The sequence below is a fragment of the Emys orbicularis genome, chromosome 22, assembly GCF_028017835.1.
Source record: "Emys orbicularis isolate rEmyOrb1 chromosome 22, rEmyOrb1.hap1, whole genome shotgun sequence".
Classification (NCBI taxonomy): domain Eukaryota; kingdom Metazoa; phylum Chordata; order Testudines; family Emydidae; genus Emys; species Emys orbicularis.
In genome coordinates, this window is record NC_088704.1 from 17,334,926 (window position 1) to 17,407,014 (window position 72,089).

The following is a 72,089-nucleotide window of genomic DNA, read 5'->3' on the forward strand; positions in this document are numbered from 1 at the left end:
TTGTCGATGGTCAGGTAAAGGCCATCAGTAATATTATGGAGGTGCTAAAAACTCCTCTGTCTTTAAGATGAATTGAGAGTTACACTTAAAGCGGGACTATGTTCCCCTTGTCTCACCTGCCACTCCATTTTAACATGTTTTTATCTAGGGCTACAGAGGTGGTTCTGATGTACCATTTCTGACTACTCAGGCCAGAAGCTCACATTTGCTTTCTCCGCTGCCATACTTCATTGCTAGCTACTATCCTGGCTGTTGTCTACCACCATCCTGGGCAGTTTGGACATTGCTGTTTTCCTAGAAGTTTCCCAGTGGCCATACATTTCCAAGACTCATTTCCTGCCCATATTTTAAAATAGGTCTAATGCCCATCATATTTATTGTCCTGCCCTCATTGATGTTTGGAGTTGCCAAATATAAAATATTCACATTTAACTAATGGGGAGTTTTATTCCTTTCTTGTAGGTAACAAAGATGGTAAATAAACCCACACCTAACACTAATCCCTGGCTCTGATGTATTTTCTTGCCATAAACTCTAAAGAACAAGGGGACCAATTTAAGAATGAAGGGAGTGAGCGGCCTATACAAGGAGGGAGCTGAAGAATACCTGTCCTGGCAGTTGTATCTCAGACCATGCTTGTGTGCATTTCAGGAAAGACGACACAATTAATTCAAAGGCTGGATGATAATCTAGTGAAGTCCAGCAGTTGTGTGTTGAAAGAGATGTTTGTGCTAAACAAACAGGTACAATTATACCAATATAAACTGCCCTGTGGACAACTTATTTTGGAGTTGAGTTTAAACCCTTTGCAAAGTGACATGTACTAAACTGTGAAAAGCTGATCTTATTCCAGAAAGTGTCCAGAGGGGTTTATACTGGCATAATAATCTCACTTTAAATCCATAGTTTAGCTATAGTGTTATAACTCTACTGTATATACAAGCTCTAGGAAATAGAACAAAGGTATTCCTAATTCCACATCTCATTGTGCCCAAGTATACTACAGGAACAGTATTTTCCCCTAGCTGCTGAGTGGCTCAGACATTTGAGTGGAATAGGGGATGTTAAAGAACTTAAAACAGTCTAAGCATGAGGATAGACACACGCTGGCCCCTACTGAGGTGACTGGTGGAGCACAGGGAAATTATCATGCTTTATGATTAAGGTTTTTTTTATTTACTCCCACTAACTGCTGCTGTAACTAGGGTTCTTTCCCAAATTTCAGGACTAATTTAACAACCACATGTGATGTTATGTCAATAAAATAGGCAGCTTAAAGCTGCAGCAAACTCAAATTACAGAACTAGCTTTATTCCATCAAAATGTTCTTAGGTTACTTACAGTGCGGTGGGGTTAAAGTGAACTTCCATCTACCCAGACAGAGACAAGAAAAGATCTGAGGAGGGAAAAGGGAAAAAAAAAGTGTTTCTTTTTAGGCTTGGGGGGTCAGCATCAGCTTACAGCTAAATCTCACTTTTTGAGACCCTACTGCATCAAATGTTTTGCTAAAAGTCCCTGCCTTGTCTCATGGTTGAGATAGAGAAGCTAGGAGTTACAATTTTTCACTCAGTGTGGATTTCAATCTATCATCTCCACCAGGACACCTCGGCCATATCAATCTCTCGCTGCCCCAGCTCCCCATCTGTAAGAGGTGGATAATGTTTCCCCTGCCCAAGAGGATTGTGAATTCATTAGTGTGTCTAAGCTGCTCTCATAGTGTGTCACAGAAACACACATCCCTCCATGACACTACTCTTGGGAATAGCACCACAGGCCTTTATTGGGGACTGAGACCCCTGCTCCCATGACATGTCACAGGGGTGCTGAGAGAGTGGATCCCAAAGGAGTAACAGCTGTGTGGTTTTGTTGTGGAGAAATGAGTATTTTGTTTAAAGTCTTCTGCTCAGCTGTTTTCCCACAGAGCCAGGCTGGCTGTTGCTCACATGGATGGTGGAGGAGGGAATGCAGGAAGTGGCTTGCTTAGCACAGGAGAGGATCTACACACCAGCAAACCATCCAGCCCTGCCATACTACCTAGATGCCATTCATACAGGGGGCTAGGCACAGCGCACCAATATCTAAACCACCAGCATTGACTAACCATGACAACAAACCTACTAAATTTCTAGTCATAGATAGAATCTTCCTGGAAAAGTAAGACAAGCAAGCACTTTTTAGCAATATTTCAGGCCTTCACAGAGTAAGCAAGTGCCAATCCTCCCAACTTTGCACAGTATAGGAAAATCAGATATTTAAAAGCCTTGTATTCCCATTCCTATCACCCAGCTTTGATACTGAAAACACTTCACCATAGTGAAATTATATTCTCATGGTAAGAAATGTAGTTAAATGTGCTCTTATGACATTTGATCCTCAAAGTGAACTTAGTTAACAACACTGCAAAATGTGCAGGCATTACAAAAGTCCTGCTATTTCCTCTCATGCTCACAGAGTAGAATCTGCACAGCAGCCAGTGTTGAAAGCTTATGGAAACACAACACCAGACTGAATTCAAATGCTTGAAAAGAGTGGTTTCAACCCAATTCAACATTACAATGTCAAACTGTCTTCAAAGTATTTTCTCACCATATTTCAGTTTTACAGAGCTTAAGAAAGATTAAAAAACAAACTTACCCATCTTAAAGGCCCAGCTTTAAGAGGGAAAACACCTGGCCAGTCACACCCGAAATGTATATGTAGGGCCTATAAAAAAAAAAAAAAAAATGAAAATATCAGTCACTGCTGGGGAAACATGATTAGCATTTCACTATTTTAATCCATTTTTTTCTTTTTACAAATGTATTTAGTACAAATAAATAAACTTAGGACTCAATTTTATCATAAATTGATTTAGCTACTTTCTAAGGGTACAGGAATATAAAATAAAAAAATTCATCTTTTTTGTATGGACAAGTCAAACTAGGATCATACCCAGTAAGCACTCCATATGGAAAAACAGACATTTGAATTAAAAGAGTACGTGTTTTCTTTGCTTGTTATATGAAGCCGAGGCAGACCCTTTGGAAAGCCGTTCCACAGAGGCAAGTAGCAATATTCCCCTCCCCTGGAACATCTGGAATCACACACTTTTCAAAACCAGACCAAATTCCCATCTTAATCCAGTTTTAAGTTTGTTTTACTAAAAAAATATCTTTGACGTCTATAAATAATCCTGCGTTACTGAGAATCAGACTTTTCCATGTGCAATATCCATGAGTGGCTATAGCTGCTGTTGCCAAGGGAACAATACAAAAGTTATGATGCACAAAGTTTACAGGGGAGCTTGACACACAATATAAAGTCACATTTTTAATCCTTTATCAGCTATTGTGCAGGTCACTGCCAAATGTTCTCCCGCTCTGCAGTCTGAGAGATGTAGTACAGAGCCTGCTTTTCCATACATTAACAACTGCCACATACCCCCAATACAGGGCGATCTTGCCAAAATCCAGCACATTTCAGAAGCAGACAGGTAACAAGACTAAAAATCTCCCCACCCCCATTCACTGCAAATTAGGCCTAAGAGAAAATATTTTATACAATTTACACACTTCTATTTTCCTCCAAGAATATTTTACTTTTAATCTTATATATATAAAAAAATCCTGTTTCTAAGGCTCTGATCCAGCAAAGCACTTAATATGCTTAACTTTAAGCACATGAATAGTTGCACTGAAATCAATGGGATTACTCATATAATTCAAATTAAGCACTTTACTGGATTGGAGCCTAATTCTAATTGCATGAATGTCCAACTTTTTATAGTATTCCTTTCTGACTGCTCCATTGAAAAGGACGGTTCAGTTATAAATTAGAAACGGCTAAGAGTACAACATTCCAGGACAATTCCTATGGAAGGTAGCACTGTAAATTCAGTACACCTACCTTTTCTTTTGGGGAAAAAAGGGGAGACATTAACAAGACAACCTATAGAAAATAATAAAGATTTAAATCTTTTTGATTTATAAAACAATATTGCAGTTCTTGTTCTGCACCACAGCCATTGTGAATATATACATACAGTAGGTCAAACAGTGAAGTGGTCAATCCATCAGAAACCACTTGGGGCCATCAGTGCTCTCAAAAAAGGTCAGTAAGTATTAAGCGCAGCACAACATGGCTCTCTCCAAGGCACAGAATAGGAGAGACACCTCAGAAATGCCTTTAGGGTTTCTTGCTCAAATAAGCAACTGAATTCAAACAGATAATCTTTACAAAAGAGCTTTTCTACCTGTGCTGACAATATGCTTCAATTTGTGTAAGCACAAATGGGGATGGAGAGAGAAAAATCTCTCTACGTTTCCTCTCTAGAAGATTTAGTGCCACCACCATCCAAGTCTGGTGCAGGTGAAGAAAATGAAATCCTTCACACTGTTAAACAATTAAAAATGGATTTTAATTCTACAAATTTACAAGCAAAAAAATTAAAAAGTAAAAAACAAAAACAAAACCAGTTCCAAGATTGTACTTCAAGTTTTCCTTTTTGAATTTTTGTAATGATCCTTGGCTTTTCGGATTAATTCATTCCAGTCCCCTGAATGAAATGCAGCAGTTATATTCCACACCCAGCAAGATGACATCTGGCTATTTCTGTGTAAAACACAGTCTTCCTGATGCGAAGAACAAAACTGGAGCGCTTTGAAATCCATTCATCAACAGCATGGTTGAAGTCAAAGCTCTGTCTTTTTTCCCTCCTCATATTAAGTTTAAAACTTGAGGCTGAAGCCAGGTCCTGCTGCTGATGCTCCTTGATTTGTGGTAGTCAGGTGAAAACCTGTATCTTTCAGATCATCATCACCCTGTGAAAATGAATATATAATTCATGTGTTTATAAGAAAGAAACGTATGTCTCACTGTTCTAACACTACAATAAAAACAAAGTGAACACAATATTCGTAAGATACAGGAAATACCATGTTAAATTTAATGGCCTCACCATTGAGCTCTAAGTGGAGTTTTATTCATGTTATTTAATCAACACTCCAGGGCTATATTTCCAAAAGGACTTCATTATAATTTCCTATTTTGAATGCTTGTTTTTGAGTGCCTTTATCTCTGAGCATACAAAAACTATTGTGACTGCACTATCTGCATTGGTAAATCAGCACATTAGCCAACTGATCAAACACAGTTTGGGCACATCTGCCATTTGAGATTTTACACCCTCAAAATTATGGATATAGAAACTTATGTCAGTCTGTTCACAGGTGATCAAAAATAGCTTGAGCACAACCAATAAAATGTATCATCTAATATATACTGGACTTGGGAAGGGAGAGAAGGTAGCTCCGAATGAGGAGTCTGAAGAGTACAATGAACGACATTTTGCAGCGGATCCAATTGGCTACGGCTTCTCAAGTCAAGCTTAGCAAACAGGAACATAGGAAGCCCAGAAAGCGGAAAGGGTACGAGCTTCACTTTTCTCTAGCTTTTATGGACTATTCCCCCGCCCCAATATTGGAGGAAGCAGAGCAGCTTCCCCCTCTGCACCTTGGTGCCTGCGATCTACTAGGCATGGGACTTCAGTCTTCATCCATGATCAAAATGCCACCACACTTGCCACTTTCATTTTTTAAGAACAATGAACTTGCTAGTAAGTCTAGTGACTTCAAACCCAATAAGGTGATACAGTCCAGTCTATCAGTTTTCCCAACAATAGCACCAGGGGACACAAGAAGGGACAGTAGGAGATTCTATGCTGGATTACCTCAAAATTTGGTTCTTTACCAATTTAGGAAACTTACCAATTGACTATACCCAAGTCCTCCCTCTGGAGGTCGTGGGCTTGTGCCGCGCTTAACTCTTTGTTGTTCACTTTTTGCTGGCCAGGTTGGAAACATGGATGGGTCAATAGGAAGGGGAGTCTCTCGGAAATACTCATGCTTCAAACCATCTTCAGCAGTGATTCTTCTGCCTGGATAGTATGTCAAGAACCTGAAAATTATTCAAAGGGATGGAGTGGGATGGGGTTAAAAAAAAAAGAGAGAGAGAAAAGGGGAAAAATTAGTTCAAAGGGGAAAAAAATATGCAGACATCCAGTTTAAGATATTCCCATTTTCTGAAAAAGGATTATTTTAAAAAGTAAATAAAAACTGGAACTTAAAATCAGCTAGTTAAATTACATTATTTTTCAGGGGTACCAATACCATCCACACACAGCACCACTAAAGCCAAAAATTATCCTTTTTGAAGATACATTTGTTGAGTTGTAGACCATCAGACACCTCAGGAAAAGCATCTGGATGAATGAGAAGTCAGATATAGCTTAGAAAGGACCTAAAGTGGTTCAATTAACACAATTTTGTATGCTGCTTCACTCTTTAGTAAGGATGACTCTTACGCAATTCTGTAATGTAACCTGACCAGTCGATTTGTGGTCAAGTATTTCAAGTACTTAACAGTACAAAAGGTGTGTCTCTATTGTGCCATATTCCAAGCTCAGCAGAATATGACCGTGATACTGCAAACATTTGGAGCGAGAGACAGACTCTGTGTGTGTGTGTGTGTGTGTGTGTGTGTGTGTGTGTGTGTGTGTGTGTGTGTGTGTGTGTGAGAGAGAGATTAGTCCCTCTGACTTCAATAATATGTGTAAAGTTAAGCTTGTGCAGGACCAGGGCCTACATACATGCAGCCTGCACTAACGATCTCTTCTAAGAGATAAACCCATATTAACCAAACTAATTGCGAGTTATACAACACTGTACTGACAACCATCTTTACTAGGACAGACTTTGCCTGGTCCCTTGGCAGGTTACTTAAGGGATTCAAAGTAATATTGTTATACTCATTCCAAAGAAACATAAGCTACAGCTGATTGGCTTGTTTAGTGGCTAAATTGAGAGGACTGAAAATCCTCTTTTACAAAGGATGGACACACACTTTCCATAGGACCTGGTACCTGAGTCTGTCCTTTCCAGGTACGTACACATGGCATGAAATCTAGGAGAACTTTCTGGAGAAAAAAAACCCTCAAGCCATTGCCAGCATCCTTTAAAAAAAAAAAAGAGTGGGGAGAGACAGGAAAGAGAGGATCTGGAGTCTACAGGTAGAACTAATTATGAGGATGACCAGAACAGCTGATTTAACAGAATTGACGAAATACAGATGACTATTTTCCCCCCTAGCTTTCCACTTTCCTCAAATAAATTCTAAGATCTGTTTCCTTGTCCTTCCCACCCCCTCCAGTTTAACTGTAACATTATGACTTCACTGTTGATATCAATGGCCATCAGTAAGCTGCAAGAGGGAAGACTCACAGGACAGGATAATTAAATGCAATATGAATGATCTAAACCACTACTGGGAAAACAAACATTATATTTTAGGACTCCACTATGCTGGCAGAGCCGAGGACTGGAGTAATAAGAGGTGTTACACGTCAGGATTCAGGTTCACTAGGTGTAGCTATGTGAAGGCCAAGAATAGAATTTAGGGAGTTGATAATTCAAGACTTGAGATGCATCAGTCTCACCTTCCTGAGAAATTAAATTAACCAAAAAGAAAGCCATGCCTTGATGCAGGACTATAGAAATTCTCCATAATTCTAGGGCTGTAATAAACGGGTTCTTCCACTATTCCAATAGAAATTTACACTTACTTGTTCATGAGATCAAAACCTGGATCAGAAAGGAGTGCCCCAAACCTCTTGCGCAAGTTGTTATAGGGATACTCTGTGAATGTCATCTTCTTTACAGCAGGCAGCTCATTGTACCCAGGCCAGATTTTCTCACTGGGGGTACCCAGGTCCTGCAAATCAAAATATTATCTCAGAAGAACATACACACCACAGTGCATCTTTCTTGTTCCTTTCCCATATATGATTTGATAAATATCAGAACACATAAAATAAAAGCACAAGCTTTAAGAACATATTGACCACATGTATATGCTGAACAACAAGAAGGCTCTATTATATCTATATCAGAGCTGGGAGGGGGTGTTTAGTTGCTTACTATATCCTTCTAGAGCAGTGCTGGGCTACAACAATTATCAGTGACTCCAAGAGTATCAGTTACCTTAAAAACTTTGTTAATCTGGTCAATTTCTGATTTTCCTGGAAACAGCGGTTTCTGAGTTAACAGTTCTCCAAATATACAACCTACTGACCACATGTCTATTGCAGTGGAGTATTCCTGAAAATAGATAAAATGTACAAATTACAGGAGGATTTATTTTACGGGACACATAGTTTGCCAGCCAACTCAATGATGATTTGACTACTTAGGTCACTGTACATTATAATTATTTCACCGCATGTGAACCATGCATATTCTCAAGTAAAAGATACTATGGATGATAAAATAGTTACTTATTATACACACAAACACCACATACTGAAAAGTGACACTCACGAAAATGTCACCCCTTTTTCCTCATCCCATGTTGAGAATCATTCCCATCACAACTAGCAGAGGGAGTACTAGCCACTGCCCTGTCATACATTAGCACAGTGTTCTGCATTTGACCTCTCTGCCCCAAGAATAGTCTCAGTTTAAGGGGCAAAAATCTGACCAGAACAGTAGAGCTCTCTTCCTAAACAAAAGTAGTCTTTTCACCCATAACAGCCTGACATGTTGCACAGCCTGATTAATAAGATAGGATGAAAGTCTTGGACACAAAGCATAGATTCTCTCTGACTCTTGCAGTGTTTTTTCTCCCAACCCACATTCTACTAACCAGACCACCAGCTAGAGTTTCATAAAGGCCTCTTCCAAAACTGCAGTATGGATCAGCTAAGCAGCAGGTAGATATCGTGATCAAAGTGGTGCCAAATGCTTTGCTTTGCTCTTTAAAGCAGTGCATCAAGCTTCCACACGTTGTAGAGAAAGGGAGTAAGATGCCCCCCCTGCTATCCCCTCCCCATCTCCAAAAATCAAGCAATCCAGTTCCCTATATGGCACGGACGACCACCACCAATCTCTAGCAGTAAAACCCTGGTAGTTCTCTCCTATTAATATTCCAAAGAAGAATAGTTACACCCATCAACCTCCCTTCGGAAGCATGTAACCTTTTCAGCTTATGGGAAACCAAGTAAAATTTTCTCCACTGAATTAGCAATTACAGTATGGTTTCAGCTCCACATTTTTCCATCTCTAAATCTAATATGAAAAATCATCCATGCATACTTTGGTATGTCAACTGCAAAATAAATAAGGGGGAAAAAATCAAGACGCTATAAAGAATAATTGCCATCTTAGTTCACAAATGGACAGGAAGAAACATACCTTGGCGCCAAGTAACAGCTCTGGTGCCCTGTACCATAGTGTCACAACTACAGGTGTATAAGGCTTCAGAGGTGACCCATACTCTCGGGCCAGTCCAAAATCTCCAACCTGAATGAGAATGGATTATCATTAGCACTATCCACTAAAAAACACACAGTAGAAGCTGGTGTCATCTACAATGCGAGCGTGCGTTGTGCAGTCATTTTCCTCAACCCTCACTCCCTTAAAAATAGTTACATTTGCAAGGAATTAGCAGAATAAACCACTGATTTAAATTAGCCTTGTAAAATTCTGCTTGCTCACTCATCCAAGAACAGTAATTTACTTTGACTGGTAAGGCAAATATAATTTGTTTTTTTTCCCATTACTGACCATCATGGCAAAGGTCTAGTAGATTTTTCTCCCTAGGCTGGTAAGTTTTCATGGCAGAAAAAAAAAAATCAGTATTAGATGGTGCTAATTGCAGTCACATAACAAACAGCAAAATTTCATACAGTGTGAAAAAGAGGTGTCTTCTTCAGGAAAGGAAACAGCATAGGCTGCACACTACATTAATACCCGAAGGTGTCTGAATAATAGTAACTTTGTAATTTTGCCTCTGGATATTAGAACTGTGAAACTGAGGAAGACTGTTATATCCTGATCCTACTTGTTACATACCCTTCCAGTATTTTTTTTAAATAAATTAAAAATGTATAATCTGTCCCCAAGCACGAACACTCACCTTTTAATGTTATTTCCTTCAACAGGAAGAAAAATACTACAATTTAGCACTTATACAAGTACTTTTCAATTAACGTATTAAGTTTTACAGTATCCTTGGGAGTTAAAAAAGTGTTATCCCTGTTTTACAGATGGAGAAATTGAGGCACAGAGACTAAACAACTTCTTTAAGGTCACACATGTAGTAAGAAGAGGGCCTGAAACATAAGGCCTTGTATTAGAGGCCTGAGGCTTGGGCTAAAGTAGTTAAAACCTTGCTGATATGAAGCAAAGTCAAGTTGTGAGCAAGAAGCAGGCCCTGCTCACAGAATTTGGCAAGCATAGGGCTGATATGTCAAAAACACATACTCCTAATAGGTGCTAGGCACAAAACACTCAGGTAAACACATTCCAGAAGGGTGGTACCAGAACACCCCAATAACCACATTCCCCAAAGATAACATGAACATGTGGACCAATCTTAAGGATAGGGTCAGGATGACAGCATGATGAATAGAGATGTTTTGATCGAACCAAAAGGTACAAGGCAATGGGTAGCGCCCTAATACATCAGAGGGTGACGCGTAACTTATTTGTATTGGTGTCTAAAGATGTATCTCAGAGGGAATGTCTGGCCTAGGGGATAGTGGAAAGTCCCAACACTAACTGAGCCGATCCATTGTCACGAGCAAACGTGTTAGTATACCTGTAACCATTGAGCTGGGGCATTAGCACCGTGCTTCGTTGGCAATAAACCTGACCAAGTGCCTTCGCTACGAACCAAGTCTGTGGATTTATTGGTTAGTTCGCGTGAGGTCTGCTGTGCCAGCTGTCTGCGCAGAGCTGGGACAGCACACGGGAGAACACACACACAGCCAAACATGTGACAACAACACATATGGGAAAAGAACCCTGATCTGGCTCCTAGTTATGTTACTATAAAAACTAGACAGTACTTCCCTTGACCACTAAACCATGTTTATTTATTAGTCATATCCTAGCATAAATCCTACAACCATGACAGGGTAGTCTCTGTACCTAATGGAAAATTTTATTCTATTTTGCAACAGTATGTTTTCTTGCATGCTACAGCTGCAAGAATGGAAATGCAACACACTATCCAGATATTAACTGCTATCATGCAATGAAGTTCAAGGCCTTTAAAAAAACAGCAACACTGGATCCTTACTTTTAAAATGCCTTTATGACTCAGCAGCAGGTTGGATGTCTTCAAGTCCCGATGAAGTATCCAGTTGTCATGAAGGTGCTTGACTCCACGTAATAACTGAATCATCAAAGTTTTCACTTCTCCTGGAAGGATGAAAGAAAGAACCTTGTGTGTTCAGTTGAAAGATGAAGTCTACTAGTACTGTTTTTTGAAATAGTTAAATCAAGAGCATAGAACAAAACATACATGACCAAAATAAGTACTAGTTATGCATTTAATTATTAAAAAAGAACCAGCATGGTTTACAGGATTAACGGGGAAAAAGCAGGGGCCGTTATCAATATGGACCAAATCCTGATCCCACTGAAGTCAATTCAAAACTCTCAATGACATAAATGGTATCAAGATTTGGCCACAGAATTTTAGCACAAGACAGTGAATGAAATGTGTTCAATTTAGTGTTTATAGCACAACCCATGCAGAACAGGCATTTCTCACAATGCCCAGGTGACTGTCAAACAAATCAGATAACGCTAACATGTGCCTAAGTTAACAGAGACAATGGAATTGCTTTTCAAGGGTACAGAGTAATTCTTCCAGGGGCATCTGAGGAAGCTCACACTGCAGCACATTCAGATGGGAGGAATACGGTGCAGTTCTGGGTACAATTAGTTAAATCCCCAAATATTTCATTTTTCAGGGACTAATCTTGTTGCATAAAGTTAAGAGAATGAAGTCTTGAATACCTGTGTTTCCAGTTTTCCCATGACACCTAATATTTGAAGTGAAATAACTAAATCAAGTAAACCTGCAACCCCAATGAATCAAACAAAGAAACTTCCCCATCAGTTTATATATTTGCTTCATCATCCATTATCATATATGTTGCAGTAGCACCCAAAGGCCCTGACCATCATCAGGGCTGCATATATAAACAAACATAGGCTGGAATTTTCAAAAGAGCCTAAGGTAGTTGGCTACCCAAATCCCATTGAAACTGAATGGGAATTGGGTACCACACTCCCCATAGGCTCTTTGCAAATCCAAACCATAGATTCTTGGGAGACGCTCGTATATTATAGTGATGGTCACCGATCTAAGATTCTAAATAGAGAGGCTAGACAGACAGGTAGAAAAATGAAACATTCCTGTTCCAAAGAGCTTTCAGAACAAGTTCCATCTTAATGACATATTCTGTCCCATGCAAAGCCAAAAATGTGCAAGTATAACTCAGGGACATATTATATTGATGTTCTTGTAATTCACATGATTTTAGCTTGGAAAGGTAAAGGAGGTTGGGAAATACAGTACCTGGTAAAAATGGCTGTTTCATGGTTTCCATCAGACTCTTGAGGTCATGTTCTACATAATTCATTACGATATAGATTTTATCCATATTACTGCCCACAACAATTTCCTAAGAACAAATACAGCATATTATCAAGGAAACCAAGCAATATTTATAAGCGGTTAAGGATGGCTGTCAGGAATGTATTAGCAGGTGGAAAAAAAAAGGGACATCAAATTTATAAAATTCACAGGAAATGTATGACACGGAAGTGTTCTAGATAAGTTCATTTTTTATAAGTTTTAAACAGATTTTATAGACAAAAATGAGCTATTTGATTATAAAAGGCACACAACTGCATACTGAGAGAAACAAGCTCTAATGAGCAAATACAGTACTTAAATTAGACCATTAGAGGGCATTTTAACAGTCAAAGAGTAACATTTCAAGAACAAAATTGATGTTAATATAAAAGTATTGGTGGTCTTACTCTAACAGTGACTATATTTGGGTGCTGTGCTTTCAGAATGGTGTTTATTTCTCTTAGAGAGGTAATGGGAAAGCCTTCTTTTTCTTTTTCCATTTTCAGTCGCTTCAGAGCCACAATTTCATCTACAAAGAAAATAATATCTTAAATACAGAACCAAAATTAAATATCTAATAAAAGACATGTTAAGAGGGCACTTCTTACAGCACAGTAAATATTTTACTATCTTTTTCAATGGAAGTCCTTATCCAGGCATTATATTAGCTTTTGTGTTAAAGACTGGACTAGACTGAGGTCATGGATAAGAATAAAACCCAAAGCAATTTTTTCCCTCATATTTTCTAAGATTGCTGATTATAGTCCAATAAAACACAAATGGAAAGCGAACAAACAAACTGTACTATATGATTTGCCTCTCATACAAACATTGACTTAACTTCCCAACAGTTGCTGGAAGGGAAAAAAAAAATGCATCTTGGGTTAAATTCACCCCTATGAAGAAGGCCAGCACCACTTAAAGCCTAAAAATATTAGTGTGAATTATCTGCATTGTGCTAGCACTTACGGGTTCAAATCAGGGGTCAGGACCCCATTGTGCTAAGCACTGTGAAGCACATACCAAAAAAGGCAGTCTCTGTCCCAAAGAGCTCACAGTGTAAAAGTAATACAGGATTTAAATGAGGAACAGGCTTTCTGCTAGCCCCTGCAGAGGTGAATTTTTCCCCTTATGAATTAATTTTATATTCTCGCCACAAAGAATTAACAGTTAAAATGTGAATCATTAGATATTAAAGTACTCCTATTTATTATATATGTCAATTACAGCGATCAAAGAGATCTTTGGCATGTTGTCATGTTGACTTGCATAGACTCAGAAGTGAGTGAGCACTTACAGTCAAGCAGTCAATGGCACCTCTCCTTTTGTAAACCATTTCAGAGAGTAATGTTAAAGTCAGCCTCAGAGGAAGGCCACATGCCATATAGGCTAGAGGAGGAAGTGGCCACCGCAGCTAGATAACACAAGGAATGAATTTAAAGAAAATAATAGTTTCCATTTGTATAATTCCTTTTCAGAGAGGATTTTAAAACACTTAAAAAAACCAATGAATTCTCACTCTATCCCTGTAAGGATGGTATTACCCCAAACTTGTAGATGGAGGAATTGAAAGTTTAAGTTACAGCAAGTGAGTGGTAGAACTGGGAATAACCATAAGTCCTGTCTCCAAGTCTTTTGATCTAAATATCAGAACAAACTTCCTCCTAACAAACCGCTCTTGTTTTGCTCAACACAACAAAAGTTTACAAATGATAGGGTTTGTTTGTTTGTTTTTTTACCATCTATCCCATATATTTTAACATGTATATAAATTTTAAATTTATATATCTACATATGAGCCTTCTGGTGAAAAGAGCCAGCTTGCAGGAAAGTAATATATTATCTGTGACAGCAGCAGTATGGGGAATCATATCAGAGATGATAAAACAGTTTGCATCTTGCTGTGTCGGCTGCTGTACACAATGAAAAGAAGAAGTGATGCAATACTAACACTACATATGTTATATTAGATCCTTCTTCCAGTTGATAAATCACTAAAAAAAGGCGGAGGGGAGAGGAAGCGGAGGGGGGGGGGGGGGAAATTAGCTTACATTTGGCTTTTGCACTACTGGTATCAAATGGGATAACTTTTCAGCAAGACAGCTACCACCAGAAGCAAGTTCAAAAACCTGGATTTATTTATTTATTTAAGTTTTCAAATACACACCACAGTTTATACCTGGTGAGAAGTGTTTCTCAGCATGTGAGCTTTTTAACTACTGATTAAAACAACTTTAGTTTCCTTCAAACAAGAATTAAAGATGGACTTCAAAGCAAACAATAAAAGTAAGCTAACCACAAATTTCTGTAAAGAATGCCCACCACACACAAACCACTTCTTTTATAAAACCATTTAAATCATTTTCCATACCTATGACAACACCTATTGGTGTGTCTACATCTAATCAATTGACAGATCACCCTGTTATGCTCAACTAAATCTAGTAGCTCAGAAGCAGGAAATCTCTACCTATAAGGCTAAAAATCAAACTCTTGTCAACAATTTCTACATGACTACGTCCAATAAAAAGACACTGAATATCTTTAAAAGAATCTTATTTCAAATGCACACCACACTGAATGGCAGGAGTCACTCATGAAAAAGAGCAATAATAACTAAAAATAATAATTTTTAACATTCTTTTCTTATTAGTGGGGGATTTAGAAAATGATTTTGCCTTAGACCATAACTCTACAATGATTAACATAATCAAATCCGAGAATAGAGTAGGTTAAAGCACACACTCATCCAACTATTCTCCCACTTCATTATATCAGAACACTTGATACAAGAAGGGATAGATTGGTCTTGTGGTTAAAGATCAGGACTGAGAGCCAAGAAATCTGGGTTATATTTCCAGCTCTACTGCAGGCTTCCTGTTATGTTCCTTACAGAGTTATTGTACGGCTTAATTCTTTCACATTTTTAGAACACTTTTAGGTCCTGGGATAAAAGACTCTACAGAAATGCAAAGTATTATTACATTAAGTGTGCACAATGTTTATACTTAACTTCAAATTTACCTTCCACAAAAGACTCAATAACTATTTTCCTATATTGAATGACACCCTCCTCAAAGTTCAGAGCTTAGTGCAGATCCCATGCCAAGCACTCAGAATATCTAACAAGCCAACACAAGTTCTTAACATGACATCATGTCATCCAACTTTGGACTCCCTCTGTTTAACGCTGTATACTGCATCACCCACTGTACAAGTACTGTTGTTACATTTCATTCATATTGTTACCATCGTCTTAATGCTTAAATTGTCCACGCACTAACACTGGAATGTAATATCATGTTGGTCATAGTGCGGAAGGTTAATATTGTTCTGAAGAAAAAAGATCTCCAGAAGAATTTCAGCACCCACAGTACAAAACAGGGAGAGCACAAAGTGATTATGTTGCATGCAAGAGAATATTCAAAATAATTAGTAACTTCAAGCACAGGTGTTTCTTTTCCAAACTGAGGATCCCTAAAACATACAACTTCCCTGTGGATCACCAAGAGGTGTAACCCTAAGAGGGGTCACTTAAGTTTTTTAATATTACATAACACTTTGCCCTTAATGCTTAATAAGTGTTGTGAAAACATTATGAGACCACTTAATGAAACCAACATTTTTAGCACTGTTTTAAACAGGCACACTTGTACCAACCAGTTTTTTTGTCTTTTGCCCTGTACACCACACCATATGTTCCTTCTTCAATCCTGTTCAAACACTGAAATTCCTCCACGCTACGACATCCCTGAGAAAATAAACAGAAATTTAGTCTCTAGGATTTACTTTTTTAAAGACATATAAGACATAGTAAGGCAGACTTTATATGAACAGTTTGTTATCCCAGAAGAATACAAAATAGATCTATGCCCAGGAAAACTATATTTTGTTCCAAAGCATTTTTACCTAGTACTCTAAGAAAGTGTCCTTTCAGGAACAAAAATTACGTTTAAAAAAAGATTAAAATACTTCACCTCAATAGCTCCTAAGCCTCATTCATTTCTACAGATGCTGAAGAAATGAGGATTTCAGTCTCAGCAGCAGAGAAACTAGCTCAGCACCTTAGATTGATGTCTCTCAGGCAGGCCAATAAGCTGCATTTGCATTCCCTAAGCATATGCTGATCCTAGCCATTGACAGCAAAAAGAGATAGGATCACATAAGTCTTCACTGTCCAGATCAGTGTTTCTCAACAACCAGTCCGGCGCTGATCCCGGAGATCTGCCTGACACAGTTTAGGAAGGCAGCAAGCCAGTCCCCGGTATCAAAAAGGCTGAGAAACACTGGTCTAGATACTTCCTCTTGTTAAAATAAAGGTGGCATGGTATACATATTAAATATACAAATCACTTCCCATTTTACTTTCGTGTAAATGTAAAACATGCATAGCTCTATCTAGATCAAATGCTCAGTTACACACATGTATTATGTGTATATCAGTATTCTGTATCTATATGAGTTCATATGTTGCTGCACTAGCGCACAACATTGCAATACTGATCTGATGAGGTCTATCTAAGTCCACTATTCTGTGTCTGGCAGTGGCCAGTAAAAGTTGCTTCAGAGAAAGGTGCGCACACAAAAAAACCCATGTAAAGAACTGTCCACAGGGGAAGTTTTTTCCTGAATCTCAATCAGTTGGAGTTTTTGTTTATGCCCTGAAGCATGAGTTTATATTTCTTACACTTTTTTATTCTATCTAATGTACCTGTGGATGGTCTCATTATCCATATAAATGTTCAGTCCTTTTTTTGAATCCTATTAAACTGTTGCCTTGATGGATATCTCGTGGGAATGAGTTCCACGGGCTAATTAGGTGTTGTGTACAAATATTTCCTTTCATCTTTTTTAAATGTATTGTCTTTCAGTTTAATTGAACATTCTTTTTCTACTATGTGAAAAAAAGCAGGAGTGACAAACTATTTGTTTTATAAGCTTTTGGGGGCAAGGATTGTCTTTTTTTTTCTGTACTTGTACAGCACTGAGCACCTGGGGGTTCAGGTCCATGACTAGGGTTCCTACGTGCTATGATAACAAACAATAACTTATTTTGCTCACCTTCTCAATTCCCTGCTTATTCATCTCCTCTATAAACTAAAAACTTTTCAATCTCTCCTCATAGGAACATCTTTCCATTCCAATAAACATTTATATTACTTGTGAACCCTGCCTATACCTGCAGTAGCTATTTTCAGATGGGGTCACCAGAATATCACAATATCCCAATGAATTATATCCTTATTAAAAACTAAAAGTTTCAACTTGTTTTCACACACAACTTTTAAAAATATTATATGTGAATATTTGATTGATGGAATACATGCCTGGACTCACTTGACACAAGATGCTTTTGGTTGACCCCACCACCGTTTATGCACAAAATGATCTGACATTGGGCAAATGCACTGGACAATATGACATAATATTGTTTTATATTCAAGATGCTCTTAAGAGTACATATATCATTTTATGTCACTATCCATGGAAATCCCATCTAAGACATTCTGGAGCACTTGTGAAATGATCCTCACCTGCAGTGCAGGAAGGTACTTGGGTAGCTCTTGTTTCAACTCAATGGGTGATGAAGCTGGAGAATCAGGAACATAATCTCCTTCTGTCATTGCATTGGAATGTGGGGTCCCCTCCCCCACTTCCTCCTCTTCTCCTTCACTTCCTGCTGAATCTCGATCAAACCTTGACTCTGTAACTTTAAAATTTAGAATCAGTCGTGGAAACAGGCAACCATTTGGGATGACTGAATTAGTTTTAGACGAACTAGTGAGGGAATAAAATTGTGATCATAAAACTGAGATACTAAAAAGCATGGCACGCAATTTGAGTGTCATGTTAAGAGATGACAAGGAAGGTATTTAAAGAAGCATGATTCTTTTTTCTATGTTTGGGGAGCATTTCATGAGGTTCAGTTATAGTTCCTCGAATACATTTGCAGGGTTAAATATTGCACGTTATAAAACTAAACCAGTATATGAAAAGAATGCAAAAGAAGACTGATTCAACTTTAATCTGATACATATCATACAGGAATTCTGAATACCAAGAGGATGGGCCCAATTCAAAATCACAGCTAGAACATTAGGTTAGGTAAATTCAGATCCAGATCCAAACTCCTCTGTTGACTCTTACAATAGGCCAACAAACAGCCCTTGGATCAGAACTCTCACCCAGACTTTGGGGAAGTTCTGATCCAGGGTGTGTCTACTCTTCAGTCCAGATGACCCACAGTACCAAATGGTGTGGTGGATTATAATACTGATGAAAATCCACTAGCAAGTTGATTTAAAAAAGCCAAGGTCACTTCATTCATAAAATACCATTTTCTGCAAGATTTCAACTTAGACCTGCAGTAGTAATATTCCCCCCTACCCACCAACAGTATTTCTTATACAAGCCTACTACTTTTCATAATCAAGTCCTGGTAGGCTGGAACATCTTGAAACCCTTTCACATTCTAGACAGTGCATTAAAATCCATAGTTCATGAAACAGAAAAGGAAAAAACTGCTACAACTAAAGCCAATGTTTGCATCTTACCAATTGGAATGTGATTTCCATTCTCTCGCTCTTCTTCTTCACTCATTTCTTCTTCACTCACCTCTTCTAAAAAACAGAATGAAGTCCAACAGAAAAAGCTTAATATCATTCTGATTTCATGTACACAGATGCTTAATACAGTGACCTAGCAATACGAGTGTTATAGAGTAATGCAGAGGTCCCCAAACTGTGGGGAGCACCCCCTGAGGGGGGCATAGAGTAACGTTCAAGGGGGGTGCAGCAGTCCCAGGCCAGCCCCCATTGGGGTGGGGAGGGAGCGCCACCCAGTCCCACCCCTAGCTGTGCTCTGGCCCCACCCCCAGCTCCAGGCCTCACGCCTGGCCATGTTCCCAGCCTCAGCACGGCAGGGCCGCCCAGAGGATTCAGGGGGCCTGGGGCAAAGCAATTTCAGGGCTCCTTCCATAAAAAAAAGTTGCAATACTATAGAATACTATATTCTTGTGGGGGTCCCTGCAGGGCCCAGGGCAAATTGCCCCATTTGCCCCCCCCTCTGGGCAGCCCTGCAGCGCAGCTCTGTACCCAGCTGCAGGCCCAGTTGCAGCTCTGCTCCTGGCCCCGCCCCCAGCCTTGGCCCCAGCTCCATTCTTGGCTCGGGGCCAAGGCTGGGGGGTCAGGGCTGGGAGCAGAACCACACCCAGCTGTAGGCGCAGCTGCCAGCCCCGACCGCAGCCCAGCTGTGGCTCTGCTCCCGGACTCACCTGCAGCTGTGGCTCCAACCTTGGCCCCCTTACTCCTGTCCGCATTCCCACCCTCCCAAGCCACGGCCCTGCTCCCAGTTCAGGGGGGAGAATGCGAACAGGGGTAAGGGGGGACACAACCCTCAAAAGTTTGGCAACCACTGGAGTAATGCCATTTCAGCAGTTTTCTGGGTCCTGCTCACAATGATCTACTGTTAGTAACCCAGTACCTCTGTTTCACTTTGCGGGCAGAGTTTCGCTGACTGAGGCCAGGTCTACACTAACCCCCCAATTCGAACTAAGATACGCAACTTCAGCTATGTGAATAACGTAGCTGAAGTCGACGTACCTTAGTTCGAACTTACTGCGGTCCAGACGCGGCAGGCAGGCTCCCCCGTTGACTCCGCGTACTCCTCTCGCCGAGCAGGAGTACCAGAGTCGACGGCGAGCACTTCTGGGTTCGATGTATCGCGTCCAGACAAGACGCGATAAATCGAACCCAGAAGTTCGATTGCTTGCCGCCGAACCAGCGGCGAAGTATAGACGTACCCTGACACTCAGCTGAACTACATTAAGTGAGCCGCAAAACAGGGAAACACTAACATTGGTGGCTGCTGTTTCTGCTTATTTTCTTCAATTTTACATTATAAGCTTATAATGTAGCTTTAAAAATAGGTTTTAAAACCCCTTGACTGTTGGTGAAAATGTGGTGCATGAAGAAATTTCATATATATCTGCTATTTGTGCCCTAAAATGGAAGTTTTGGAAACAAATATGCAAGCAAGTTAAAGTGTTACTGACTGTGATTTAGGGCTCTATTGTGATGACTCCCACAAGAAAACCAATGACACCTGAAACAAATAATGTACAGCCCCATGATTAGTGGCAGTCAGAAGTTATGTTGCAGTCACAGGAAGGAAGAAAGTTCGTCCAGTGACATCAGCTTAGCTTAAAAAATTAGAAATTATTGGTGACAAAAAAATTCAAATAACGCTTAGAAAACCTTTTAAAATTTGGTGGTTACTTTTCACTGATTTAATAGAAAAACATCCAGCAGTCAGGCCCACATTGTTGTGCTCATTTTTTGTTTACTAATTAATGACACACAGATAGCAATTACTAGACTTGCTTAGTTAATTTCTTTTGTATTATTTCCATTTGTTTTTTCAAAAATGAAAAAAATCGAATAAAATTTAAAGCCAAAAATAATTAAGAGATGGTAGAGACTTCTCTAATCCATCTCCCAGGCTAGTGTAAGACTGTTCCCTATAGAACATTTGCTAGTGTCCAACATGGTTTTAAAATTACTCAAATGATAAGGCTTTCAACACCTCTCTTAGAAAGACAAAAATATCTCCAGAACTGTCCATCTTGGCTTCTTAGATTGATAACTTGTCTATGCCCTCATACAGAAAGGCTAATATATTACTTGTCCTCAGAAGTTTTAGGTTTCTAGCCAACTGTGACCAAGAAAAAGAGAAAGTGGACAACGTAAAGCTGTAAGCGCAAAAGTGCTTTGGGTGAGCATTTTTGTGGTCATGTTTTACCACTTACCAGCTGACTGTTCAGACACTTCCTCAGAATTGCTTCCTGTCTCCTCCTCCTCTTCCTCCTCCTCCTCTTCTTCCTCTTCTTCCTCTTCCTCCTCCTCCTCCTCCTCTTCTGATTCTCCACTGCTAGATTCCTCCTCCTCTTCCTCTGAACCAGATCCAGATTCTGTCAGGGGATAAGCAGAGTATACACAAGTAACTAGGCGCACTCACATGTGAAGGATCTTCTCACAAATATGATTATTTCCTAGGGTAAATTCTGTGTATTTGATTGTGTGTAATTACCTCCTGACGAAGACTCTGCTGAGCTAGTTTTTCTCTCACTGTCACTGATGTCTTGCAAATCTGAAAGCAGGTCTCTTTCTTCTGTTTTCTCCTCTTTTACTGAGAAGCAAAAAAACAGACCAGTTTCTTTATCAAGTGCTGAACACATAAGAACCCTAGATTATCATCTTCTTTAATCCCTTGCCAAATATTTCAGTCATAACCAGAAGAATGTACCCGCCGGGCTATTGAATGTACTTGGTATAGTGTCACATACTGTTGATTTCAATGGTACATAACTTTAAGAACTGCAGTGCAGCAGGATCAACAGTGGAAGAGTTGAACTGTATTTCAGACTTTTTTTTTTTTTTTTTTTAAAGTACACCGAGTTATTAATAAACCCCACTACATGAATTGTGAGGAATGCACAATTTGGTAATTAATTCTGTAAATAAAGTACCATTAGAGCACAATTTCACAAATACAAACACAAAAATCAACTCCACTTCTGACTATTCACAGTAGCATGTACAGTGACTACCCTCATTTTTCAGGTTTACAACAAAATAAAAACACAACTGAACTTTAACCAGAGGATATGGTTATTTCAATTCCTGAATATTTTCTGTTAATAATCAGCGCCTCTAAGAATGTGGAAACCCAAAGGGTTAATTTTATGGCTTGGGAGCCAAACTGAACTTTCCAAGCCAGAATATTACCTGAAGTGTTTTCTTTCTTGTACAGGATGAGAATCATAGTAATATTTAAACTATACTGCAGTTTCTGTAAAGTTGAATTAAGCTTAATAAGCTTAATTATTCAATGGTTAGCTCCTTTCTCCTCTAAAAGTATTCAAGGGGATAATACAAATGGCGGCTTTTTAGTTTGGGAGGGAATTAAGATACAAATGTAAGAAAAGAGTCAGAGGTCATTCACCAACGTCAAGAGACTAAGGCATTCAAGCATAGGCAACATTGTTATATAGCATAAGTAAAGTTGAAGTACATTTCATAGCACAGGCAACATTTTTAACCCTCAAGGTTAAGAACTATCACTGCAGAACTGTATTTATTTTGCAGCAGACGTGGTACACGATTGCTGGGGAGATAAAATAGGCAAAAAAGTACTCTAATTTGGCACAAACATTGCAGTATTTTGGTATTGGTTATAGTTTCTACCAGCACAGGTTACAATGCCCTTCAATTCCTGCAGCAACTCTGGGGAGGGGACCATTCTGGTGAATACCATGAATGCATATCTGTCTGGTCTGCCCTTATACTTTTCAAAAAAAGGGCCTTCTCTGCTTCTTGGTCACCTCTATAAGCATAACGTCCTCCAATGTAAGGAATGCCTAAAGAGGTGCAGATGCAGTTACTAACCTGCATCCCCCGCCTCTGTCCCCAAAACTCTCTACACCATTTAAGTAATGGCACATACCACCAAACCATGCTGTCCAAACAAGAATAGTCTTCCACTCCTCAAAACATCCTTGAAGTAAAACACAGTTCATTGCAACAAGGTCCATAGGCACAGGGGAAATAAGGTGGAAAACGAGTTACCATCACAAGCCTCTCCCGCGACTAGGAAGAAACTATGAGGATGGTCTTTCAAAGTAGATGGGGAAATATTTTATCATTGCTGCCAGAGAAACCGAACTAGGAACCACAACTGCATGTTAATTTTATCAGCCCCTTCTCCCCACTCCAGTTCCTTCAAGTGCCAGGCTTCTCAAGGATAGGACTATTATCAGCATCTGACTGCCTGGGTAACCTGAGGGGGAAGAAATGCAGGGCAAAAGAGGCAATGTTCAGAAACCTCTTGAGAGCCTCCTGGAAGAGATACCAGAAGAGGAGACCAAGCAGCTGCTTGGAGATGAACTTTTCTTGGAGCAGCTTCACACAGTGCAGCACCATTTCTGGCCTCAGGTAAGAAGCATCGTCCGGTGGGAAACATTCTACAAACCTGGGATGCCCAGCAGTGGCTACATAATTTTAGGATGACAAAGGCCACTTTCCTAGAGATTTGCACAGAGCTCACCCCAGAGCTGCAGCGCACCAACATGAGAGCTCCCTTAAGTGTTCAGTATTATGTGACCACTGCCACTTGGATGCCTGCCATCCTTGCTTGCTACCAGCCAATAGCTGAGGTGCAACAGCTGACTTCCAAAGCAAAAGCCACCTGGCAGCAAGATCTCAAATACATCTCCATCTCCTTCTACATATTTGTTGTTGTTGCATTGCGATGTGGAGCATAGTTCTGTTCATGCTGGCTGACAGCAATCTGAAAATAGGGCTGGCTCACAAAAAAAATAAAAATAAAAAGATGAATCATGGGATGGCAGGACTGGCCATGGAAATTTGTGAGTTTGACTTCACGTCCCAGAATTCCAGTTGCTTCCAGATGGCTTCTGCTATGTAACCCACAATGTGCTGCGAGAGAAGTCCCAGAATGCAACCCAGCAAGGCAAAGCACCATGGGATACCCTCCCAGAATGTGCACACTTACTATGAAGAAAAGTCCCTGCCATGTGGACGTAATGATTTAGATTGAAGTAGTAAACAGCTGGATGTATGGACACAATTACGGTGAAATACCTATTATGCAACAGTCAATGCACCAAAGCTCAGTGGAAAATATACCCTGCAGTTAGACAAGGCATAATAAATGTTTAGTGAAATTAGTGAGCATTTCTCAAGACTTGTTATTACTAAAAAGGAAAGAATGATTGAGTTTAACAGCATATTATATGGGGTCCCTGCAAACATCAGCAAATCATCCAGATAATAGTTTATTTGCCATTCCTCATTCATACTTTGGTACCATGCCACCATTTGTCTTTCAAACTGAGTGATACTTTCAAGAAAATATCATGGAATTCCTTTTAGCAGCCAAAATAAAGCCCTCCCCCCCCCCCACACCTTTTTCCCCAGCAGGTCCTTTTGACTGTCATGCAATGGCATATTACCAAGCGCAAACACTACCTGGCTTCCTGCCATCTCCTTGCTCAAGCTTCTCTCTTTGCTGTCGTAATGGGCTGCGACTCCAGGTTCTTATTTTTACTTTGTCTCCATAATCTTCCCTCACTGTTCTATGATGTGCAGAAACTAGTGAAAAAACAAAAACAAAACAAAAAGGCATTACATTTTCCTGCTACTAATTACAAAGGTTCTCCTCTTTCATGGCAAGCTGTCTGAGGCACCATTTTTATTTCTTTTTTAAAAGAAACAGAACCCTAACTGCACCTCCAAAAAAAAGAACGAAAAAAAAAAAAAGAGAGACTTTGGTGATAGCTAATGATCTGGATAAGGACTTACTGTGCCATTTTAAAATGGAATGTAGCAGTAAAAAAAATTAATACATATTTGGGCTATATATACTGAGGCATCATAACTTAGGGTCAGAAGGTGCGAATCCCTCTCTTTACCACTCTCCGAGACCACATCTGCAATATTACATTCATTTTAGAGCGCTCATTACCAAAACAAAGTAGACAAACTGGGGGAGGTGCAGAAAAGAATTAAAAAGTTAAGAGGCAGGAGGGATTGATTCATGAGGAAACATCAAACACTAAATAAGGTGAAAATGGCTAAGCAATGACTAAGTTGGAAGACAGGATATTTGTCAATGAATACTCGAATGGTGTAAATATCAAGAAGAGAAAGGAATTGTTTAGCATGATGAAAGAATACAAGTAAGGAGTAACAGGGATGAAATTAAGAAATATTTTAGGCCAAATATTTGGAAAAAAATTCAGAAAGTGAGACCTACAGGACTATAGAATAACCTTCCAAAGACAGTAATGAAAGATGTATAGTATTTTCCCTTCCATTGCCTTTCTATGACAGTCATACACCAATATTTGCAAAACTGTACTAATTTTTTCACTTTTCGGTAAAAAGGTTTATATGTTGATTCCCACATTCTTATAACCTGTTTTTCCATTATTTGGCCAAACTCCTTTCTGTAACTACATTCTTCCTGTACATATTCCCCCTGAAGTTTCAAGTGACTATGAATATATCCTCTTCACTTCTTGTCCTGAATTGCTCTGAGCTGTTCAAAAGCTGCCACATTTCACCCCAGGGGTGGCTATGTTTCAGAGGAGGATGAAGTGATCCCTGTGCATTGTTTAAGTTTATAAAGAGTGTGTGGGAACTTGGGGACAGAAGGTGCCACATGAATTTAATATATTATTTCATGCAGAAGCTTCATAAGAAACGTAAAAAGTACAGTCCATCAACTGCAACCTCTAGAGAGATGGCTTTAGGTAGATCAATCTTTGACCACCATAGTGGAATCTATGTAGGTATTTTAATGCCGTAGTTGCCATACTGTCTAGGCAATTCCTAATTTCTAGTTACTAGATCACTTTATATTATTGAAATTGAAATATTTTGCAAAATTGAATTAACTATTTATTTAGTGTTTGCTTTCTGTATTTTATTCAATGTAAACATTTAAGCTAGACTAATTTGTGTATAGTAAATTTCATTTACTTTTTCTCATGAAGTTTAAGAGAATGCTTAAAAACATGTTTCTGATTTTTTTCAGAATCTCAAAAACATTTCTAGTAATGGGCACAGTATAAAAACCTAAAGAGAGAAACTACCTGACAATACCCTTTTAAGTATATCTGAAGCATGCAGATGTCAAAGCAGGTAAATGTCATTATCCTCATTTTCCAGGTTGGGAAACTGAGGTATAGAGATGAAGTGACTTTCCCAAGATCAGCTAGCAGGCTAGTAGCAGACCCAGGAACAGAATCCAGGTTCCCCCAAACTCAGGTCTAGTACTCTATCCACTATACCACAATGCCTCTCATCATACAGCTACCACACAATTTGGCATACATGGCAGTCTGCCTAAGAATGGACCAGGACTGAAACAGCAAGGGTGTTGCAGCTGAGGACTGAGATGCAGTGGCAAAGATGCATGTAAGGGACACTTGCATAACGTCTCCCTGCAATTTTCCTGGTTCTAGTCTCACTTTCAGAAACACCAAATAGAGGGACATTGGAAAAGTTATTAAAATGCAAACCTCTATTAAAATGCTTACTCTATACCGTTAACAATGCTGCAATAGCCCAAGTTTGTGTGCACGCTAAGCTAACCACTCTCTCTCACATTGGCAGCAGAAAGTTCCATACCATGTTGTTTAATTTCCTTAAGTTCTTAAACATTTTGTCTTTTGGCAGATCAAGATTCTTAAAAGGCTACAGTCCCCCTTAGTTTAGTACAAAGTGCAAATGAGAGACTAACAGCATGAGAACTGATTACAAAACAAGAGTCACAGTAAGGTAATACTGGCATCCAAGATAAAAAATAAATGGGGAGTGTCCTTATTTTCTCCGGTGCCTCGATCTAGGCACAAATCAAAAACACTTAATCCCTCATTTTAATCATTTGTCACCTAAATGTATGATGTAAGGGATGTAAAACATTCTGCAAACTGGAAACATTTCAGGTCCAGTTTGACCACTGTAAGTGGAAATCAATGACCCGTAAAAAGTTTATCTTGTACGTAAATAAAGAACAGGTAAGGATACAGTGTCTATTGAAAACTGACTAATGGCCTGCTTCAATACCATAGGTCTGAGTTCCACAGTACAGAACAAGCTATACAAGCTCAAAGACCTTGCTTTCTTTATCCCCATGTGCGATTTTGTCCTCTTGTTCATGACTAATAAAGAAGCCAGACACTCACTCGCTCTCTTTTTTTTTTAAATAAAACCCTGGCATTGGCCTATATAAAAGAGGTGTTTGTTTTATCTAAATTCCACTGTTGTTCCATTTAACACCCCCTTTTACTGTTTACACTGAGCTAGTTACCTTCTCGTCTGGCCTCCCGTTCCTTGCGCCTTTCTTCAGCTCGCCTTTCCCGTTCTTTTAGTTCCCTTTGCTCTTTTTGTTGCTCTCGCATTTTTCTCTCCCGTTCTCGTTTTCGCTCAAGCTGCTCTAGACGATCCCTGGAAACATTCATTTGCCTATTTTATATAATTGAAGTCTGGGCTTTTGTTTTTGTAATCTAAACCTGTTACTATTGCAATAATAGACTACTAAGTTATTCAATTTCAGTGCCAACTAACAACAAAATTGTGATATCATTGTGTACTTGCCAATAGCACAAGCAGTCCTTTACAGAGGCAGACATTAATCTTTTAAAACAGATTTGCTCTAGTCTGCCTTTCTTTATCAGTTGGCACAGAGTGTTGGGACCACCTTAAAATAAGATTCTGCAGTCTGTCGGAATTTAAATAAAAAATAAGTAGGCTTAAAAAGCTGTTTTTTTAAATAAGCCTTGGAAGCCCACTGTATTCTTCAGAACTGACTTGTTCACCAATTACTTATTACGGCACAACAGCAGCAAACAGAGTCTTTAGTGTTAGAAAGATATCCGGTAATGAAACCACTTCAAAAGGTGCTTATATGCAGGTGAGATCCCAGCCTCTTATTACACCACATGTTCACTGGGGTAATGGCACTGATCTAACTGAATTTCTTTGGGTGTTGCAGAGTAAGGGTTGGATTTTTACCTCTCCCTCCTGGAATGCTCCCTAGCCATTTCCCTCCTCTTCTGCCTTTCCCATTCACGTCGAGCCTTATCCTGCTCTTCTCGATGTCTTTTCCTACGTTCATGCTCACGTTCCTTCTCTTTTACCCTGGCATGCTTCCCTAATAATAAAGATAAAAATAAATGCTAGATTGTTATAGTCAAGATGTTCCTATTTTTTAAAAGCAAAAGAACAAACCAGGGTAGAGTAAAGCACTAATTTTAAGGGCTTTGTGGTTCTGGTCTTAGTATGTACTAGCAAAATCCTGACCTAGAACTGTGTTGTAAATAAAATTAAATGATAATAAAAACTTGCATGTATCATACTCAATGTTAAAAATATAAAGTTTACCAATAACAGAAAAGCAAGGTTTATTATTATGTATTACTTTATAGCAACAGCATGTTAGGAGCTTTATGGATAGGTATAAAAACAAAGGGCTCAATCCTGCACCGCTGGAGTCCTTGGAAGTTTTAACATGGACTTCAAAGGCAGCAGGATCAGACTAATAGGTCCCTGTCGCAAAGTGGTTTCCCTCCTCCAGGGTGAGTGGGGAACCAAACATACAAACACAAACCCCTTAACCAGATTAAATGTAACAGAAGAAATGAAGGAGTCAGACATAAAACTACTGAGCAAGAATTCCTATGAATTTCACATTTCTTTTTCAGAATGTTTTTCTCCATTTCCTCCACCCCAGCTCCCTAATCTCATCCACTTGTTATGTCTTCTCTAACTCTTTGGGGCAAGCAACTGACATTTACTATGGTTGTACAGTGCCTTGCACAATGTGCCCCAATCAGCTTGACCTCAAAGAGCTAGTGCAATATAAATGTTAAACAACAACAGCTACAATACCTCCTTCTGCTGAATGACTACGATGTCTACGTTTCTCTTTCCTCTTCTCATCTTTCCTGTGATGTGCCTTTTCCTTCCGTGACATTTGCTGTGGTGGTTTGATAGCCAAGGAATCATCCTCCTCTCCTCTAAAATGCAATTTATATGAATAAGCACAGGAAAGTAATAGGTAATTTATCATAAAAGTATGAATTGTTGCTCCTTTTCCACCCTTTAAGAGAAGGAATAAGTATTTAATCTAATAACATTTAGCACTTCCATAGCACCTTTCATCTGAGGAGTTTGGCGCATGTTACCAAAATTAATAATCCCTTTCAACCTCTTGTGAGGTAGGGAGATATTATAAAATTGCTTTTAATAGATGGGTAAACTAAGATATACGAATCTCAGTGACTCAAGGTAAGTATCAAAAAGAACCCAGCAGACCTGCTTTAACCACAACACACAGAGAACATTTAGATTTTATTGCTTCTAAGGCAACGTCCACATCCAGAAGCATTATCTTCCTCTATTCTTACCTATCTTCCATAGAATCTTCTCTCCTGTAAGGTGAATTCCTGATTGTTATCTCCATACGGTGATCTCTCAGCTCCCCCTCTTCAAGGGAATCCCGCTTTGAATCCCGATCATCAGACTATGGTGGAAGGGGGAAGGAAGGGTAAAAACAAATTGCAGTTAATTTCTCTTGCAGTGAGGTGTATTTTTTTAAACTGATGTTTAACTCCACTGCTGGCAGTAAAGCCAAATGATCTATAGGACACTCAACAAAAATCAGTGGTTTATTAAATGTACAGATTTTAATTATAGCTATCATGCAGTCAAATGTAGTTAATATGTTGTAATATCTGAAGCAATATAAATTCAGTCTACTTGAGTAAAACTAACCTGCAAAAACTCAAAGACTATGCTAATTTATGGTAGTTTTTTAAAGACAAAACCTTTCAACAAATAATACAAACAAGTGATAATGACACCTATAACACCTTTTTAATTAGAATAAGCAAAAATTATTTAGGGCAAAAAAAATTTAATCATTTGATAAAATGGGCCCAACATTTTTTCTGTTGCAATCAGGAACAGTTTTAAAAACAGGAGCACTATAAAATTTCAAAAAGGCCAAAATAGTCTAATTATACTGCAACTAAAGCTTCCAATTAACCAGGCTGATTTCTCAGACAGACTTTTCAACAACTGTGAAGCAAAGTAAAAGATCTAGTGTGTTACCAATCAGGTTTTAACAAAGCACAACATTTTGGTAAGCTTTGACACTTAGAGATAGTGCTCACCTGTTAAATATGGAAGTACAAAAGAACTTCATTGATAGTGATAGAGGAAGCCTTGTTCTAATGGAAAAATGAGGGGAAAAAAAATTAAACCTCCTCACTTTAATTAGAACTGTTTATTTACAAAGAGACAGCTTACATTTTTAATGCGTTTTATCTCTGCCTTCTCTTCTTGCTCCTTCCTTCGTTTTTTTTCCTGAAGAATTTCATCTAAAGTTTTCACTTTCCAAGAGTCCTTTTCATCACCCATTTGAGTCAGAACAAACTGAAACAGAACACCACATTAATGGAGGTAGATGTATTTGAAATATAATATATTCAATGCTATTGGTTACATCAATGTTTTAGGTAAGTTTTAAATGAACTTTCGATATACAAATAAACATTTAAAAATTATGATGTGATGTGCCAAGTTTCACAGAACCTTATGTAAAGGGAAGTTAGTTAGCACTTGACTTAAGCTACACCAAAATAAGTTTGGTTTAAAATCAGAGTATTTACACCATTTGTGCAACAGTTTAATTAAATTGGTTTAAAAACCAATTTAAGTTAAATCAGTGCAACTTCTGCAATAGTGCCTCATATCTTGCCAGTCATGATGATCCAAAGACACCTAAATGTGCTAGTCTTATGGCTTATTATTTTAGCGCTGTGAAAAGAGGTAATTTTCTGGGGTTGCACGATTATTTATGAAGGCTTTGAACCCCATCTGTCCTCGAGCTGCTGCTGCTCTGTCACCAGCACAGTCCTTCCACTGCAGTTCATATGCCACATTTTCGATAGAGCAGAGTTTTTTGCCATTCTGCCTTTTTCAAAATGAATTTGATGGTAGTGAATAAGGCTGCCGCTAGACTGATAACTCTAGTTTTCTATTCATCCAACACTACAGACATAGCAAGGACATCCCCTAATTACATGCCTTGGGTTTGACCAGAAAACATATATTTTAATTAAAAGGATAATTCTGTCTCTTCAGTCCCATTAAATGCTTGGCCTCTTTGCTGAGACTGTCAACAAATATGTCAGTACCAGCAGTGGGCACATCTCTACAAAGAGCTGAACTAAGACCCACTAATCAATTTCATTTAGGTAACATAATGGCCATCAAATAGTAGCAACAAATCTTGGTCCTTTTCAACCTGTTTTTATTCCTACTTCATACTAGTCTCATTTGCTGCATATATTAAGCATCAGTTACTAAGTGAACAAGATCCTGTCTGAACCACAACTTTTAAAATGTATTAAAGTAATTAGTAAGGACAGCAACCACAGTACAAATTAAAAAAAAAATATTTTATAACCATGGTCAAACCCTCCTAGACAGGCGGTCTTCAGCTAAACATGGCTTACTTTAAAAATGATTCAATCACAGTATAGGCACACCTTTACATAGTTTCAAGTGTGTATTTCAATTTTCAGAGGCACACATGGGTAAAAGTTAGTTTCATATTTAAAGTCCCACTAGTAGAAGTGGCTGAAATAGTCACAAACATTCAGAAGTGAGCCTTTTGAGAATTTGTTGCAAAGCTGTGCACGTTTTTGCATCCATGTCTGTCACCACAGAATATGCACAAAATATTTTTTCCCCCAAGAGGGGTGTGTGAAAATAGGCCAGATGAAGCTAGAAAATGTCAAAATATTTTCTGCCTCTTCAAACAGCCCTCGTTAGGAATCCTGGTATATTATACCCCCTTGGGCTCTAATATCCAACCCACAATTAATCTGAATGGGTCACAGACGAAAATGAGACTCTGAATGAAGACATCCTGGTTTAGCATGTTGTTTATTAAACTGTACTATATTCAAATACTTTTCAAATGTGGGTCATTTTGAAGTAAGGCAGCAAGGGCTTCCAAGAAAAAGAAAGAAGAGAGGTCTCTGCAGGTTGCCTGGGAAGAAACGACTTATACTGTATATAATGACTTTGCAGGGGTGGTAAGGAACAAGGACAATCTTTTCCTCCTTTGTAAAAGGGTAGTGGAAACAACATTACAAGCACTTCATGCTATGATTCTCTTGTGGGATGAGCTGCTTCAGGCCTTGTCTACATAGGAAAATGTTACTGGTTGTAACACACCTGTTCCTCCACATGGACCCTCTTATTTCAATATAAGTGTGTCTGTTTTGGTTTAGTTTGTCACTGAGGAAGGAGTTTAAGCTATACCAAAGAAACTGGAATAAGCGTGTCCACATAGGAGGTCGTAGCCATACGACTATATCTATTTAAATTCACACCTTAGGTTATACCAAAAGACTTTCCCATATAAATAAAGCCTCAGTGCTTGGCCTTCCATGCATGCTGCCCTCCTGCCATTTGTTGCCTCTTTCTTGAAAAGAATGATTTTATACTATGCATTAAGAGTGCCTCACTATGTACTATGTGTAGCATACTAAATTCACACACAAGAAGCAACAGTGTGTAGGCACTGCAAACCCTATTGCCATCTGAATCCTCCTGGCCTCACTTCTTCAGTGGCAGTATACTCCCAGGTGTGTCTTATTAAGTTCTGCTGGACCCTAGACTCCCAGCCAGTCAGGACTAAGAACCACAAATCAACCGCAACTATGTTTCAGATACCCTTTCTTGGAGGCGTCTGGGGACTTCCCAAGCAATTTCCTAATACACAGGGACATGGTTTGATCAATTCTGAGTGCAACACCAGGGTCCCCCGTCTCTCCCCACACTCCTGTGCAGATTTACCCCACAACGCAGCACTCTCAGCCTATCACCTCATGCTCCCAACTGTCTCACTCGTCGGCTCACCCCTGCCCCCATCAGCCTCGTCCCCCTCACCAGTTCCCCAAGCTCCTCTACCTCACCGCTCCCATCCAGCCTCACCCCCTTCACCGGTCCCCAATCTCCACCTCCCCTCTCCCCTCAGGCACCCCCAACATTAAGCCCCCCGGCGAAAGCCTCCAAGACCCACTTGCCCCCACAGGCTCCCCCTCCTCACGCCAGTCCTTGGGCCCCCGACACCCTCCTCCCACCCGGCGCCCCACTCCAGAGCGAGCCCCGCTACTAACATAGGGCCCACACGGGGGAAGCGACTAGCACAAAACTTACCGCCCGCCGCCGGAGACTAAGGAGAGAGGCTGCAGCGCCAGCCAGCGCGGGACAAACGCGTCACTTCCGCTCCCCGGCGCATCCTGATGACGTACTGGCGTGACCGTGGTGCAGTTGGCCTGGCCATCAGCCTAGGCTGCGCGCATGCGGCCAACCTGAGGGGCTGGTGCGTGGCGGCGAGGCAGCCTCTAGGCCCGGAGGCGCTGAGCGATGCCCACACGTCAGGCGCGCGGCCCCGCCTCCCGCCTAGGTGGGCTCGGGTGACCCCCCGCGGCTGCAGCGGAGCCTACCGGGACCGGAGACCGGCGGGAGGTGACTCCAGGAGCCGCGGGTCTGTTTGTTACGCGCACTTGTCAGCTGCGCACAGTGCGGCTGTTCAGTCTCACCCCGCTGAGGAAAGGCTCGCTCTCCCGCTTTTACAGATGGGGAAACTGAGGCACGGAGCCTTGGCTTGGGCCACGCAGAGCGCGGAAAAGACGACAGTCCGGCATCCCCGTCCTCTATTGTATAAGCACTGGACACACTGCCTCTCTTCTTGCAGTGCCGTTAGTGAGTTCTTTGCACATCCTGATTAAACTGACCACAGGGCGTGCCCAGACTCAGTGGCACGTCTCAGCCTCCGCGCTGGGCATAAAAATCCTGTTCTGCATTCCATCTTTTTACCTTTTCGTTCATTACATTCTGATTACATTTACAAAATAAGAATAAAAAACGGACACTATAGATTACACTTCACAGCTATTTGTTTTGAATGTTAGAAGTAGAAAGTAGGGCTGTCAAGTGATTAAAAAAATTAATTGCAATTAATCACACTGTTAGTAATAAAATACCATTTATTTAAATATGTTTATGGACTTTTTCAAATATATTGATTTCAATTACATGTTGTATTCTGTGTTGTAGAGTGCTCACTTTATATTTATTTTTGATTACAAGTAGTTGCACTGTATAAAAACAAAAATAGTATTTTTCAATTCACCTAATATAAGTACTGTAGTGCAATCTCTTTATCATGAAAGTTGAACTTAAATGTAGACTTCTGTACAAAAAAAATACATTCAAAAATAAAAAATTTTAGAGCCTGCAAGTCCACTCAGTCCTACTTCTTGTTCAGCCAATCACTCAAACAAGTTTGTTTACGTTTGCAGAAGATGCTGCTGCCCACTTCTTGTTCATGTCACATGAAAGTGAGAATAGGTGTTCTCATAGCACTGTTGGAGCCGGCGCTGCAATATATTTACATGCCAGATGTGCTATAGATTCATATGTCCCTTCATGCTTCAACCACCATTCCAGGGGACATGCGTCCATGCTGATGAGGGTTTCTGCTTGATAAATCCAAAGCACTGCAGATGAACACATGTTCATTTTCATTATCTGAGTCAGATATCACCAGAAGAAGGTTGATTTTCTTTGGTGGTTCAGGTTCTGTAGTTTCTGTATTGTTTCTCTTTTAAGACTTCTGAAAGCATGCTCCACACCTCATCCCTCTCAGATTTTGGAAGGCACTTCAGATTCTTAAACCTTGGGTTAAGTGCTGTAGCTATCTTTAGAAATCTCACATTGGTACCTTCTTTGCCCTTAGTCAAATCCGCAGTGAAAGTGGTCTTAAAATGAACAACGTGTGCTGGGTCATCATCCCAGACTGCTATAACATGAAATATATGGCAGAATGTGGGTAAAACAGACCAGGGGACATACAATTCTCCCTCAAGGAGTTCAGTCACAAATTTAATTAACAAATTTTTTTAATGAGCATCATCAGCATGGAGGCATGTCCTCTGGAATGGTGGCCGAAGCATGAAGGGGCCTACGAATGTTTAGCGTATCTGGTACATAAATACCTGGCAATGCTGGCTACAAAAGTGCCATACCTGTTCTCACTTCAGGTGACACTGTAATTAAGAAGTGGGCAGCATTATCTCCCATAAATGTAAACAAACTTGTTTGTCTTAGCAATTGGCTGAACAAGAAGTAGGACTGAGTGGACTTGTAGGCTCTGAAGTTTTACATTGTTTTGTTTTTGAGTGCAGTTATGCAACACACAAAAAATGTACATTGTAAGTTGAACTGTCACAACAAAGCGATTGCACTACAGTACTTGTATGAGGTGAATTTAAAAATACAATTTCTTTTGTTTATCATTTTTACAGTGCAAATATTTGTAACAAAAAATAACACACTTTGATTTCAATTACAACACAGAATACTATATGAAAATGTAGAACATCCAAAATATATAATACATTTCAATTGGTATTCTATTGTTTAACAGTGCAATTAAAACTGCAATTTTTTTTGAGTTAATCGCAAGAGTTAACTGCGATTAATCGACAGACCAAGTAGAAATTAAGGGTAAAGTCCCCATAAAACAAAATTTTGCTTATTTTCAATAACCTCTATTAAAACAAATTTCTTAAATAAAAATTAAATATTTTATATAACAACTTAAGCCAAATTTTTTCCTTGTGGCTCTGTAATGAGGTAGGAGGTACTAATTACCTCCAGTTTACCAGCTAAATGCACACCAGATGCCTTACCTGTTTATTCTGGATTGGAAATTTACAGGAAACGTGTTTGTGTCTATAGTGAAAAAAACACCATAACTGGGAGTCTCACTGTAAGTGTCAAGAGAAGCCAGGACAGGTGTACTGATACATTCCTTATAATATGGGTCATCATTCTGACAGAGTGCCTCTATCTGGTTCAGCTTTTATTGCACATATTCTGTCCATAAATAGGATGATTTCAGGTTCCAGAGTTATCATGCCACCATCTTTCATTAACATTAAAGATTTTTAGATTTTAAGACCAGAAGGGACCATTATGATAATCTAGTCTGACTTCTGGCATGAAACAAAGGCACAGAAATTTAACCAAGAATTTCTTGCATCAAATCCTAATTTCTGTTGAGCAAAAGCAACTTTTGATGAGCTAGAGCATCACTGTTAGAAAGACATTAAATTAACAAAATCAAGACATCCAAGTAATGCAAAAGCTCTGAAATAAAGCATATAAATGTCATAGATCAAGGAATGAATGCACACTAGGAGGCAGCACACTGAAAGAACAAGCATTACAAATTCTGACACAATGGTGCCTATAACTTGAAAACAGGCAATCTCAAGAACAAACAGCAGATGAAGAAAGTCTGTTATAACCATATATGGCTAAGAAATTAGATGACAAAAACCAATCAAAGTGGAATTCAGCTTAATTATACAATTATAACAAAAATTAGTACTGTCAAACAGAAGCATTGAAACATTAAGGGGTGGAGGGATAGCTCAGTGGTTTGAGCATTGGCCTGCTAAACCCAGGGTGGTTGTGAGTTCAATCCTTGAGGGTGCCACTTAGGGATCTGGGGCAAAATCAGTACTTGGTCCTGCTAGTGAAGGCAGGGGGCTGGACTCGATGACCTTTCAAGGTCCCTTCCAGTTCTAGGAGATGGGATATCTCCATTAATTAATTTATTTTATTTATATTTATTAACCCTCACCCCAATGAGATACAAATGTATTAATCTTATTTTGCAGATGGGCAAAATTGCTAGGGTGATTAAGCAACTTGTCAAAGGTCACAAGGCAGTTCAGTAGTAGAAATGAGACTGCATTCAGATGGCCTAATTCCCAGTCCCAGACTCTAATCCTTAGACCACACTCCACTCCTAGAGACAGCATTTAGAACCTAAGGGTATGTCTACACAGGGATAAAAGACCTGCAGCATGGCTGCAGTTGGCCCAGGTCAACTGACTTGGGCAGTTGAGCTGACCGCGCTCGGGCAGTGGAGCTAAAAATTGCTGTGCAGACATTTTGGCTCGGACTCCAGCGTGAGCTCTGGGACCATCAACCCTTGCAGATCCTAGAGTTTGGGCTCCAGCAATTTTATTTACAAAGCAATTTTTCAGCCCCAAAGCCCAAGCCCTATGAGCCAGAGATAGCTGACCGGGCCACCATGGGTTTTTTTAATCCCTTTGTAGACATACCCGAAAAGTCCTTACTTGTTAGCTGCTCTACTCACCAGAATACACTGTGCCCCACCTTCCCCAGAGAGAGATTTACATTGTCTAATAGAAAAAGGCTGTTTTTTTCCTCATCGTCCCCAGTATGCCTGGGGTTTGGGAGTTTCAGCTGCGTTACCAAGGTACAGTCACGGATCACTGAAGAAAGTTTTCATATGTATTTAAATAACCACATTCACAGATAGAAACTTACATGATGGAATTTTTTATTTTTTTCTTAGAAGAAATAATAAAAACATTATACATTAATTTTATTCTTTTCAAGAATAAGTAAAAAACGAGGATGTTTAATCATGTCTGTTTGCATCATACACAGGAACAATCATGATTGGTATCCACAGGATCAGATATGTATTACAAACAGAATTAACAGTTATATTTAATTGATTATGCATGATGGATTTTTTTTTTTTTTTAGAAAGTACTCAAATGTCCTACCTTACATAAATACCGGAATTGTGACTATACAAAATACCTACAAAATAATATGTACAGTGTATTTCAGTCCAACATTCGTAGTTTGGTATCAAATACATAAAGGTTTGGCCCTGACATAGAAGCAGCAATTAGAGCTACTGTGTTTTCAAGTTTCTCAGACACTAAGGTATCTTCCATTTAAAGGACTGCTGAATGGTGAGCCAATACCCTTAGCTGGGGTGACCAGACATCCTGATATTAGGGGCTCTGTCTTACATACACAACTATCTCGTTTCCCCTGAAAAAAAAGGGTCCCAATTTTTCTCACTTGCTATCTGTTCACCCTACTATTACCCACTTTATAAATTCCTCTCTTCTGTAACACACTTATTTAAATCTTCATTTAGATCCGTCTGCCTGCATTGAAACGGCAATTCACTGATTCTTTCTCCTGATCAATGACTAGTTAGCAAAAACTTGGCTCTGGGGGTGCTGAACCACAGCAACTTTCTGAGGCTTTCAGCAAGCCCTGCCTTACTGCAATTCAGGAACTGAAATTCTCTCAAAGTGGATACTGATGACCATTTCTGGTCTCCTGCTCCTCCTCTTCTCCATCCCTTACTGATAGGATAGAGAAGAAGTGATTTGATTCTCTCCTAAAAACAGTTAGAAGAGGAGGTGCCCAGCTGGTGTAGTTTGACTCATATTTTCTTAGACAGGGTTACTAATTTGACTAGCAAAATGTGGTTCCAGAAGCGTCATTAATTTAGTAAAATGCTGCTAAAATAGGCATGAAGTGTTCAGCTTTCTAGAAGAGGCTTAAAAAGCTTTATAAATTTGCAAAAGTCTGAGCCACAATTGCAAGGTATAATTTTGTTTTTAGGTGAATTAGATGCCAAGTCTGTGGATTTTGCAGGCTTATTGCCTCACTGCCCATCTTAGCTGAATAAGACCCTAAAATCAGACAACCCTATGTAATGTTACCCATACAGTGTATGCAAAAAAAATGGACAGGTGTTCATATTTATAGGATTGTAAATTCCATGACACCCAATGCTGATTCATGACTCAAATCTGCAGCGATACGAGCTTACCGAATACAAATCTGGCTTTTTAGTCCACATGCCCCTACCCTCACAGTGGCTAAGATAAGTCCTAATATCCATTCAAAAGGAGACAGGAGCTACCTATGTGATGAGTTAGAAAACAGAACTGAGGATGGAGTTGAGAGGGAAAAGCACAATGCCTTTGCTGACATTGAAAAGAATCCTTAACACACAGACCAGGCTTCCATAACCTCCAAAAGAAAACCACCACCCTATACATGCTATGCTGCAAGAGAAACTCAGTTTATCCCACTGTATGACTCCATTATAATCATTCTGGTTTGAAGTTTATGTTGAAAAGCAAGGCTAAACATCCACCCCAGTTCTGAGGCATCATGTTGGGCTGGCCTTGGGAGCACTTTCATTCCTTAAGACAAACACAAGAGTGATTATAGAGATCTGCAGTGGTTGGAAAGAGAACAAGAGAAAAGAAAATGTCCGAGTTATTTTCAAGACACCTATCCCTTGCTATTGGTATGAGGGTAAACTTAAAGCACCTACACTGGGGATATAAAATATTAAACGGTTAACCAGTAAGCATTAGTCTTACTGGTTAACCCACCTAACCATTAACCCCCAACCCTGGGCCAGCCGGCCAGAGCGGCCCAAGCCCTGGGCCGACCAGCCAACCCCAGCCTCTCTCCCTTTAATCGGTTAACCGATTAAACAATATAATTTTAATAGTTTAAACGGTTAACTTTTTAATCAATATTTACATCCCTAACCTACATCCACTAAAAGATGAAAACACAGGGAAAATAACCCGCAGAAAAGGGGAGAAACTATGAATAAAAGTCAGGAATGGGCCATGAGTTATAATTGCCTTTTAAAAACAAACAAAAAATATCAGCTTTGATTCATATTTGAATAAGGTATTATTCCTTATGGCTGCTTAAGTAAGTCACCTGTGCTAAAATCCAGGCAGCAGAGTCAATGCAATATAATGGAGTCTTCACAGTAATTCACTTGTGCGACAAATGCTACTCAGATTTTTATAGGAAAGTTAGAGAAAGATCAAATTGCAGAGTGGCTAGAACACTGGGATCACTAGTCATAAGGGGAGAAAGGGATTCAACATGAAATGGTCACAACCTAATTACAATTAACCCAGCATTTTATATCCACGGGGAGATTAATATATATAATAATCATTGTCTGACAGCAGCTTTATTAACCACATCTTCAGATGGTGGATATATAGTTTTGGGGATAGTATCATCATAGTTAATGTACAAAATGCAGAACTATCTGTTTCCTTATATTTGCAAGTCAGTTGGTCCCTTCAGTCAAGCATCAGTATGCCATACTAGGGTTGGGGGGAAATTTTAAAATAAATACCTGCCTTAGCCTGCTGTGATTTTTCTTTATCCTGTGGTTTTCAGTATCACCGTCCTTGCCAAATTAGCTAGATATTCACACAATGCTTTAGTTGAAGGCCCTATGACATTCCAGAAATCCAAGCCTATATATTTATTCTGATGCAGTAAAATCATGCATGCAAAATAAGGATGTGTCCTTTGGTTTTCAAACAAACATATTATACTCTTTGGCAACAGGAAATTTGTCATGTTTTCCAAAGAGAGAACATTAGAGAACTCTGTTCTTGGAGTTTAATGGACCTCAAAGGCCTGACTGTTGAGCCACCTAACGATCCAAATCCAAGCAATCTTTGCATGCAGTTCACGTATTTTCTCTTTAACAAAAAGGCATATGCAACCAAAAAGAAACTGGCAGTGAAAATAATGCATTGGGTAACTTACATCAGGACAAGCTAAAAAAAAAAAAAAAAAAAAAAAAAACAATGCTTTCATTAAGCCACTTATATAACATCTTAAAATGGCAGTTTATGGAAGATGTGTACTTTCTATAAAAAATATGCTAGACACTTAAAATATTGATTCCGTGCACAATTATTGACAATTATCTACCTTTATGTAAGCCAAGAAGGGATACTGGTCTTTGAAAATCTCAGTGAAATTGCAACTGTAAATTCTTGGCAGAATGCTAAGTCAACTATTGGAAGGCAGAGCTTAAAAATGAGCTAGATCTCACAGAGTGCACAGCTTTACCTAGGGCTTTGCATCTAGATGACATTCATCTGAAATTTGGCTGATTCACATAGTTTATTTGGCTAGATGTTGAGCTGTCACAAGGCAAATGGAGCTACAGATCTGTTTATCCCTTGTGTAGATGAGAAAAATAGTGCCAGGCTGGAAACATATGCCAATTGGCTATGTGCAGAATGTGTCCAATAAATTCTACTGACTATGCTCAACTTATTATGGGATAGATAGTAGGCTCTTTCATATAGACAGACTCTTCTGAAGCTAGCATGTTGTCAAACAGAACTCTAAGCTTAATTTTTTATTTCCCTAAAGGGATCTAGACATGCAGCAGATTTGCCCAAATAAGTAAACAGGTCTAAAGAGACAACTACAATTGCAAGTTATATCTAACAGCTAAAAGGAAACAGTTTTATATTGCAGCATGTCCACTCTACATTAACTACTGGATTTTTAAACAATGAATAGCTTTGTTTGGGTGTGGACCCAATATCCCTGACCTTACAGCACAGACCACTCTCCAGATCATGTCAGATGGGCAGACATAAAGCTAGTGCAAACATTAGTGTGTAGGCGGCAAAAAAGGATTAACACTTTGAGAATAATACCTTAGCTTTGTTTTTTGTTCCCAATTTTTCACAGCCCAAACACTTCATGATCCCCAGATTGCATCTTATAGGGGTTTGTTACTTGTAGTTTAATGGTTTGGTTTACTGGAGAAAAGAACTTATTGTTAGCAGTTGAAAGGGCAATTTCTTTTATATTAAAAGCCCTATATGATTGAGCAAATCCATCACTTGTAAAATACATACAAGACATTTTAATTTTACTTTAAAAAGTTTTAGTTTTTTAACACAGTACCTACCTAGTAACTACATCTTTAGTAGGATTCTATTTTTTTCCACATTGTTTGAGAGATAAATCTGACTGTACACAGAGCAAGTTGCTATATTTTTGTCTGATAAAAGTTAGGACATGCCTATGGCATGATACACTGTGCTTCATGACACTGATTTGGGTTTCACTAACATTAGGTAAAACCAGGACTACACCAGTTACTGTAGGAAATTTCTAAATCTTGATTAATGACTGTGGCTGCCCTATGGAGAGAGAGAGAGGCCTATGCTGTAATCTTGACAACAATGAAGAAAGATTTAGCATTTTTTAAAAGTGAAATAATCAAAATGAAGCTGAAGCTTTCTACCTTCTTTCTCTCAAAGCACTGATTTTTTTAAAATACTATATCATGCAAAATTAAAAAAAAAAAAACTTAAAAAAAACAGATGCCAGAATATTCTCAGTTTAAGGTTAAAACTCGACCCTTAAACTCTATCCACTCTGACTTCTTATCACTGTAACAGGACATACTAAAATACTTGAGCACAAAAGCTAAAGACAGAGTTGTAACCCCGAGTTTCAAGAAGTCTATTGTTTTTAACTGCTCTCCTATAAATTAAAAAAAGAAAAATCAAACTCATTCCCCTCTTGCCTTAAAAATATTTTATGATAAATTACAATGCAAAGGAAACTTTTATATTTCTAAAATTAAGACAGTACTTACTATGGAAATGCTGATGCCTCATTTATTTCTGAAAATTTCCAGTGTTTTTTGCCTGATAGCAACTATACTTATTTGTGTTGACTCCTAGTATATAGGCATGTGTGTGTGTGTTTCAGTTTTGTAGACACACGAATGTGGTCGGTACCCAGGCAAACTGCAATGCTCCAGTTGTTAGAGAATTTCAAAGGAAAGCACAAATTCTCTTTGCTGGCTTTATACTCAAGAGTAGCTGCCCATATTCGTAGTTTACACTAACAGCTGTGTAAACGAAAATGACTGATTTTGTCTTTCAAAGTGCTTTCTTCCAGATCCTCACCATGCACACACACAGTCTAGGATGTTTAAAAAGAGTGGCAACTAGACATTTTTTTCCTATCCACTAGTTTCATCCTACTGCAAGCATGCAGAAAACAGGGATGGGTCACGTTATCACATTACTTTGGTGGGGCTGGGGTACAAGTTATTTTTCCATCTGACACTGAAGTTTTATCTCCAATATAGTCTTGTTATTTATTTGCAGAGTCAAGGAAGGAGTATGAAGCCAATGTTTACCATGTTGGATTACTCTTGGTCTTCGGTTCTACATGTCAGTTTCTAGTAAACCAGGGCTTATAGGATCTTCTCCTTTTTTTCCTCTCTGCAGCAAAGTCCATTCTTTCACCTGTTGTGAATTCAAAGAAACCAAGCATTGTCAACAGCTGGGGTAGCGTCCATTTAAGACAGAGATCCTCTGAGTTGTGTCAGGTTGTGATGGAAGAATTAAGAGCCATATCAATCATATGGCTTTAAATCCTTGGATATTAGTGGCTTGGTATCTTCAGTTGTGCTCTGTGAGGGTTGTGAGGCTGCCACTGCCAGGCTTTGTATTGTTTCTTGCTGATGTTGCTTTGCCTTGTTATATAGCAAAACGCCAATTGTTACTAGAACTGTCCCAATGGCTGAGAGGCTTGTAATTTTGTTACCAAACACAATAATACTTAGCCAGATTGACAACGCATGCTTCACAGTACTAGCAACACTGAAACAACAAAACACAAATATTAAGGACTGAAAGGCTTTGACATTCGCCACACACAATATATTCAGTATGCTCCATCACACTTGGATCTTTTGGTGCTTTATCTTGCAGAAAGCCAGATTCCACTTTTCCTGCTCAGGCTAATAAAAAAGTGACTCCTTTAAGTATCAGCAATAACATTTGTGTAATATCCCTAAACTGAGAGCTAATGGGAATAATTAAAGTCACCAAGTAAGAGACATGCTGCTTTTTTAAAAGCATACAATAGAATGTCACTAATTCTCCCTTGGCTAATCCACTCACCTACTCATTCCCACCAGAAAACTGGCAGTATCAGCAAATATTTTAAAATTAGAATCACACACCTAAAACTCCATTCAGCAATTTGTAAGTGTATCCCTATGTGGTTGCTTATTTATGTGAAATGAGGCTAAGAACTGTGCATACCTGTCCCACAAGCATAATGCTAAGGATCAAATCCTGTTGTCCTTACACACAAAAGCAGTAGTTCCTTTGCAACCAGTGGTACTACTCATACAGTACAAGGATTTGGCCCTATGTTTGATTTTTGGATTTGGAAAACATCCTCATTAATTTGGAATACATATAGAATTTATTTTATTTATTCCACCGTATAGCATTTTCAATCAGTTACCAGTATGAGATGGTCTAAGGAAGGAAAGAACCATAATTTTGACACAAAATCTATAGTTTTACCTGAAAGTTACAGGAGAAATCTTTCCCATCAAGGCATATGCTGTAACACTCTGCAAATGGAACAAGACTCCATCTATTAGGAGCAGTACAATGACATCTTGGTTGTAACTGAAACGCCTTCCACTTTTCCCAATCACTGGCACATCCTAAAGCCAAAGAATGGAACAGGATTTTAAGAATCTAGCTGTGTCCTGTTTTCTTTTACAAGCAAACATAGGCTAGGCAACTTAATTTTACCCCTAGGCCTAAAGGAGGCACTTCTTTATACTGGAAATAAAGACAGGAATATTTAATCTAATTTTCAGAAGTAGGAGATGGAATGTTTATACCCTTCATGTTTTATCTTCTCTGCATGAGAGAGCAAGGAGAGCCTAAGCCTTATCTATCTGAACTTTTCCTTATTTGTCACTTATCCTGTGTGATATTTCCTCCTTTGAATATTAACTTGTTACAACAAAAAGCTTCTCTATTAACCCTCCACCAACCCTGACACCTAGCCTTACCCAAAGAGATGACAGATTTAATTTTGTAACTGTTGATGTAATTTGATTGTCATGATGACTTGGCCCATTCACAATGAGATGAGTTCCTAACCCACCCTAAACAGAGCACACTGACCCTGAGTTAGTGTCCAAACTCATCCCCTCTCAGTATCTACCCTGAATTCATGTTGAGATCTTAACCAACTATTATAATTCTACTAATTAAGGGTTTTAGCACCAAAATCTCAGGTCACTCAGTAGAAGAGCTCTCTATTCCTGTAAAGAGCCTAAAGTCTGCCAATCTGTTGTAGTCACCTAGCACAGGAATTGATGGTAATCAGAATTAGAGGCATATGTTCTTTCACTATTGCTGCTCTCTTCCTTCCTTTATATTTGAGCTGTTTTTATTCAGATTAAAAACTAAGGTTCTCCCTCAGCATCACTTTTTGAAAATAATTTGTATTCCCCCCTCCCCAAACAACAATGAAATGGTGATCACACAAGAGGATTTTAAAGAGAACCAGGAACCATGCATCTTCTGAATCAAAACACTAATGTGTCCAAGCACTGCATGGGGATATTTTTGAAGACCTCTTTGATCTAGCTAGCATGGTTACAATAATTGCTTTTGTGACAGATATTGTAACTGCATACAGTATCTTTGGTGGAACATATATTAAGTTTATATATCACTGTGGGCCAGGGATTGTATGCATGATTGTGATCTACTTCATGGTGGAGGATTATCAAAGCTCTTCCAGGAACCAAAACCAGTAGGGGGTGATTAAAATGACTCGTGTAGGATTTAAACACATCCAGAGAGGTACCACCCCTTGGGATCCACACATATGCTGGTTCAAACTGGATTTTCCAGAGACCAAGTAACAAACAAAGAAAGGGTTTTGGCATAAAAGGACTGCAGTTAAAATGACTCAGGGCCTTCTTTCTGATCCAGCAAACAGGATCTTCTGTCCGGGGGGGCGGGGGAGAAGGCAACCCTTGTTGAAGGGTTGGAAGGACTTTGTCCTGTTAGGGCCCCATAACTCTGATGTGTGACCTCTAATAAGCTTTCAGCATGTGTATAGGAACTTCCATTGTTTTGTATAGGTTTTCTCAGTAATGCTTTTGCCTTAAGAATAAATGTACTCGATTAGAAGGAGTTGTGAAGTAATTTGTAGCTGCTGGCAATACACTGTCAGCAAAATTAATCTTTGTTAACAAATAAAAATTCTTACCATGAAAAATATCCAAGCTGGAATGAGCATAATAACTGCAGCAGCACTTGTGTAAAACTGAAGTTCTGGAGCACTATAAATGGAAATCAAATAATACAAAAATAAATATTTTTAAAAGCTTTTCCTTAACTGTAACAGAAAGAAAGCTGTATTACATTTAAATAGAAATCTCTGCACTGACACTTTACAGTGGTCAAAAAACCTTTTAAAAATATCAGCTAAAAGTCTCGTGGAAGACAAATTCAAAATTTCTTATAGAACTAACAAAGTTTGCTTTCCATGCTGGCTGAGATGGCCTTGAATTTAATAGGCAAGCTGTTTTTAAAAAACAAATTCAGTTTATGGAATTGCTTCTGAACAACACACTGTAGTGTTCACTTAACATTTTATATCATTTGTTTTCAAAGGTATTGTAATTGTGGATAGGCAGAATTTGCTGCAATAATTGATTACTGATTCATGCGTTCTGTATTGTTAATACCTTCATGTACTGTTCATGAGTTTTAAAATGTGGAATGGAAATTAAGGGCCTGTTTCTGCAAGCCTAGTGGGAGTTCTATGCAGATGGAGGGCTTCCAGGTTTGGGCCCCAAGGAGTTATTTTTGTGTTTGGGAGTAAGTGACTGTCATTTTAGATATCCTGAGGGAATTTCTGGTTGATCATGATTTAGTTTCCCCAGCAAATGCTTATGGATATTTTGGATACAAAAGTTTTTCGTCCCTCTCCTGACACACAATCATTTAAAGTACAGTATATAGGATATACCTGTCATCAGCAAACTACATAGAGAAGACAGAAAGTCTTGTCCCAGTCCCACATGACTATAAACAAGTGTTTCCCTGATGTTTCCTGGGTCCTTTCTGTAAGCTGTATATTTGAAATATTGTAGATACTTACGAAAACCTATATTTGTCTCCACTGAGCAGCTTTTTGGAAAAAACATTTTGCAAACTGGGGAAACAAAATCAAAACATTTATCTGTAGGCGCCATTTATAGTGAACAGATGAAACAATGAACTTAATGGTAATTTCCATAAGACAGAAAATGAGGTTTTCAATAAAATACTTCCTGACAGTCATATACAACTTCAGATTTACACTGGGTTTTCTTCTATTTCATGCATTTAAACAGAATACTTTACAGATCAGAACAAAGATGCATTCAGAAAGAAGGCCTTTAGTAAGCAATTTAACTTCTTTTGCTGCATATATATTTATATCTATATCTGTATATATATATCTATATCTATATAGATATAGATAAAATGAATATCCTATAACATACTTTAGAAAGTTTTGATATCCTGTTTTAAATTTAATTAATTTGCTTTAATTTCCCATTTTATAAACAGCACACTATTCACTATTAAGTAATAAACTTTTTTAAAAGAAATGAAAGTAAGATCAGAGAATTACAGAACGCACTATAACACAATTACTGTATTGAACAAAATCTTCCCAGAATTATAAAGTTACCACAATACAACGTTATTTTATTTTAATATTCTCCCAACTGCACTACTTTTTTCTTTTAACCAGCTAAGTCTCAGATTCATATATTACTGTCTTTGAAATATATACAAAACACCAATCTACTCTACACATTCCATATAAATATTGACATACTGCAAGTGAAAATGCTAATTTACATTTTTGCATTGCCTTATTAACTTTTAACATTCAGAAGCAGTGTAAGGTTCCTTTGCAGTTAACATTTTAAATATAAATGGTTTAGACTTTAAATTTTCAAGTGCTTCCTAGAGAACTGAACTAAAATACTCTTTATTTTTCTTTTACTGTTCAGCTGTGCTCTAGGAAATAGTGATAAAAATTAATACAAGGCAAGAATATCCAGCCTGTGATGGTGTAGTGCATTGATATGGGCATTTAGAACAAATAAGTGCATAGTTATTCAGTATTCAGACTAATCTACAACACTGCAATTAACCAAAGCAGAAGCACCACACCTGATTTGCAGGTACATAATTTTAAAAATAAAAGATGCACACAGCCCTCTCATGCCTGCACTTGCATCTGTCTTGAGATATAGACAGAAATGATTTGAAATAGAGGCTAGAATCATCACTGTCTTGCACCTGGTGTATTTATTTATACTTATGCTAAGTGAATACAAATGAACAAGTGTGTAGAATCAGGCCTACAATCATCTTGTCTGCCTATTTTGTTTTAACACAAGGATATCTGGACCCCAATTAGATCTAAAAGGCAAAACTTTTAAAGGAAATGACGGGCTGGACATGAATACTAATCCAAATACAACAACAGTGGCAAGAACCAGTGTCCCCTGTAAACAATTCTGGACCACAGAATTTGACATTTTGTAAACAAAAATTCCCAGCAGTCTATTACACTGATTATTTTTGAATTGCCCACCATTTAATGCAGACACACGACTGAAGAATTTTGTAGATAATCTCAACTGCCTTAAACATATTTAAGAATCAGAAAGTTCTCTGCATTTTAGTTTATATATTTTACCTTGCAATAGGATATAAGTGTATCAGAAAACTGTCATGGCTTTCTGATTACTTTGAGTTTAACTATAGTCAATAATGATTTACCATGCCTGAAGTTTTCCATTTTCATGTGGTATTTGAACTCATTGTTAACCTAGCATATTAAAATATTATCCCAATAACCTAACTTAGAGTACTTCAATTATCTTATTAGCAACATTAAATATATATATATATATATATATATGCTCAACCTTAAGTTTAGAGTTGCTAGTGCTCTTCCATAATATATTAGTTGCAACATACTTGTGCATTACTGGTTTTATGCATTTGGCAATTCTTCCATAACATGGTCACATATTTTATTAAAAAAACATAAGCAACGTATATTCACCATTTGAGTTCACCAGCAATAAGAACCTGCAGTTGATTGGCTCTGTCCCACCCTCCGCCTGGTAGTTAAAAGAAAAAGCTACCACAGGCTACAAACCAGGACACTGCTAGTCACAAATGACAAAATGGTTGCATACTGGTAATCCCTGGTAAAGACTTCGTCAAGAGTCATGAACAGAGATAATTCAATTGTACATGACTTTGTAGCATAGGAGTTGTTCTATTCTTTATCCACTGTGTTCTGACAGGTATGGCGTTCTCACCTCTAAGAGCAGTATGCTTTCTATTAAGAAATAATTCTCTGAATACCAAGAATCAATATACTGTATGGGAAACACCAGCTGAACTGTACAGTCTGGGACAAGATATGGCTTAGTTTATTTGTAAACTAACAATTCCTTCTCTTCTCCACATGCAACCTTCATCAGGCCTCACCAGTCCATGATGTTAGTAGACAAAGCTGCCGAAAAACCCAGAATGTTGAAACTGATTTCAGTGGCTGTACATAGAGCTAATCCTCCCATGACAGGAATGAGAGACAGATTCACCAGCAATCCTGTAAGTGAAAAAAATAAATTAAAAATTGGCTTTAAACCAGAGCTGTGTGAGTAATGGATTTTTATGTTTGCTAGCAGTTCCAAATTAAAAAAAAAAATCATTTTGGGTCAACACAAAAACTAATTTTGGGGGAATTTCAGCAAAAGGAAAAAGTTGAAAAATAATTGTTTCAGGTTGAACAAAATGTTCTGTTCTACATAAAACTTTGTTTCTATTTTGAGTGTTTAATGTTTTTGCATCTTTTAAAATAAAATTGAAGGTAATTTCAAAATGAAAAGCTGTTTAAACTCAAAAAAATCAAAATGTTTCATTTCAAAAATGTCAAAATGAATCATTGTATGCAGTGCTATTGTAGCCGTGTCAGTCCCAGGAAATTAGCGAGACACGGTGGGTGAGATAACTTTTATTGGACCAGCTTCTGTTGGTGAGAGAGACAAGCTTCCAAGCTTACACAGAGCTCTTCTTCGGGTCTGGTTTTTTCCAGAATATATCCTGGCTATGATATATTTTGTACCACGTATGCCTTGTGTGGTGTCACTGGAAAAGTCATAATCTGTTGAACATTACTGTCCTGTTGAAATGTGTGTGTCATTGTATATGAAGTTATGAGATTTTGCTGTATTTGTTACTGAAACGTGCTGAGAGTCTGGGAAATGCCCACAGACCAGTTCCTTAGAAATAACAAAGGAACTGTGAACACAAGTCTTGCATGTCAAGCCTCAGGTACACAAAAGCAAGAAATTGCAATTCATATGAAGGACTGAATGCAGGGCACGTAGGCAATGGGGCTGCCCAGAAGTGGATTTACCATGAAATAAACCGTGCGGTGGCACGGAGCCCCTACTGACAGGGGGGCCCCCAAAATGCAGGACAAATCTCATCTGACAACCTGCACTTGAGTCCCGGCCGGCGGCGTAGCAGGGCTCAGGCAGGCAGGCCGCCTGCATGCTATGGCCGGTGGCCCCATGCTGCTCCTGGAAGCATCCGGCTGCTGGCACGTCTCTGCGCGCCCCTGGTTGGGGGGAGGTGGCTCCAAGCGCTGCCCCCACCCTGGAGAGCGCACAGAGACCCGCTGCCCCCCTCACCCCAAGGAGTGCGCAGAGAAGTGCCAGCAGCAGGGCTAAGGCGGCTCCCTGCCTGCTCTGCCTCCTCCTTCCATGCCATGCCATTCCCGGAAGTGGCTGGCATGTCCTTGCAACCCTTGGGGGGCTCTCCGCACGCTGCCCCCGCCCCGAGCACCGACTCCGCAGCTCCAATTGGCCGGGAACCCCTGCCCCCCCCCCACCTAGGAGCCGCTGCCAGAGGGGTGTGTGTGCCAGTGGCTTTGGGAGCCGCGCCGCCTGAGGTAAGCGCCGCCCCCCGCCACACTCCAACCCCCTACCCCAGCCCAGAGCCTGCAGCCTGCACCCAAACTTCCTCCCAGAGCCCGACCCCTCCCCCCTCCCGCACCCAACCCTCCTGCCCCAGCCCAGAGCCCTCACCCCCTCCTGCACCCCAACCTCCTACCCCAATCAAGGTACCTCACTTTATTTTAATTTACTTCCCATTACTTATAATATAGGAGGAGGATGAAGAAAAAAGAATGAAAAAGGGGGGCATAAGAGAATGATCTTTTTCTTGGCTGGGTCGTGGGAGGGGGCGAAAATGAATTTGTGCACAGGGCCCCACTAACTCTAAATCCGCCACTGGGGCTGCCTAACCCCAGGACATAGTAAGGATTTTTCCAACACCTGGAGGAGAGTATAAAATAAGGGACAGTGACATCATCAGGTCCCCTTTCCTTCCAAACCTATACTGAAGGCAACAAGATCACTTGGAAGACAAAGAAATATTTGAACTGGGAGAAGTGGTCCTAACTGGAAGAGCTTCCCAGTTAGCACAGACTGTTGTAGGCTTTTGGGTCAGAGAAACCTTCAAATCTGACTTAACTTGATAAACTTTAGGAATTAGACTGCGATTTTATCTTGAATTTCTTTGTGTAACCAATTCTGATCTTCTATGATTATGCCACTTATAATTACTTAAAATCTATCTTTCTGTACTTAATGAACTTATTTTAATGTTTTATCTAAGCCTGTGTGGTTTTGACTGAAGTTTGGGGAATCCACTCAGGTTACAAAGCCTGGTGCATATTAATACCTTTTGATGGAAAGACAAACAAATTAATGAGTTTACTCTGATCAAAGGGATCTTAAGCAGTGTAAAATGGACATTTCTGGGGTGCAAGTCTGGACTAGGAATATGCTGCAGGTGTCGCCCTGTATGTAATTCAAGAGTGGTTGTGCACAGCACTCTGGTATATGTCTAGGGGTGACTTGCATGCTAGAGGGCTGGCGTGAGTGGGCAGAGTGGCAGCTCACAGAACAAAGCAGGGCATAGTGCACTCCAGACCGGAGAGTTAAGAGGGCACAATGATCCAACAATCCAGATTGTACTGTGGGGCATGTCACAATTACTTCACCCACCCTGTCTTTCTAAAATGAATAATTGTGACTGAGAGGGTTTTTTTTTTCTGAAAACAATTCACCTAACCAGAAAGAAAATCACAAAGTGTTTCAGTGACGCTGAATCTGCATTTTTCAGTGAAAAAAGTTCCAGCCAAAAAAATTTATCCAGCCCTACTTTACACTACTGTACTTCCAAAACGACATGCGTCAGATAATACAAATTTAGAAAAAATTAATGAGCTACATTTTAACTTGTTTAGTAATGACTCCTCTCATTTCAAAACTAATGGATATTTTAGTTTCAATCAAAGGAGATTTCAGACAAGCTGTTGACCTGCATTTAAAGATATTATAGGTGTACTGAGTTACCAGCACATCTGCCCTGCAGAGGTAAATTAAAATTGATCTTCTCCAGTCTTGGTTTTCTTGTCAATGTCCTCAAATGGCAGAAGAAATTAATATTTGCCCTCCTGCCCTGCGATTGTGCTAATCCTCCTTCCTCTGGCTTCATTCAGTCCTCTCCCCCTCAGACTTCATGTCAGGAAGAATGCACATTGCTGATCGGGGCAAGGTCTCTCAAAGACTAGAAGACTAGAATGCAATTGCAGTTCAGTGGTGATTATGAAACAGCACGTAAGAGGCCAGTTTTATTTTTTAGCCTCAGGCTGGACACAGTGAAGACACTCAAGATTTTTAAAATGCTTGTCAGATCAGCAGCTTTCCACAGGGGAGAAACATATACATAAAGTTAATTTTTAAAAAATGTACCATATATTCTTGTTCATAAGCCGAATTTTTTTAGTCAAAAAGGGCAGCACCAGAGACGGGGGTCGGCTTATGAACGGGGATAGAGAGGGAGAGGTGGGACACAGCCCCTCCCCCCAACAGAGGGAGCAAGGAGAGGCAGCACAGCCAGCAGAGCCAGAAGGGAAGAGGCGGGGCCAGAGTCTCTCCGCTTCTGGCCACGCTGCTCTCCCCCCCAGCCTCGGAAGCAGCTGCAGCTCCGGGGCTGGCCGGCTGCAGCCATGCCGCTCGGCCCCGCCCACTGCAGCCGTGCCGCCTGGCCCAGCCCACTAGAACATGCTGTGGCTGCGCCGCCCAGTCTGGCCTGCCGGAGCAGCTCCAGCCAGCTCAGAGACATCCTCCCCTGGCCCTCCCCAGATAAAGTGGGAAGGGATGGGTTGGGGAGAGTGTGGGGATCCCAGGCTAGGGGTGGGGTCATGTGGGGGGGGTGGTCACAGGGGTTACTGCCCTGACTCCCAGCTTCTCCCCCCCCAAAAAAATTTCCCCACCAGTTGCTGTCCCGGCCCGTCAGGGTAAGCAGCTGGCGCGCCGGGACACTTTGTTTACTTAGGTTTACCGCCATGCCTGCGGACGCTTGAGGTAAACAAACCATCTCGGCCCACCAGCGGCGTATCCTGATGGCCTGGGAGCCAAAGTTTGCTAACCCCTGAATTATAGGGTCGGCTTATGAACGGGTTATAAAAATTTTCCATTTTTACTTATCCATCTTGGGGGGGTCAGCTTATAAACGAACCGGCTTATGATCGAGTATATATGGTATCTAAAAAATTGTAACAGTATTTTTTTTGGTCAAAAAAGCAAATTTCCAACCAACACTGTCCTTTGACAAATTACTTTAAAAAAGGTCCTTGCCTGCTCAATTTACAGTTTAGACTCTGTTCAATAAGGACAATTTTTCCAGCTGCATTAATCACTAAACAACTCAGATGGAATCTCTTTGTCAATCGCCAAATAGCCCACATTACATTGCAAAATGATTACATTCCAACAAATTACTTACCAGTGTATTCCCCTAAAATCATCCGGGACATAATGACAGTAAAAATAGGTGCAGAGCTTTTAACTGTTTCAGCAAATGAAACAGCCACATTTTTCAAGCTTACTAGACCTAAAACCACGGTTGCAAACCTGAAAGAGACACATACAAAGTCAAGCAGAGACAGTAAAACAATGCTTAAATGGCTTATTTTAGCTTTAGATGCTTAACAAACATAATTTAGTTACTGTGCCACAATATACACATTTGTGGTATAGTAACTAAATTATGTATGCTACATTTAGCTTCCTATTTCATCAGAATGAAAGGTAGCTTCCATTCAGTTTCCTTTTAAATCATAAAACACAACAGTGCTGAAAGACTGTTCAATAGCTGCTCCCAGTTTAGTAAAAACCCATTTAGACTTGAAGTGAAGGTGAGCCCAAACAATGTTTCAATAGCCTCTCATCAGGCATGATATATAGTCCTGCTCTATCTAAGGCTATAGCAAATATTTTCTTTTAAAGATGTAAGTTTAAAAACAACATGTAATATTTTATAAATATTTTAAGTAACTTCTGATACAAATTGCTAGGAAAGGATAATAGGAGGACACAGCAATACCACAATAAATAGTAATAATCAGAACAACTGGTAGTCCTGAATGAAAACAAAGTATTAGTCTTAAAGAGAAGAGAAACATCACATCACCAAAAGAAAATATTAAGAAAAGAGAGAGGTTTTTTTTGTTTTTTTTTGAGATGATGGATTAAAACCAATGGAGTGCAAAGAAAGTTTCAAAGACTTGTTGTCAGAAGAAAAGAGGTGTTTAGAAAGAGCAACTGAAGGACGGATGGATCATTGTGAGATTTCTGAGAAAATGTTTTGTATGAACAATGCCCTCTGCCCTTCTCATGAAGGAAGAAGAGACGTGAAAGTGGGTCTCCTGTAAGGCAGTACACAGTGCTACCACCTATACTGCCCCCCTGGAAATATTCAGCCATTTACCTCATCAGTCCAACAAACAGCATTGTCATGATGAAATTGGGAGGGTAAGAGATACGTGTTTTGTGCTGGTACAAACAACATGGAACAAACATTTTTATGCAGCCAATGAAAGTGGTTGAAAGCATCTGAACAGCACCTAAGGAAAAATGAGAAACCAAGAGAGGTCAGAAGATGAATACGGCATTAAGTACCAAGCTATCCTAGATACCAAATTAGATCAATTTAGTTTCAGAGATCTTTGGTAGGTGTCAACAAATATAGATGCTTATCTCTAAGCTTCATAAAATTATAGTAAAAACCCTTTCCCTCTGAAACGACCAGCAGGATAAGAGACAAAGATTAGTTCATAGTTACCATGCCCCTCTACTCCTTAAAAACCAGGTATGTTAACACAACTATTGTTCATGGTCATATGAAGACCAAACCTTTGCAATTCAGTGAGACCTTAGATACATGTAGGTCTCTGGAGATAAGAATACAAACAATTTATTTAAAATTAGACTTTAAGTTAAAAAAAACAACAACCCTAAAAACACAATTTTACCACTCAATAGACTACAAAGTTTCATTGTATACAAAAATTATATAGCACTCCTCTTTAAAGTGCTTTACAAACATTACCTTACAAATCTTCACAGAATCCCTATGAAATAGTTTTATCCCACCTTCTAGAGGGGGAAACTGAGGCACGGTGATTTAGCAGATTCACTAAAAGCCAGAGGGAGTCCATGTCAAGGCCAAAATTACAACTTAGGCATTCCTAGACCCCAGTCCTGTGCTTAGAACACTTGACCATGCTGCTCTCACTCTGAACAAACCACTCATCAGTTTAAGTCTATCACACAGAATCTGACACTCAAATATTTTATTGGAACTGAAGCTTATAATGAAAATCATAATTACCTAGCATGCTGGGCTCTCCTTCCAGCAGTGAAAGAATGTATTTGTTAAGAAAAAGGGTACAAAAGCTGAAGAAAAACCACAATGTGAGGTAGATCAGAGCATGAGAATTCCAGATGCCCAAGTCCGACTCAATGACTGTAGTCTCGGTGATGGTTATTTTCAGTACATTTTCTTCTGGTACACTGTCACTCCTGGCAATTACAAATTTCTCACTCCTGCTAGCAAAGAGGGGGCCCAACTGAAATAATGATTTCCCCTTTGACTTTTCCTCAAGGACAGGAGGATCTAAGTCCACCAGAGTCTGAGTGTTTGTTACAGACGACATGTTGATGTCAGGAGACTACTGTTTGGTCTTAACATAAAGCAACATTGACTTAGTACTGAACCGCACAGTGAAGAGACAAAAATAATGTCATGTAATTAATCTTTCGGCTCCAATGGTCCACAAAAGTTTATTTGGTCCTCCAGACAGCATCTTGTTTAGAAATAAACTTCACAAACTTCCTTCCAGTGGTCAACTGCATTTTCTGAAGATTTAAAAAAAAGAAGGAAAGAGTTCACAGTTATCTGAGTACACTTTCATTTTCTGAATATTTCACATCACAGAAATGCCATTTTCATCTGCAGCTTATGAAGAGGATAAAGATTTGTATTTGTTGCATTTTTTAAAAATTGATTTCTCCCTGCTAGCATGATCAGGATATCAAGTCCTAGAAGAAAACCTTGCCTAAACATAGCTTTTGAAGTGCTCAAGATAGCACTGGCAAAATGAAACCTCAAAGGTCTGTTTTGTTTTAAAGGTTTCCTCGCCATCAAAATATATTAAATGAATACCTTCACTTTCAATTAGAGAATCTATTCTTATTCAATGTGCTGTTCTCTATTCTGCTTATTCATAGATTCCAAGGTCAGAAAGGACCATTGTGATCATCTATCTCACCTCCTGTATAACACAGGCCATAGAACATTCCCAAAATAATTCCTAGAGCAGAGCTTTTAGAAAAGCATCCAATCTTGACAACCAATTGGTGGAAAAATCTCCATGTAAGAGCCAATCACTACTTTACAACTCAGTTATCGGCAACAGGGCATGTCTCTTCATTTCTATTCTCTTATGAGTTACACAAAGTCTGGTGAACCACAGAAGAATTTAGTGAGTAAAAGAACAAGGAACAACACCCTATGCCAGGGGTCAGCAACGTTCGGCACGCGGCTCGCCAGGGTAAGCACCCTGGCGGGCCGGGCCAGTTTTATTTACCTGCTGACGCGGCAGGTTCGGCCGATCGCGGCCCCCACTGGCTGCAGTTCGCCGTCCCGGGCCAATGGGGGCGGCGAGAAGCCGCAGCCAGCACATCGCTCGCCCGCGCCGCTTCTCGCCGCCCCCATTGGCCTGGGACAGCAAACCGCGGCCAGTGGGGGCCGCGATCGGCCGAACCTGCCGCGTCAGCAGGTAAATAAAACTGGCCCGGCCCGCCAGGGTGCTTACCCTGGCGAGTCGCGTGCCGAACGTTGCCGACCCCTGCCCTATGCTGTCTGTTCTTCCACATAAACTATGTGACATATTCACAGTAATGCAAGTAATCTTTTTTCACAAATAGGGTCCAAAGTTTGCAGTAAGGGCTAAATTGTTCTATAGTAACTTTTTACCATCAGCATAAAAAGCCACCAACAGATTTACTTTTTTAGTTTGTAGTCTATATTCTGGGAGTGGGGGAGAGTGAAGACAAGAGAACAGCTCAGGTAGAAAGGAAATGAATTATAGGTGGGGCCTTTCATGGAGAAGCTACTGGTTCCAAACAAGTAGTTCCTACATGAATGAGCAAGTTGGAAAGGTATATTTAGAGCAATGACACAGACTGAGGCTCGAGAGCCACAAGTGGCTCTTTACTGTGTCTCCTGCAGCTCTTTGCAGCGCATGATGTTAAAACATTGTGTGATTTAATTATTAATCAAACTAAGTTATAAACCAAACAGGATGCATTTACTAGGTTATTAACCAATTGTAGTTGATAAAATAATAATACTTGGTCAGTCATTTTGCTATGAGAATAATACATACATACACACACACACACATATATATATACGCGCACACACACGCACATACACACACACACACATATAAAATGGTAAATGAAACAATGAATTCACATTACTGTGGCTCTTTTGAGTAATGTTGATCGCTAAGTTGGCTCCTGAACCACTGGGTCTGAGTATCACTGATTTAAAGTATCAGTGTCTCTGAGGACACTCAACTGATTGAAGAGTTTAAAAAATGCCACTATTTGGTGGCAGGTTACCCTGGGCATCTTGGAAACAATGTCTGCAATGAGGTCGTTATACAACAGTGCATCTGAACAATGGCAGCACAGCAAACATACACAGCAAGTACAAAACCCACAGGAGTTAGTAAGAGCTAATGGACCTGCACTGGTTTTTATAGGAAAATGTTTATTCAGTAAATTGGCCAGGATACACATTTGCTTTCTTCTCTTTTTTTTTAAGCCAGACTTGACATGGGCATTACAAAACCTTTGATAAATGAGACTGAAAAGTTAATAAGTTTCACTGTATCATAGCTTTTGTAGTCCCACTGAACTTCAACTATTCTGTATTGAAAGTTTCTACTTCGCAGATATTACTTTTATTCTGTAGCAAAATGGACCTCCTCCTATCCACCACTGCGCCCTTTTCCTCCTACCAGCAGCAGAACACCCATTGTTATGAAAGAGTGCTAGGGTACTGGCCCTTCCTATACTGATTCCTGTACCTCATATATTCATGTTGATCTAAAAATGCTTTTAAGGTGGTTAATTTCACTTATGAGCTAAATACATTCAGTATTATTTTTTTAAACAGACAAATTGCTTAAGAGTGCTGCAGCACAAATTTTGGGCAAACTCCTTTCTTCTCTAAGTCTGACACTTCGAAGCACTGAGTTTTACATAATTGTAAATTCTATAGTAATACTGAAAGCCTCCTTCCCCTTTGATTCAACTAGTTCAGCCTGGATTAAGCCCACATGCACCCTCAACATTCACGCAGAACAAGGCCATGAAATTGTAGGATCTCATGATCTGAGGATGACTAATTTCTGCAGCTGTTAGCGACCCGGAACTGCAAACATTTAACATTTCCCTGGGAAAAACTGAACATTTTCTTTTGTTGCACAGTGATACATTTAGGCTTGGTACTGATCTGTCTCTCTCTCTCTCAGGTACTTATAAGTTACCCCACTACCGCAGTATCTGAGAACCTAACAATTTGATGACTTGGCCTGACCAAAGGAAATGAATGGCAGAAATCTCACCAAAAAATATGTCTAATTCTAAAGCTCACTAGCAGGAACACAGTTCATATCAGCTCTAGTCATTATCTGCTGATTATAAATTTATTAAGAATAGCATCAGAGGGATAGCTGTGTTAGTCTGTATCCACAAAAACGAGGAGTCCGGTGGCACCTTAAAGACTAACTTTATTTGGGCATAAGCTTTTGTGGGTAAAAAACCCAACTTTTTCAGATGCATGGAAAGATCCCATGGAAAGCTTATGCCCAAATAAATCTGTTAGTCTTTAAGGTGCCACCGGACTCCGCGTTGTTATTAAGAATAGCGTCAATTTTCCAAAGGTTTCAGGGAGACAGCTAAAATATTTGGGAAAAATAAGGGATTCATAAAAATCAGGGAAAGTGGTTTGACTGACCAGCAAGCTTTGTAATATCTGCAATTCTAGTAACTCCTGCCTCGAGTTCAATAAGGAGCTAGCCAGTCAACCAGCTTCCCAAAACACCCGTCAGCATAGTGAAAGACACGTCCCTGTTCCACAGCGATCCACGATTGGGGGACCTACAACAGTGTCTCTGAGGAGAGGCACATGAAATACTAGAGGTGGGGATGGGAGGTAAGCTGCTTCAACTGCTAACTGGTTCTCAGTAAATCTGTGTTTTATTGTACCTGTGCATAAGCTTTGAGAACCTTTTCAACCACTGTATCCTTTCTCACGGAACTCCCTTGATTAAATTTACAGTGTACACTGCTGAATCAATAAAGAATAGGCGCTCAATGAACCATAATGTAGTGAAAATTTAGTTCCAGTACTAGTCGCATTGACTTCAAAAGCATTACCTTCCTTGAGCATAGTTACGAATGTGGAAGTGTTCACAGGATGGGACTCTAAATATATTTACAACATGACAACCAGTGAAACATGTACGGGAAACTACATTAATGCCATGGTGAACAAACTAAAATAGGCTACAGCAGCTTCTAGCCAAGAGAGATATTAAATGTCATAAAATATTTATCTTTATCATTCATAGCCATTTAATGTACAGCAGAGTTGGACTGATTCTCCTGTTTTAAGAACAGTACTCTGTTTATTGAACTGTTAATGAAGATAGGGAATCCAAGATTGAGTTCTTTGCCACATATAAAGTAACTGTGTCCTCCCTTCAAGAACTTGGTTTTAAAGGGGCAGGAGGGGGGGGGGGGGGAGTACAAGGACACAAACCATGGAGATTACACAGCAAAACATCTTCCTAGGGCAATATGTTGGTCTCTGATCAGGGAAGATTTCACTTGTTGAATTCCTATTACTGCAAAATAGACTTATTTTCATACAAATGGGATTTTTTTAAAAATAAGTCAATGGAATAAAAGGGAATGATGCAGAGTGGGGAAAAGCAATGTGTCAGTTACTCACTATAAAGCAATTATACTGTAGTAATATTCAGCTATTTCTGCACAAGCATTTCATTTGCAAGGGATTAAAAAGACACCAAAAAATTCCTCACTCTCTGGGCTGGAGGTGGGCTTCAACTGTCTTCAGAGCAATCCATTACCTAGAGATGTAGAACAATACTGACAAACTTCAGGGAGGACTCTCCATCTCTGGAGAACTTGATGGGATAGTACAATGTTGTTCTGATTCTTGTTCCTTCCAGCATAAGAATTAAGACTTCACAATTCCCACACTCAAGAAACAAAACTACCAACTGTAAAAACTGTCTACAGTGCAAAGTAACTCCACACAATAATGAAGGACAGGAAGTGAAGAATATATCCACTTGAAACTGCAGTGGGAACTTTGGTTGGTGGAATGTAATTACACAAGTTGGAATTTAGCCAAGTCACTTGGGCTCTTTAGTAACAAATGGTCAAATCATATCAAGATGACAGCAGTTTTAGCAACACTGTGTCCCCTACTTCCATTCTAGGATTTCTGTTCAGTAATGAAACAAAGGGAAGACTGCTACCTACTGAATCAGCATTACTATTCCTTATAGCCCCTGGTACACCTTGGGAGTATTGCATCAAACCAATGACTTGCCATACCCTTCTGAGATATGAAAGGATCACAACATATGGTGGCTTGGCTTTGTCCCTTGGGCACAGATGTAGAGAATGCAAAACAGTGGTCAATATTTTGTGTCTCCCTTGTGCCCTGTAGAATCCTGCTGAAATATTCATAATTTGCAGAGAGAATAGCTACAGTTTTTTTTTATTTTTTTATTTGGATAGAAACATTGTTCCAGGTTTCCTACTTTTTAGCTCAAAATATAATAATGAGGTTCCCAACCCCCGCAGCATTTTTATATCATATTTGGTATCATTTTGTTAAACAGCATGACATTCAGTAAAAGTTAACACTCTAGCAATTAAAGGATTTTAAGAGAAAACAAACACACACACCCAAATTACTGACCTGCTACCTTAAATTAACTGGAAAGTCTTACATTGGCTGAAATAGTTCCCCATCTGGGATTAATTTGGTCATCCTCCCCTGATACCAACGGTCATGATGTTTACAAATAGATGAAAACGTGGCAGTGGTTGGGAGACTGTGTTGGATTACAAACAGAAATTGAATCTTCTGGCGTGTAAGAACAAGCAGCAGACAGTGTATTTTATAGAGCTTCCCTAGTCCACCCCAACACTAAAAGTGCATTAAAAATAAAGCATGCTACATTAAAAATGAGAAAATAAATATACAATAAAATCTCTGAGTGACTCAAATCAATACTGGAGTGTAAAAGAAGGAACTAGATAAGAATCCAGAGACTGCTACCTCTTATTTAGGCATGAAAACATCACATTTGAGAAGCTATTTGAAGAATATCCTGCACTCATAGACTCATAGGGATACATCTATACTGCAAAAAAACACCCACAGCAGTGAATCTCAGAGCCCTGATCCACTGACTCGGGACTCATGGAGGTCACACTATGGGGCTAAAAATAGCAATGTAGATGTTCCCACTGGTGCTGGAGCCTGGGCTCTGAGACCCTCCCTGGATTCCAGAGCCTGGACACACGCCCAAGCCCAAATGTCTACACTCCTATTTTTAGCCCCGGAGCATAAGCCCGAGTCTGCTGACCTGGGCTCTGAAACTTGCTGTCACAGGGTTGATTTTTTGTTTGCAGTGTAGATGTACCCATAGATTCCAAGGCCAGTGAGGACCATTGTATAACACAGGCCAAAGAATTGCCCCAAAATAATTATTTTTGAACTACAGCATATCTTTTTTTAAAAAATCCCATTTCCCCCTTCCTCTCCATTTCTAGGAGTTCACAGTCTGACCATAAATACTCTAAACTGAAACTGACAGCTCACAGAAGCAGCAACATTTTCTTAAAGAATTTAATAAGAAAAGTGTGTTAGTTATAAAGGGAAGAAAACAGATTAGGGATTGGGATTTTTTAATTTGTAAGAGTAGAATATTTTATCAAAAATATATATGTTTCCTAATAGTACCTAATAGGCTAATCATGCTGGAAAAAAAGCTGTAACTATGAATTTCCTAGATTAGGGATTTATATCAGATTCCTTATTTTCTCATAGTTTGTTTGAACAGCAAATGGCTGAAACCACTTTCAGTCAGCAAATAAGTGGCCTTTGTCATAAATATAATCTTACTGATGGCAGCACCAGTTTGCACAACTATAGGAACAACATCAAGGTGACAATCTGTAGGATACTGCGTAATGGATAAGCCTGTCTTATCTAGAAATGTTCTTCAAGACAACCAGTCATCATAACAGTTCTGCAGAGTATAAAGTGATTGTTCTTCTCCAAGTACTCAGAAAGAAAATACACTTCTGAAGAAAGATTTTTTTTCTTTCTAGAAAATACAAAAGAAAGGACCAGTGTCCTTTTAAATCAACTAAATCAACATTGCAGATCAGTAAGATTATTGATAATTACATTCTGCTATCTAGCTATAGTTCTTTAGTGATAACACAAATTTGTTCATACTAAAGCATAACATTCCAAACTAATGTAATTGAGTATGGTGGACAAGTTAATACATCGGTCTCAATTAAGGCTTATATAGCAAGACAAATCAATTCCAACTAGAACTGGGAGAATAACTGATTTTTCAGTTTGGTGGCAGTTCGAAATTAAAAAAAACAAAAAAACTGGTTTGGGTCTGTTCTAGAGTAGGGATTCAAACTTGGATCTCCAACACAGGGCCAAAGATTATAAGGCGGGAAGAGGGTGGCACTACCTTTTCCTTCTTCCCCTTTTTTGTGAATGGCCAAAACTATGTGTGTCAATTTTGCAAATATTTTCAGGTCAACCAATACTATTCATCCAACAATTTTCCTCCAGCTCTACTTACAACAAATTTAAAAATAGGCAAAAGTTTTTACCTCTAGCAATGCATCAGAGATGCCAAGGAAACAAGAGGCAGCTGGTGAAAATCCAGTTGGAGACACTGAGCAGAAATGACAACGCTGACCTGAATTTTCCTTGCACAATCCTTTTGAGTACTTTTGTGGCAGAGCTACAGATGATTGGATGGCTTCCACCCAACTCTGCCTAAGAACACCCAATAATCTTGTTTACAAAGTGAAAAAGCCAAGAGCTTTTCAGAGCCAGGTTCTGATAAACAACAAAAGACCAGGAAAGATAAAAGCAACTGCAGATTCAAAACCAACTTGCGTATCAAACCTTTTTCTGTATAAGACTGCCTCACTATCTAACACAGGATCAAAATCCTCACAACAGTAATTACTTAAAATAACCTTTTGGGAGCAAATGTAATTATAACCCTCATTTTAGAAGTGTGTGTTATATATAATATGCAGAAGTTGCATAAGCTTAAAATCCCGATGCATATTTTATCTATAAAATAAATCCTTATGTATGTGCACAAACAATTAGTGTTTTAAATTGACCAAAAGAAATACATTAAATAAATGAAAGATAGCACATCAAGAAAAACAATACAAAGAACATAAAATAATCACATTATAAAAGTAAACATGTATGCTAACAAGAAATATACAATAATAGAATAGAAATAAAAAAGTATCATTCCCAATATAGTGGGTCTTATCTTATCTCTTAAATGCATATTACAGCTTAATTTTTTGAGTACACAGTACACTGCATAACCTTATAACAGTCTATCATGGCAGTCCCAGTAAGCATACTGAGTATTTCTATACTTGAAGAGTTTTCATTGGAGAGTGCTGAGAACTTCTTGTGTCTGTGATGTGTGGTCTAATAGTTTCTTCTAGAAACTTCCATTTCTCAGCTCATGTCGTTTTCAGGTATTTCACTGAATCTTTAGTGCAAAATTCTGCTCTTGTACCCAACTGACTGGCCTCAAATCAGATACCATGCACACCTGACCTAGGTGTGTCTCCCATTAAGTAAACAGACTCTAAAGATCAAGGTCTGCCCTGTGCATCTGAGAGGAGAATTTCCTCCTTAGTCCACTTATTTTTCAGAGACTGGAAATTCAATAAGCAATCTGAAGAGACTTGTTATGATAACTGGGACAACAAATTTACCCTAATTGTGAGTTCAAGTGTAAAAAGTATATGAACGTTCATAAGATGTTACAATAATCGATAATAACAAATGATAATGAAAGTAGGTCAAGTAATTTTTAATAGTGAATGTTATAAACAGGTGCAAGAGAACCAGACTGAGAGACTAAATTAGTCCAAACAAAAAGCCACGTTGATATGATTCCAGGACTATGTTGGAATCATGTTTGGTAAAAACAAATTGTACTGGAAATTAAGGAACCAAAACTGATGTGTTGTATATTAGGCCTACCTGGTGCACAAAATAATGAGAGGATGAGCTATTCCACTCATCACTCCCTTTTTGGGTCCTTCAAATAAAGAGACTTTGGAGGGGAAAGAACAGATGGAGGCTACTGAAGCAAGCTTCACTATCATGGCTGCCAGCCACACCACCTGCTGGGACCCTTGGCCTTTGTCATCCTAATTTTGAGAGGTGTCCTGACCTGACCAGGCCAAAGAGAGGGACATTGATAACACTGCCACCTCTACCGGCTCCATTTGAATCCCAAACACCACCCTGGATGAAATGGGATCAGACTTCAACAGCTCCAGCCCATCTCAACTAACTTTTTCTCTTTTACCCAAAAGAACAGTTATCACCGTCTTTGATACCATCTAAGAGACGGTCAGACAAGGGTGGTTTTCCTTCTTAAACGCTCTCCAGCTAAAGGGAAAGGGAACAAGAAATGTTGCTAAAATTAAAGCTTTACTTAATGCTTTACATTTCAAATGCTTTAACTGTTTTTTCTCCTTTTCTGTATCCAGGGCCGGCTTTAGGAAGTGCGGGGCCCGATTCGAATACCCGGCGGTGGTCCGGGTCTTCAGCGGCACTTCGGCAGCGGGTCCTTCACTCGCCCCGGGTCTTCTACGACACTGAAGGACCCGCCGCCGAAATGCCACCGAAGACCCGGACTGCTGCCGGATGAGTAAAAATTAAAAAGTTAGGCGCTCTTCTTTAGGGCGCGGGGCCTCTTCGGCGCGGGGTCCGATTTGGGGGAATCGGCCTAAAGCCGGCCCTGTCTGTATCTTTCGTAAAAGGTTAAAAAGGATTTGTCATGGTACTAAGCAGAAAGGGCGGTGGAACCATTTGTAGAGTGGGGGGGCTGCTGAGAGCCATTGAACCAAACTGTAAACCCTGTATATGATGGAAACCACTTCAAGCCAGGGGTTGCGTCAGCACCACCAGCACCCTTAGTTCCAGCACCTATGCTAAGCAGGCTGAGGTCTCTGTATACCAAACCCTGAACACTGTTCAAAACTGTTTAATGTTGCACAGTGAAAGCGTTTATAACACCGTTAACACTTTTGACCTTTGAGATTAATACAAAGCATCTCAAGAGGAACACGACCTAGGAAAGAGAACAAAGAAAATCTGTGCTATGTTCTCTCTATATACAACACCTATATGTCTTATATGAATGCAGAAATTGCCCAAGGAGAATATCTTCTAAGTACCCGGTAAACAAACTCTTTTTCATCTCAAAACACCAGAAAAAGATGGTTGTCAACTATTTAATAAGTGAATAAGGCTAATCTACAGGGAAAGACAAATCCCAGCCCCCTTTCCCTGCCAAGCATAGTACCCTGCAGACAAAAGCTCTGTGTGCACACCTCTCATTTTAATCTAGTATGCAATATGGGACACTGCCTACAGAGTGATAAACATGCATAAAATAGAATTCTAAACATTTAAAAACATGCATTTCATTATACAGAGATCACAACACTCAAGACACTTATGAGCAAGTATTTAAGATGTGGCTGCAAAGCAAAGACCACACAACACTCGCTTTTGAGAAATGTCAGCATTTGAGCACCAAGAGCAAGACTGAAGTTGTTTGATACTTCATTGTGCCCAATAGGTGAAGCACCTAAAACGGAAGTAACTCAGTGAGAGAATATTCAGCCCTAAGCACCACTCCTCCCCGACCTAATGTCACTAAACAGGGTTTTATTTTAAAACAGCACTTGGAACGAATGTGTAGATAGGTGCCACAAAAGTTTCTCTGCACCCGCAACAGCTTTGCCAGTGCATCTCAATCCCAATGATACCATTCCATGCCACCATTCCACTGACATTCTAGGCTTGTCTATACTTGAAATGCAACAGGGGCACAGCCCCACCACTATAGCACTTCAGTGTAGACACTGCCTATTGCCAACAGGAGGGATTCTCCCATCGGCATAGGTAATCCACCTCCCTCCCTGAGGAGTGGTACCTAGGTTGACAGAAAAATTCTTCCAATGACCTAGCACCGTCTACAGCATGGGTTAGGTTGGCTTAACTATGCCACTCGGGGATGTGGATTTTTCAACACCTCTGAGTGACATAGCTGGGTCAACCTAACTTTTTAGTGTAGACCAGGCCTAAGATCTGCTAGTGCACCACAATCTTGGAGCATCTTTACTATTCCAGTTCAGGGAACCCCACAGAGCACAGCAAAATCAATCCTGACCTATAATCCAGTGCAAGGCCTCTCTAGAGCACAACTGTAACTCATACAGCAGCTTTGCAATGCAGACATCACTCTCCTGAGGACTAGACTGAGCCGATCAAACAAATGAATACATGTGTTTTTTTTTAAAAGTAATATTTTCAATCATGACCTCCTCCAGGCTTTGAAACTTAATCTCCAGAGATGAGAAACTGGTGTATTAATCCAATGATTAGATGGCCTCCAAAATGGAAACATTAAGGATTCTAAGGCGTAAAAATAAGAGCTGTAGTTCAGGACTGACACTCAGCACACACATTTCATGCCACATTCCTGACAGCTGCACTTTCTGGACTGCAACAAGCTGCTCCACACGGCAGAGCCCAGCACTGACATTGAGCCTTGGGTTTAAATCCTTATCTTAGAATGATACCACCTCCTAGTAGCTGAATTCCTGATAGTCTCATGCAAGGAACTTTGCAGGAGGGAGAAGGGGAAGCCTACAAACGTGCATTTATTTCAAAACCTTTTTTTGTTGCTAGATCACCACTGGTTTTACTATGAAACAAGCCTTGGTTGTTTCAAATTCTGCAAACTGTCAGCCATAAAAGTGTTTTAGTTATTTTACTTCACAGGTCAGGAGAGTAAACTCACTCAGAACTACCGTCTCAGGGAGAGGCAAAACTCACAGTCAAAGAAGATCAAATCAATGCCTATATAGCGCCTCGATCCACAGATCCCAAATCATTCTACAAAGCAATGCAGGTGATATTATCCCCATTTTACTGAGAGGGAAACAGAGACACAGACTTCCCTGAAGTCAGTTTGCAGCAGTCAGGATTAGACCCCCCACAAGCTCCCAACTCCAGTCCACGAAGCCCCAGATTCTATCTGTCATTGTGATACTGCACCTATCCCCTACCCCAATAGAGACCTCCTTCCCCACCAGACCCCCCCCCAAATAAACCACCTGCCCTGCTCCCACAGCAGAGACCCCCCAAATAAGCCACCTGCCCCTCCCATAGAAGAGATCCCCCCAAAATAACAGCCTGCCTCACCCCCAGCTAAGACCCCCAAAAACCACCTGCCCCAACCCAGCAGCCCCCCGAATAAACCGCCTGCCCCTCCCCAGCAGAGACCCCCCAATAAACCGCCTGCTCCTCCTCAGTAGAGACCCCCCAAAAACCACCTGCCCCAACCCAGCAGCCCCCCCAATAAACCGCCTGCTCCTCCTCAGTAGAGACCCCCCAATAAACCGCCTGCCCCTCCCCAGAGACCCCCCAATAAACCGCCTGCTCCTCCTCAGTAGAGACCCCCCAATAAACCGCCTGCCCCTCCCCAGCAGAGACCCCCCCAATAAACCGCCTGCCCCTCCCCAGCAACCCCCAATAACCGCCTGCCCCTCCCCAGCAGAGACCCCCGCCCCAAGAACCGCCTGTCCCTGCAGGGGGCCGCCCCGTCCCACCTGCCTCTCGCCGGATCTCAGCCCGGACCATCCCCGCCGTTGCCGCCACCTGCCGCAGTCCCGGCCCGAGCCATCCCGCCGCTCGGGCTGCTGAGGGGAGGAGGCGGCGCAGCTCAGCTTGCCCCGCCCGGGCCGACCAAAGCTCTGTCCTCGCCCGCTGCAGGCAGGGCCAACCGGCCTCCGCCGCAGAGTTCGGAGCGGGGCAGGCGCTGGGGGCTGGCCAGTAACGCTCCACCGGCAGCCTCCTCCGCTCCGCCCCGCCCCGGCCGGGGGCCTGAGCCCCGCACACCCCAGGAGGGGTAACTCCCCCGTCCCCCCAGGGCCTGAGCCCCGCACACCCCAGGAGGGGTAACTCCCCCGTCCCCCCAGGGCCTGAGCCCCGCACACCCCAGGAGGGGTAACTCCCCCGTCCTCCCAGGGCCTGAGCCCCGCACACCCCAGGAGGGGTAACTCCCCCGTCCTCCCAGGGCCTGAGCCCCGCACACCCCATGTGGGGTAACTCCCCCGTCCCCCCAGGGCCTGAGCCCCGCACACCCCAGGAGTGGTAACTCCCCCGTCCTCCCAGGGCCTGAGCCCCGCACACCCCATGTGGGGTAACTCCCCCGTCCCCCCAGGGCCTGAGCCCCGCACACCCCAGGAGTGGTAACTCCCCCGTCCTCCCAGGGCCTGAGCCCCGCACACCCCAGGAGGGGTAACTCCCCCGTCCTCCCAGGGCCTGAGCCCCGCACACCCCAGGAGTGGTAACTCCCCCATCCTCCCAGGGCCTGAGCCCCGCACACCCCATGTGGGGTAACTCCCCTGTCCTCCCAGGGCCTGAGCCCCGCACACCCCAGGAGGGGTAACTCCCCCGTCCTCCCAGGGCCTGAGCCCCGCACACCCCATGTGGGGTAACTCCCCCGTCCTCCCAGGGCCTGAGCCCCGCACACCCTATGTGGGGTAACTCCCCCGTCCCCCCAGGGCCTGAGCCCCGCACACCCCATGTGGGGTAACTCCCCCGTCCCCCCAGGGCCTGAGCCCCGCACACCCCAGGAGGGGTAACTCCCCCGTCCTCCCAGGGCCTGAGCCCCGCACACCCCATGTGGGGTAACTCCCCCGTCCTCCCAGGGCCTGAGCCCCGCACACCCCAGGAGTGGTAACTCCCCCATCCTCCCAGGGCCTGAGCCCCGCACACCCCATGTGGGGTAACTCCCCCGTCCTCCCAGGGCCTGAGCCCCGCACACCCCAGGAGGGGTAACTCCCCCGTCCTCCCAGGGCCTGAGCCCCGCACACCCCATGTGGGGTAACTCCCCCGTCCTCCCAGGGCCTGAGCCCCGCACACCCCAGGAGGGGTAACTCCCCCGTCCTCCCAGGGCCTGAGCCCCGCACACCCCATGTGGGGTAACTCCCCCGTCCTCCCAGGGCCTGAGCCCCGCACACCCCAGGAGGGGTAACTCCCCCGTCCTCCCAGGGCCTGAGCCCCGCACACCCCATGTGGGGTAACTCCCCCGTCCTCCCAGGGCCTGAGCCCCGCACACCCCAGGAGGGGTAACTCCACCGTCCTCCCAGGGCCTGAGCCCCGCACACCCCATGTGGGGTAACTCCCCCATCCTCCCAGGGCCTGAGGCCCGCACACCCCAGGAGTGGTAACTCCCCCATCCTCCCAGGGCCTGAGCCCCGCACACCCCATGTGGGGTAACTCCCCCGTCCTCCCAGGGCCTGAGCCCCGCACACCCCAGGAGGGGTAACTCCCCCGTCCCCCCAGGGCCTGAGCCCCGCACACCCCAGGAGGGGTAACTCCCCCGTCCTCCCAGGGCCTGAGCCCCGCACACCCCATGTGGGGTAACTCCCCCGTCCTCCCAGGGCCTGAGCCCCGCACACCCCAGGAGGGGTAACTCCCCCATCCTCCCAGGGCCTGAACCCTGCACACTCCCAGGAGGGGTAACCCTCCAATCTTCTGTGGGGACTGAGCCCCCCATTGCCCCACAGGAAGGTTAACCCCTCAATCCTGGGGGGCGGGAAGCTGAGCCCTGCATACCCGCCCAGCAAGAGTACCCCTCCAAATCCTTGGAGGGCCTGAGTGCCTTTTGCCCCCCTCCAGCACCTAGGGAGTGGCCCTGCCACAGGGTGTAGTTACACCCTCTCTTCAGACATGGTCCCTTTCACAGCCTCCCCAAAGAGAAACAAGAAGCAATGTTCTGGCAGGGAGCAGAATGCTTTCCAAGAGACAGCCCAACCCCCCACCCCATTCCAGGGATGGGGAACCCAGGGTGGGGAGGCAGGGTGAGGGGGGACAGCCCCTAATGTGGGAAGCAAACAAAGGCTGGGAACCCATCCTGTTTAGGAGTGCTACCTGGGCAGTGCTGAGGTTGCCATCTTTGAGACATGTTGCCACCTTATAATGTGGTGCTGTCCACAAAGACACTGGGGCTGCTTGGACTCTGGAGGTTCAGGATGGGGCCATGAAAACCAGGCTTGTCTCTTGCACTGCCAGCAACCTGTGAAATTGTGTGAAATGAGGACAAGACCTCACAAAACCCACCCACATGACTAGCCCCCCTTGGTGGCAGGGTCAGCAGTGCGGCCAAGCAGTAATGAGCTTTGGGGCCAAAATCCCCTCACATTGCTGGAGAGATTTCAGAAACTATTCCTATATTTCTGGAGTAAACAGCACTTAATAAACACACACACAAATGTAATGGACTAAATGAAGGAAGTCCTGGAGTTATTTGTCTCAGTCCAAAACCCTGCTGACTGTAGACTAAATCTACCCAGTTACACTGCAGAAAATCCAGAATAACTCTACTGAAGTCAATGAATCTGGTCCAGTCTCCTAATTATGATAGATACAGGTTTGTATACATGTAATACTGCCCTCTGCTGTTACATATGTGTTTCAAACCTCCTCATGTTTAAACATATAAAGTTTAAACTCCCCCCACCACTGCCAGAAAGGGGGCTCAACTTTCATAAATCCACTTAGTCCAAAAGTAAAAGAGAAAACTATGCATCAAAAGTAAGGTCTGAAGACTCTACAGTTCAACCTTTATTATCCAAACTTTCAATATCAGCAATTCCTAATTATTTGCTACGGGATCATATTATTCAACATCTATTAATCACATTGACATTTTTCTAAAACCTGGTTTATCTGAAATTATTCATTGTCCTCCTTTACCTTTCAATAACTGAGCTTCATGTGATACTCCACAATATAAACCCACTAGGCAGGGACCATGCATGAAATTCTGGCCCCATTGAAGAAGTCAAGGGCAAAACACTCCCATTTACTTCAATGAGGCCAGGATTTCACCCCATATTCTCTATAGGTCGGAGGCTACTCTGGATCCTTAATAATAATAAATGTGCACTGACTTGGTTTTTACTGGTAGTCCTGTAACAATGTCAAGATCAGTGGCTCTCAAACTTTTTTTACTGGTGACCCCTTTCACATAGCAAGTCTCTGAATGCGACCCCCCCTTATAAATTAAAAACACTTTTTAAATATATTTAACACCATTATAAATGCTGGAGACAAAGTGGGGTTTGGGGTGGAGGTTGACAGCTCGCGACCCCCCATGTAATAACCTCGCAACTCCCTGAGGGGTCCCAACCCCCAGTTTGAGAACCTCTGGTCAAGAGCATCTTCTATCACAACTGCAGTCAGGAAAGAATGTTATACTTTACATGTCTGAGTGGGCAAATAATCTACTCACGTCTTCTCAGTGCTGATCAACATCTACAGAAGTGAAAACTAGAGGGTATTTTTATTTCAATTTATGTCTTGCACATTTAAAATGTCAAAATAGACAATTTAGTAGTGTGGTTCAGAAAATAATTGGGTATGGCACAGCAACTGAAAAACACAATCATGCACCCTTTAATCTAAGTATATGTACACTGGTGATTCCAGGAGA

General features: G+C 40.7%; 2 protein-coding genes across 2 annotated transcripts; both read right to left on the reverse strand.

Moving 5' to 3' along the window:
• Positions 1–4,246: 4,246 nt before the first annotated feature.
• On the reverse strand, positions 4,247–33,363 carry LOC135893485 (cyclin-dependent kinase 11B-like). The gene is made up of 21 exons (XM_065421315.1): positions 33,288–33,363; positions 30,363–30,488; positions 29,459–29,574; positions 29,367–29,369; positions 28,941–29,068; positions 28,065–28,203; positions 27,361–27,497; positions 24,513–24,635; positions 21,553–21,651; positions 21,272–21,433; positions 19,020–19,085; positions 18,000–18,175; positions 16,126–16,216; positions 12,873–12,994; positions 12,406–12,511; positions 11,116–11,237; positions 9,225–9,332; positions 8,016–8,132; positions 7,598–7,746; positions 5,745–5,934; positions 4,247–4,799 (listed from the first exon to the last, which is right to left on the reverse strand). The coding sequence occupies exons 2-21, from the start codon at positions 30,471–30,473 to the stop codon at positions 4,707–4,709; spliced, it is 2,358 nt and encodes a 785-aa protein (XP_065277387.1). The 5' UTR covers positions 30,474–30,488; positions 33,288–33,363; the 3' UTR covers positions 4,247–4,706.
• Positions 33,364–43,227: 9,864 nt separating this feature from the next.
• Positions 43,228–55,844, reverse strand: SLC35E2B (solute carrier family 35 member E2B). The gene is given in 8 exon segments (XM_065421414.1): positions 43,228–43,474; positions 44,192–44,337; positions 45,909–45,981; positions 46,806–46,859; positions 49,214–49,334; positions 53,588–53,715; positions 54,572–54,707; positions 55,475–55,844. Coding segments are annotated over 8 exon segments (1,275 nt in total).
• Between the last annotated feature and the right edge of the window lie 16,245 nt (positions 55,845–72,089).

Excerpts from the sequence above, each read along its gene's own strand:
- LOC135893485 (XM_065421315.1), bottom strand. The coding sequence starts at position 30,473 with ATGGGTGATGAAAAGGACTCTTGGAAAGTGAAAACTTTAGATGAAATT. Across the intron at positions 28,204-28,940 it reads TAGTCATTCAGCAGAAGGAG|GGAAGCATGCCAGGGTAAAA; the intron begins GTATTGTAGCTG and ends CTTTATTATTAG. Across the intron at positions 18,176-19,019 it reads TGGAAATCACATTCCAATTG|TTACAGAGTCAAGGTTTGAT; the intron begins GTAAGATGCAAA and ends TAAATTTTAAAG.